The 72,089-nt window shown below is 30.3% G+C and overlaps 1 protein-coding gene across 1 annotated transcript; it reads left to right on the plus strand.

Annotated features, from left to right (window-relative positions):
• The first annotated feature begins 26,591 nt into the window (after nt 1-26,591).
• Nucleotides 26,592-57,372, plus strand: LOC147801915 (uncharacterized). The gene is made up of 8 exons (XM_087154535.1): nt 26,592-26,812; nt 30,309-30,438; nt 38,890-38,991; nt 43,042-43,250; nt 46,209-46,225; nt 46,281-46,457; nt 48,052-48,126; nt 50,877-57,372. The coding sequence occupies exons 1-8, from the start codon at nt 26,790-26,792 to the stop codon at nt 51,101-51,103; spliced, it is 960 nt and encodes a 319-aa protein (XP_087010661.1). The 5' UTR covers nt 26,592-26,789; the 3' UTR covers nt 51,104-57,372.
• Nucleotides 57,373-72,089: the final 14,717 nt, after the last annotated feature.

A 72,089-nucleotide genomic window follows, 5' to 3' on the forward strand; every position in this document is an offset into this window, starting at 1 on the left:
CAATTGTATTCTAAGTGTTTCATCTGCCCTCAACAGTGTGATGAATGATTATATTAGATTTCCTCTTCAGACATGGTAATTGTTATACTCAATTAACAACTTTTTTATGCTTATAAAATATTTTTAGTGTAAGATTATACTTGCTTTAAACCGAACAAACTTTTTGTAATGAAACAAGAAACCTTATTAGAATTTAGGACAATTTAATGTAACATTGTTTGTTTAAAATCTTGCTTTTGTTAAACATACAGAATATATAGATACATTTTATCAAGATTATTCTATTCCGTTTGATTTATTGAAGGATATTTCCATTTCTTATAAGTGTTTTAAAAATAAGTCTCTTTTTTAAATGGTTAATTTTAAATTTTTTAACTTATCGTAGCAAATTGTGCCACTTTCTGCATCTTAACATTGAGAAAAACATTTTTTTTTCCTGCAAAATATTTACTTAACATAATTTATAGTTGTGTGTTAGCAGAGATAAATAAGAATTTAGAAATCCAAATGATTGTAAAACATAGAATCTGGTGCAAAAAAATGACTAAGCCAATACTCCAGCTAGCACTCAAGATATGGAGTCAGCCTAAATGTTTTCAAACTTTATGAAGTTAATAGATATTAAGAGTTAATCATATTATGCCATACATGCTGTCCATTAAAAATCACAAAACTCAGTATAATAAACCTGTCATTCCCCTTTAGGTACACTATTTTTTGGTACATTTTTGTAGAATTTTATATACCTTATTACTTCAATTTTTATAAGCTAAATAAATAGAATCAGTTTTTTATCTTAGTATGCATTAAAAACTTTTTTTTTTCATTCAGTGAACATGACTTGTTAAAACAAGAGTTTTTCGAATACTCTGGATTTTATGGTGTGATAGGCGCAATCGACTGCACCCACATTGCAATAATTGTTCCTAAAGATGACGAAGCTCACAGGGAACAGAACTATGTGAATCGGAAGAATTTCCATTCACTTAATGTTCAACTTGTAAGACACATTTTTTTTTAAAAATTATTTCTTGTTCAAGTCTATCTTTAGCTTGTATCTGTTATTTAAGTTCACTTACAGTCAATTTGTAATGTGTACATGTTCTCGTCAAATATAATAACCATTAATGTAATACAACTTCAATATTTATAGGCTGTTGATATGCAGCAAAATATATTGAATATTTCTGCAAGATTCCCTGGCAGCAGTCATGACGCTTACGTTTGGAAATCAAGTGAACTACGAAGATGGCTTCAACAAGCCAAACTGAATGACACATGGCTCTTGGGTAATAGCTCTTATAATAAATTATTGTAATTTATATTTATTAATCACATGTGTACATATTATTTAAATTTAAGATCAATTAACCGTTTTCTATTCGAAAAACTTTTCTCCACTTATTGTTTTTCATTAAGAAGTTTTTATAAATGTGTCCGATAAGAACAGACACTAATCCATTAACCAACGTACAGGTTCAGAACCACTATCATAATACCAGCTCAATAAAAATGTCAGTAAAAATTTTTGTTAATAAATTAATTTATTTCATTAAAAAATGAACTATATTTAGCAAATTTTATTTAAAAGGAATATTAGTCAAAAAAAAGTCTAATACAGAATGTAAACATATTGAAAAGAGTGTATTTAAAATTATATTAAGTTTTTTATTCAATTTGTAAATTAATTCAATAACATAATTTTTTTAAATTTTTGTGATAGTTTAATCTAAGGGATGGAATGTATTTGAGACAAAACGTATCAGTTTTTTGTATTAATATAAAAGAAATGGCTTTTACTAATCTCATTTCTGAATGTAACTATAGTATTGTAATATTCATAGCCTAATTGTTGTCTATTGTTTATTCGAATAGGAGATTCTGGATATCCTCTTGAGCCATGGCTGCTAACTCCCATCAGTGGGGACAACTTGTCTTCCTCTGAGGAAGAATACAATAGGAGGCACGTTTCTGGCAGTGGTACCGTTGAACGGTGCAATGGAACACTGAAGAGTAGATTTCGGTGCCTTTTAAAGCACAGAGTGCTAAACTACTCGCCGGAAACTGCAGCACAAATCATAAATGCCTGTGCTGTGTTGCACAATATGTGCATAAAAGAGAATGTAATCTTTGAAAATATAAGTATCTGCGCAGCCGATGTGCCTTTTGACAAGGGAGTTCCCTTCAATCCAGGGCAACGGGAAGCTAATGTGAGAGAAAAAGTTATGCATATGTTTGTTGTTTAATTGCTTTTTTAAAATTTCTCACAAAAAATTTAAAAAAAAAAAAGAAAAAAAAAAACTTTTAAACACGCCAGAGCTATTTTATATAGTACTGCCAGTCCTAAGCCTGGAAAAAGTGTGAAGGGAAGTTAGTGCATAAATAATCATTTAAACTAGTTTTTAAACACTTTCCAATTATCTGAGCCACGTTCGGCTCCAAGCAGTTTGGATAACCGGCACTCTACTGTACATAGTATACATTTTTTAAAATTTCTTAACAAGTACATAAAGGATTTCAAAACTTTAGAGGTATTTAGTTCCTGCGATATTTCAGAGTGAGCAATAAAGTTTAGAGTTTTCAAAGGTTTCAGGAATCGGCAACAAATTACAAATGAAAACAAGTACTTTTGTACACTATATGCCTGCAAATAACTTTATCTTAATTATCTGACATCTTAACTTTAATGTTTATTTTTCCATCTACGATGAAATACCAGTTTTGCATCTGTTTTAACCAGCTTTTTTGCGCCAGATATAATGTAATACATTTGTTGTGATTTAAGTTGTACTGTAATGTAACTGATTTATTCTTGATCAACTTGTTTATATTATTTTCTCTTTTATGTCATTATCCAGAAATAAAAGATAAGAATCTTTATAAATAAAGGTTTTGTGCTTGTTATAAAAATTTCTTTTTTTTTCAAATTAAATGTTTTTTCTCAAATTTAATGTAATGCTATCTATTAAAAGAAGGAGCTTTTCTGCGAGCTGTCTTTTACAAAAAGGTAGCACGTGTTAGGCTTACCACATTACATTATTTGACCAAACTCTTCACACCATTTTAAAGTGAGTGTTTTTATAAAATGAGGCTCTCCCTCTGTAAACTTCACAGGGGGTCAAAAATTGGAACATTATCTTAAACACTAATTTAAATTGGGATATCCTCTCCGACCCGAAAGATAACTATTGTACTTCTCAAGACAGTCCCCCCCCTAAGAACACGCCTGTTATTAATGATGGTTATTCTCAGAGAGAGAACAAAAACTTTGAGAAAGTTTAGGGGTTACACAATGAGATTGGCATTATCGTATTTTAGTACCTTCGAATCCTGCTAAAATTCTTGAAGACTAGAAACTCGCCAATTCTCTCAAAAGAAGTTGCATAGTAGTATGTAAGAAGTATCTTAAATTAAGCTATGCACTAATAAATACACAGAAGGGCGACCTTTGTGCTGGAATACAAAGTAAGGTAAAACAACGTTTAAGAGCACAAAAAATATTTAAGAACGCTGACAGCTGTTTCGGATGCTCAAAGGGCAACCTTCATCAGTGCAACAAAAAAGATGTTGCACCGATGAAGGTTGCCATTTGAGCATCCGAAACAGCTGTCAGCGTTCTTAAATATTCTTTCTTTTACCTTACTTTGTTAGCTATGCACTAGTTATTTTTTATGTTATTACTGAAAGTATTAATACAAAAAAGTCGCTAACGTTGAATCAAAATGGAAAAAATTTGAACGAAGTTAAGAATATTTCTTTTCTGAGGTGGTTGCATACACACTCATATATTTGCAAGAATTGAACTTTTATCAATCTGAATCTTTGAAACATTCTTTAACTACAAATAAAATAGGAACGAAAAAATTGCTTATTTAAAAATATATATAAAAGAATCTAATTTAAACAAAGTAGAAAAACACATACAGAAAATTTTATATTAATTTTTATAAGTTATACTGTTTAGTTTCTTGCGGTTAATGGTAATTAACGTAATGCTAGGTTTAAATAAAACTTGTTAGTTCGCATAAGTTTATTTCAATTACAACACATTGAATAAATGTGTAAAGACTGGCTTTAAGGTAGATACTCATTTACTTTGTTATGATGTCTTATATTTTGAACTGAATTATTAGTTGCTTTAAAATATATTGTCTTTCATCGGTGTATGTTTTTTAACTGAAAGTTTATAACAGTTGGTTTAGCGAAATAGCAATAAAGTAAGCTAAGTGTCCCGTTTGTATAAGTAGTACTAAGCATTTTAATAAGTGAACTACCGCCACTCTTAACATGCGAACATGTTAAGAGAAAAATTAAATCAACGAAATTTCACTCAAGAATTGTCTCTACTTTTGAGTTAGATTTAAAATTTTGGTTATAAAGACAGACCAGTAGCTGGTATATAATAAAATATAATAGAAATATTAAGTATACAAATAATCTTATATCTGCATCCTGAAGAGAGAATATGCAAGCACCAAATTTTTTTTTTTAACTGTCAGTCCATAAGTTCACTAGACTTTAAATAAAACTGCAATCTTGTTAATTTAAACTTTGAGTACAATTACAAGAAATTTATACTCTTAAATAAAAAAATTTTGAATTCCTAACAATGAAAGAAAATGGTAAGTGAAATTGTTTCAAACCTGCTATAAAAGTATAAAATATTATTATATATGCCAAAAAATATAAAACAATAAATATTTTCTCAATAAATTACAAATACATAAAAAAAATTGAAAATACAAGTTTGAAATTTACTAATTTTATTCATATATATAAAAAAAGAAATTAAACATAAACTTAATAAAAAAAAAAACTAAACAAAATGTCGAGATAAAACTTCGGCAATTCTTTCGAAAGCATCCGCTTTTCTCTTCTTAATATTGTTGCGCTCCTTCATCTCCTCCGCCTTCCACTTTTCAACATCGTTCCTCTCTTGCATCATCTCTTGCATCGTTCCTCTCTTGCTCTTGATGTCCTCAAGAGCAGACGTCTTTGAGCAGACAACAGCTGCTGGACTTTGTCTGGTGACATAAGTTTTTCCACTTTCTGGCGCTTTCTCCGCCCGCACTTTTGATTTGTGGCATCACCCTCTCTTTTTAAATTTGGTGTTGTTAACACCTGAGAGTTGGTGATGCCACTGGTAAATGATATCTCAGCCTCACCCTCTGAAAAGTGAGGCGTGCTCGGTATGACAAAGTCAAAGGGGGAAATCGCTCTAACTGGGGAAGCTGATGTTGATGGCACAGGTGTGTCCGCCTCCATGTCATCAAGTTGAAACTGAAAGAAAAGGAAATTTTTTTATTAAACACAGTTAAACTACTCTTTCACGATTTTTGGTAAACTATTTTCTTAATGTAGGAGTTACTAATTTATTTACAAAATGTAGTTAATATTTGACTACTTATAAGAGGCAAATTTTACTAGAAGATTTTATTCACACTGTTTATATTACTGTAAGCCATTTTTATACAATTGTTTTTCTTTTAACTTTCAAGTTGTGGTCTTTTTTAACATAGTATGTTTAATTCAAGAAATCACACAACGATTGTAACAATCCACATGGAGAATTGCAGAGTAAAATATGTTCATCTTCATAAAATTAACATGCACTCCCTATTTTTGCATTTGAAAACAAGACTATGAAGTAGCTATGGCTTACAATGCCTAAGTTAAATAAGATTAAACACGCTCGATCACATACATTAAAATAACATCCGCTGCTTAACATTTGTAGTATAACATAACATAACATCTGTAAAAATCAGATAACATTTTATTACCATGAGATAATTTACAATAGAAAGTGCAGAAATCCTAATAAACTAACTTAATAAACTTATTAGCAGTTCACACAAATCATTCCATGTACGAAGTCATTTTGATGTAGGTAAGACATTTCTTGAAATACCACTAAAGACTGCATACTATTTGAAATTGCAGTTAATCAATTTTGTATTATTATTTTCAATTTAAAACAGGAAATTAGACAAAAAAAAAAACTGTGAATGCAATATATTAACATCAACAGTTTAAATTGCATGAAACTAAGGAAAATCAACTAATTACCTCAGGAACTTTCACATACATTTTGAAGCTCATTTAATGCATCGCTCCCTATCAATGCCAGAACCCTTTCATCAAGAGCACTGGGAGCTGGTCCTCCCCCAGTTCATCTACTATATGTTTGAAATTTTAGGGTAGCGCCTTTTTGCATCTGCTTTCAACTGAGTCCAACACTATATAAAAAAAAATTTCATATTAGACACAAAAATTAAATTATATCCTATTCATAATAATGAGGACATTTAATTATCCATTGAGACACTACATATATTACCAAGCAAATAAAATCTTTTAAAAATTTTGCCAGATTAAAATAAAATTTAAAATTTTTTGGGAACACAAAATCTCTATAAAAAGCTTTTTAGCAATAATTATAATTAAGTCTTAAATACTGTAATATTAATTAACTCTTAAAAACTAGTCTCAACTCTTTTGTCCCCCATATATATTGGCAAATTGTTTTTGAAAAACGGACTTTTTTAAACAAATTTCTAAAATTACCAGCTAGCCTAATATTCAAATAAATCAAACTCAAAATTGTGATCACTTGAAAAGTACAGCTACTTATACACATCTGTTGCTTGCATTGAATGATCAACTTTAGTCAAACAGAAAATGTAAACTGTCTTTAAGAGATGACCAATGAAAAAAAAATTATGAACGAGTGAATCAGGTGCACAAACTGGATTTTATGTGATACTGATTTCATAATACTGTTTGAAATTATGATACTAGTTAATTTTTGGTTGCACAGTCAAAAGGTGTATGCAAGAGTAAGCGAAAAAGCTATATAATATTTATTGCCTTATATGTGTGAAGCAGCATTCTCAGCTTCAGTGTACTTAAAAAATAAGTATCGGAACATATTTGGACTGAAACCAAATTTGAAAATAAAATTATCATCATCATCTCCTAATTTGAAACTACTGTGATGACAAATATCATCTTTCAAACTAAGGTCAATATATGTGGAAATAAAGTTCACTTTATTTACTTAAGTTATAAATTAATACAATTGTAAATTTCTTAAATTACATTTTTTCTGTATATAACTATTCTGCATTTTTATTTTGAAAAAAGTAAACAAATAACTTTATTTTAAATAAAAAATAAAATTTTGTTTGTAAAGAAATAGGTTTTACTTTTATAAGGGGATTGCAAAACCTTGTATCTAGCTGCAGTCCAAAACTTTTGAAAAACGCTGATATATATTAAACACACTAATGGGCATCGCAGGGGACCAACTTTTTAGGGAACAAAAAGTATGCAGTAACAATAGTTCTAAACATTAAAAAAAAAATAATCATAATTTTATCAAATGCCGGCAAAATTTTATTCTCATTTTTTTGTTTATTAACTTAACTAAAGATTTCAATGCTATTTTGCGAAAATTTTCTTCATTTCTCAGAATTATTGAAAGGGAACAAATACTACCAACGATGCCCATGAAAATAAATAGTATATACTACAAAAAGTACTTACATCTCTCCATTTCTCCACAGTTTTATGGCAGCTTCCGATAGCGTGCAGTTCCAACTGCAATGCTAGCCACATCCTCTCTTTATCCTTATTCGTGAATTTCGTGGTCCGTTCACCTTTATAGAATTCTGGGTGTTGCTCCATAAAAGACACCAATTTCTCAATTTGATTTTGTGTAATCTTTTTACCCATGTTTGCGTAAATATAGCTTGTGTTAATCAGTAATTCAAAAGCTTGACAAACAACGATATTAATTCTCGTGGCCAAGTTCAAAACACACGGTTGCTAAAGCAATGTTGCCATATTGCGAAAATAAATATTGAATAAATTCAGCGATTGGTTAAATTCAAGCCACGCCCTTAGAACCAGAATCTTGGAATGTCTGATTCCAAGTGAGTGTTCATGGTACGATTTAGAGATGACATGGAATCAAACTTTCCCAGCTTCTCGTTCCAGGCGGGAATCTTCGTTCCAATCCAAGTAGTTCATGGTAGGGCCCCTGGTTAATAGGGCGTTGGACTCGTGTTGGTGAGAGAGGGAGTTTGAATCCAGCCGGCAGGAGAATACCCATGTATAAAATGGTGACTGGTGCATGTTAAAACTGTCAGGGTCACAAAGTCCTTCTAATTCTCATAACAAATAAATACCTCTGGATACAAATCTAGCAGTTCCCTTGTCTTCTGGATTCGGTTCAAAATTACAAGGCACGGAGTTGAGTATTAGTAGTCGTTAACTCGCTATTGGGTCGGTTGTGCAATGACTGTTATAAAATAAACTAATAAATTTGGCCTGGTTAATAGGGCGTTGGACTCATGCTGGTGAGAGTGGGAGTTTGAATCCTGCCGGGAGAAGAATACCCCTGATTAAAATGGTGACTGGTGCATGTTAAAACTGTCAGGGTCACGAAGTCCTTCAAGTTCTCATAACAAATAAATACCTCTGGATACAAATCTAGCAGTTCCCTTGTCTTCTGGATTCGGTTCAAAATTACAAGGCCATGGAGTTGAATATTAGTATTCGTTAACTCGCAATTGGGTCGGTTGTGCAATGACTGTTATAAAATAAACTAATAAATTTGGCCTGGTTAATAGGGCGTTGAACTCGTGTTGGTGAGAGTGGGAGTTTGAATCCAGCCGGCAGGAGAATACCCATGTATAAAATGTTGACTTGTGCATGTTAAAACTGTCAGGGTCACAAAGTCCTCCTAATTCTCATAACAAATAAATACCTCTGGATACAAATCTAGCAGTTCCCTTGTCTTCTGGATTCGGATCAAAATTACAAGGCCACGGAGTTGAATATTAGTAGCTGAATTTTTCTCTGTTTTTGCTACTTTCGCTATGGATCTATAATTTCAACTCATCTCTCTCAAGATTCAGAGGATAAAATTGAGAATCAGATAGATCCAACTGAAGTCCGTGACAGAGGGGGATCTGTTACGTAGAGATAGCGGGTCTCACCGTAAACCTGGTGTCTCTGTAATGTGTACTATTTGTTCTTAAATTTTGACAAATGACTTATGAGCCACCTCTCTCATGAGTAGTAATATTTTTGATCCCATCAAATACTCAAAATACTTTCCAAACAAATAGGGTCGGATTTAAAAACACCGTGCACTCAGTATTACTATAGTGATCCGTTCAAAATTGATACATCACTGTATAATATAATAATTTTTATAAAATTTTGAATTAAGTAATTTAAATGTCAAATTTCAAACAATATTTTTTGACAAATTAAAATTTAATTATTCGAATATATTTTTTGAAAAATTAAAATTTAAAATTAAGGTTTTCTTAAAATATTCTACCACAATTCGGCTGCTTGAACATTATTCCATCTATCGAATATTTTCTATCGATGTATCGAATATTTTTCCAACCAACTTCCTTTTGTTTTCAATATTCGAACCCACTCCCTTTTTTATCAGTACTCGAATCGGATATCATTTGGAGAGCTTTCAGGCCCACTCTCTTTTGAACAAATCTCCAACCCGCAATCTTTTTTATCGGTACTTGAACCCTCTATCAATTAATCAGTATTCGAACTCATTTTTTTTTTTATCGATACTAGAATCCACTGATTTTTACCAGTTCTCGAACTCGCTATCATTGGTTCAATACTGGTTTCTGCTATGATTTGATCATTAATATAATCATAATTGAAATAAAAATACATAGAAATAAAAAAATTGGAAAAATTAAATTTTAAAACACCAAAAGTTTATAAATGTTAGATTGTAATTTTTTTCAAAGCATTTAAAATACTTAAAATTTAATTTTTTTTATTGCCTTATTACAATTTATTCATTTGTATATATACATTTTTTAAGAAACGAGGACAAAAAAAATTGCCCCGCAGTGGACTGATCTTTGAGACACGGCTCCCAGTAGATCACCGAAGTCAAGCATCACTGGCTGCAGTCAGTTTGCGGGTGGGTGACCACATGGATCAGTCTGCGTAGGGACTAAGGGTGTGCGGTATGGGTCCTCGTTGAACTTTTCTATCGTAAAGTGCTCGACTTCGCGTGCAGGTCGTCGGGATACCGAAGCGGGGGTGCCATCCCCTCTGCAGATGATCAAAATGGTTTTCCAGACAGTCGCCAATAGCCCATTGTGCAGCTCCAGTGCGACGTAAATGAATTACAAAAAAATTTAATATACTGTTTCCTCAAAAGAAAGTAAGGTTACATGAGGTCGCTAGTTAACTGGACACACCGGCATACGTTCTGAGTCTATATCTGCATGTTTTATTTGTCTTATAGTGGTAATGATTGTAAGACGCGGTTCCCAGTAGATTACCGAAGTCTTAATCATAAATAGTAGGAAAAAACAACAAAATACACCCCACATTTATCTCTTTAATACTGAGATCAAACCAGTGAAGCACGTTAAATACCTCGGCGTCACGATCTCATATAATTTGAGCTGGAGTACTCACTTAAACGACATAATTAAAAGAGCCAGAGGAGCGTTTTTTGCGCTCAAAGTCCTCCTGCATAAGAATTCAAAGCTTGATCTAGCAAATAAAAGAACTATCTATATACAAGCGATTCGACCAATTCTTACGTATGCTTGCCCAGCCCTCACTACTATAAGCAACAACCTAAAAAAGAAGCTATCTACAACTGAAGGTAAATTTTTACGCACAATGACTGGCGCCCCAAGGGCGATTAGCAATAGATTACTCAGAAAAGACTTAAACATTGATGATATCAATTGCTTTATAGCCAAATTGACAACAAAATTTTATAGCGACGCAGAAACATGCACCACATCAGATTTCAATAAGTTGTTCGATATTGATATAATCCGTGATAATTCGACTTTCAGCCCAATTACCGCCTTTTTATGCTCAGACTGCATACTATCAAAATACTATTAACTTTATCATACAACTCTACTCAAGGGGATCTCCCCATTCCAAAGATGATTTTCACTTCAAAACTAAAGATTTACTTCATTCCATTGTGCAGCTCTAGTGCGACGTAAAGTAACAACAACAACAATTTACTACATTAAGGACTTGATTTGTCGTTACAACATACTACAACTTCAAAGATATTTAGGACCTCCTTAGAATACGACAAAGCAGAATCGATGAATCGGTTAGTGGCTCCGAGATAACCCCAATATCCAGTAGATCACCGAAGTCTTGCATTTCTGGCAGCGGTTAGTGAGAGGGGGAGGTGACAACAGCCCGTGGAGGGACCGAGGGTGTGCGGCATCGGTCCTCGTTGAACTGTTCTACTGTAGAGTGCTCGATTGCAACAAGTTAAAAGATATTTTGTCAAACTTGTGGATAATTTAAGTATTTTGTTAACAACCCCATGACTGTCGATTTTAGCGACACCTGTGCTACTGATCTAGGGGGGCATGGACAAGAATATATTTTTTTAACGATGTTTAACAAATATTTTTCATCATATGTATATATTTTCAGAAATTTTGACACCTATGCAATGATTTAAAATTAATAGGAATGTTCTCCTGTGAGCTCAAAAAATATGAAAAATCATTAAAGTGTCCGCCAAATGACCCCCTCAAATGCAGTATTTAATATTAATTAGAAAGCAAAGGAGAACAAGATCTATAACTGAAATGGACAATAGTGTACTAAAAAAGTATGCCAAAAAGAATACTCCTCACCCTTCTCATATCGTATTTGCGTCACTGTCAATTTTAGCAACACCTGTGTAATGATCTAGGGTGACATGGACAAGAAAATATTTTTTTAACGATGTTTAATAAATATTTTTCATCATATGTATATATTTTCAGAAATTTTGACACCTATGCAATGATTTAAAATTGATAGGAATGTTCTCCTGTGAACCCAAAAAATATAAAAAATCATTAAAGTGTCCGCCAAATGACCCCCTCAAATGCAATATTTAATATTAATTAGAAAGCAAAGGAGAACAATGTCTATAACTGAAATAGACAATAGTGTACTAAAAAAGTTGGCCAAAAAGAATATTCCTAACCCTTCTCATATCATATTTGCGTCACTGTCGATTTTAGCGACACCTGTGCTAATGATATAGGGTGACATGGACAAGAAAATATTTTTTAAACGATGTTTAATAAATATTTTTCATCATAGGTATATATTTTCAGAAATTTTGACACCTATGCAATGATTTAAAATTAATAGGAATGTTCTCCTGTGAGCCCGAAAAATATAAAAAATCATTAAAGTGTCCGCCAAATGACCCCCTCAAATGCAGTATTCAATATTAATTAGAAAGCAAAGGAGAACAATGTCTATAACTGAAATGGACAATAGTGTATTATAAAAAAGTAGGCCAAAAAGAATATTCCTAACCCTTCTCATATCATATTTGCGTCACTGTCGATTTTAGCGACACCTGTGTAATGATCTAGGGTGGCATGGACAAAAAAATATTTTTTTATCGATGTTTAATAAATATTTTTCTTCATATGTATATATTTTTAGAAATTTTGACACCCGTGCAATGATTTAAAATTAATTCGAAAGTTCTCCTGTGAGCCCAAAAAATATAAAAAATCATTAAAGTGTCCGCCAAATGACCCCCTCAAATGCAGCATTTAATATTAATTAGAAAGCAAAGGAGAACAATGTCTATAACTGAAATAGACAATAGTGTACTATAAAAGTAGGCCAAAAGGAATATTCCTAACCCTTCTCATATCATATTTGCGTCACTGTCGATTTTAGCGACACCTGTGTAATGATCTAGGGTGGCATGGACAAAAAAATATTTTTTATCGATGTTTAATAAATATTTTTCTTCATATGTATATATTTTTAGAAATTTTGACACCCGTGCAATGATTTAAAATTAATTCGAAAGTTTTCCTGTGAGCCCAAAAAATATAAAAAATCATTAAAGTGTCCGCCAAATGACCCCCTCAAATGCAGCATTTAATATTAATTAGAAAGCAAAGGAGAACAATGTCTATAACTGAAATGGACAATAGTGTACTAAAAAAGTAGGCCAAAAAGAATATTCCTAACCCTTCTCATATCATATTTGCGTCACTGTCGATTTTAGCGACACCTGTGTAATGATCTAGGGTGGCATGGACAAAAAAATATTTTTTTATCGATGTTTAACAAATATTTTTCTTCATATGTATATATTTTTAGAAATTTTGACACCCGTGCAATGATTTAAAATTAATTCGAAAGTTTTCCTGTGAGCCCAAAAATTATAAAAAATCATTAAAGTGTCCGCCTAATGACCCCCTCAAGTGCAGTATTTAATATTAATTAGAAAGCAAACGAGAACAATGTCTATAACTGAAATGGACAATAGTTTACTAAAAAAGTAGGCCAAAAAGAATATTCCGAACCCTTCTCATATCATATTTGCGTCACTGTCGATTTTAGCGACACCTGTGCTAATGATCTAGGGTGACATGGACAGGAAAATATTTTTTAAACGATGTTTAATAAATATTTTTCATCATATGTATATATTTTCAGAAATTTTGACACCTATGCAATGATTTAAAATTAATAGGAATGTTCTCCTGTGAGCCCAAAAAATATAAAAAATCATTAAAGTGTCCGCCAAAAGACCCCCTCAAGTGCAGTATTTAATATTAATTAGAAAGCAAACGAGAACAATGTATATAACTGAAATGGACAATAGTGTACTAAAAAGGTAGGCCAAAAAGAATATTCCTAACCTTTCTCATATCATATTTGCGTCACTGTCGATTTTAGCGACACCTGTGCTAATGATCTAGGGTGGCATGGACAAGAATATATTTTTTTAACGATGTTTAACAAATATTTTTCATCATATGTATATATTTTCAGAAATTTTGACACCTATGCAATGATTTAAAATTAATAGGAATGTTCTCCTGTGAGCCCAAAAAATATGAAAAATCTTTAAAGTGTCCGCCAAATGTCCCCCTCAAATGCAGTATTTAATATTAATTAGAAAGCAAAGGAGAACAAGGTCTATAACTGAAATGGACAATAGTGTACTAAAAAAGTATGCCAAAAAGAATACTCCTCACCCTTCTCATATCGTTTTTGCGTCTCTGTCAATTTTAGCAACACCTGTGTAATGATCTAGGGTGACATGGACAAGAAAATATTTTTTAAACGAAGTTTAATAAATATTTTTCATCATAGGTATATATTTTCAGAAATTTTGACACCTATGCAATGATTTAAAATTAATAGGAATGTTCTCCTGTGAGCCAAAAAATATAAAAAATCATTAAAGTGTCCGCCAAATGACCCCCTCAAATGCAGTATTCAATATTAATTAGAAAGCAAAGGAGAACAATGTCTATAACTGAAATGGACAATAGTGTATTATAAAAAAGTAGGCCAAAAGGAATATTCCTAACCCTTCTCATATCATATTTGCGTCTCTGTCGATTTTAGCGACACCTGTGTAATGATCTAGGGTGGCATGGACAAAAAAATATTTTTTTATCGATGTTTAATAAATATTTTTCTTCATATGTATATATTTTTAGAAATTTTGACACCCGTGCAATGATTTAAAATTAATTCGAAAGTTTTCCTGTGAGCCCAAAAAATATAAAAAATCATTAAAGTGTCCGCCAAATGACCCCCTCAAATGCAGTATTCAATATTAATTAGAAAGCAAAGGAACACAATGTCTTTAACTGAAATGTACAATAGTGTATCATAAAAGTTGGCCAAAAAGAATATTCCTAACCCTTCTCATATCATATTTGCGTCACTGTCGATTTTAGCAACACCTGTGCTAATGATCTAGGGGGACATGGTCAAAAAATATTGTTTTTAACGATGTTTAATAAATATTTTTCATCATATGTATACATTTTCAGAAATTTTGACACCTATGCAATGATTTAAAATTAAGAGGAATGTTCTCCTGTGAGCCCAAAAAATATAAAAACCATTAAATTGTCCGCCAAATGACCCCCTCAAATGCAGTATTTAATATTAATTAGAAAGCAAAGGAGAACAATGTTAACAATACCAACAAAGCTTTAAAAACGTACATCTATTTTAATAACAAAACTCAAATTAAACTTTTTAACTTTAATTTTGAAGATGTCTATTAAGTAACATAAACAACAAATACCCTGAAACAGTTCATGCATAGTTTTTAAATGCATAGTCTTGTCCATCCACATTTCTGAATTGTTTTCTTGCCGTCAGATTTTTGAAGAATAAATAAGCGTCTAAAATTTTATACTTTATTAAATGTTTATTTAGTCAATACTTTATTAAAAGTGAAGTGTTAAATAATGGTGCGCAATTCAGGAAAAAATGTTAATTGGTTGCAAAATTTGATCAAAAATAGAAACATTGTTAAAATGGCGCATGGTTGAAATTTTTCCCGGATTTATCACAAACCATAAAATTTGCAGAGTGGATGCACGGCTCCAAATGTTAAATTCTCGAGCTTGAGGGGCCATTCCCTAGTTGAGTAATATTTTAGCTTTACAAAGTGACGCACTAAATCTAAATTCACAATTTAACACGTTGGCAGAGTGCGTACCAATGCAGAATTGATAGGCGGGTATGTGGAATTGTTATGCGTTTAGTGCATAAATTAATAAAGCAAATCTTAGTTTAATGCGTAGATTAATTTCGAATCGGCAGGTATTTAAGCCAAAATATCGTTGAATTTTTGTTAATTGTAGTTGTCAAAACGCAAAGGTATTCGCAGACTTGAGTCAAATGACTATGCTGAAATAGTTACATTTTCTACGTAATATTGGGACATTGTTCAGAAAGTGGAGTATAATTGAGTTCCGTAACATCTGGGCAAGTATGAAACCCTGCGAGGAGCTGGTAGACGGCCGTTCCGCTTCTTCGTGGTGTTTCACACTCGTACAGCCGTTTCGGAACTTCTCGGTTCGCTTGTTCTTATATTGCGTATAAAGCATTAAAGTCTCTGCCTATTTAAGTTCTAGTGATTTTTACTGTTTGGCTAATACCGTTTTTGAACTGAACGATGTATTTGTGTAGCTGGATAAACTTCAATTCGGGATGGAGAATACTCATTTTTGACAAATTATAACTATAGTTTTAATTCTCGCTATGTCAGCCACTATTCATATGCTGTATTGGTCGTCAATGTTAAGATAAAATCCTAATCTTCCTCGTTGCAGTCTGTCGTGGCTGAAATTCCGCTGTAATACGGGTAGACTTCAAAAACCTTGTGTATTAAACTAGTTTCGCTGTTTTTGATTAAGTATGACTCAAAATTATAGGTTTTACACATAGAGCCGTCGATCCACATCATAAACCAGGTTCTGGAAAGTACTTTAAAACTTTTATAGCTATTAGAAATGATAATGCATGCCAGCTGCTAGGCTGTTATTTTATCTAACTATACTGGATCCTTTACTTGACATAAAGCTAATCTCTAACTAAAAAAGTGGATACTAGACAAATTAGTTTTCAAAGCATAAATGGTAGAGTTAATTTTAAAAAGGTTCGTACACAAATTAATTATAACAGATATCAGAATATTCCATAATCCTGATAAACGAAACTTGTTTTAATTGATCATTTCGAAAATGTGTACAAAAACTATAAGGTACTTCAAGTTCCAAATAAATTATAAAGTTAACTTCAAAACAAAGTTTAAATATAAGTTAGATGAGAAAATTAGATTTTAAATTTAATATTGCACCAAAAGTCTATATCTCTCGAAAATTTAAAACCATTTGGGTTGAGAATATTAACTTAGTATTACTACCAAATTTATTTGGCCTACCCAAATTCAAGATAATTTATTAAAATTTCAAAATATATTTTTAAGGAAGTGATTTAAATCTTTCAACGTTCATATGTTTCTAATAAAATGAAATATGTATTTAGTATGTGTTTTTTAAAAAAATAACAGATTCAACGTATTCACTTAGAAATTAAGTGGTGCCAATTTAAGATTTGAAAAATCGTAAGTTTGGTGCTAAGTAAATGTAAATTTCGACTCAAATGAGTGTTTCAAAAGTTCTCTAACTCATATTTTTAAACTGAACTATTTCTTTTAACTATACAGATTTCGTGCAAAAGTGCTACAAATATAGGTTCTTGGGTCAGATACCCGAATAATCCATGAGACAAGCTTTCTTAATGTGTTCATTTTTAAATCCGACAGCAAAATTTTGAATAATTTTCAGATTTTCATAGTAAGTTGCAATTACGTTTAATACTTTAAAAACTAACGCCGTAGATAACAATAAGCTTGTTTAATCATTAAATGTTGTGTGTTTGAACTATTATATGAAATGCAGATTTGCAAATTCCAAAAAATGAGTCTTTAATCTTCAAATTCATTGATATGGGTTCTATCCTAAGAGGATCATTGTTAAAACTGGCGAAAAATTGTTCTATGCAAATATAAATTCAATAAAATGTTATAGATGATACGAAATCAGGGTCATACAATACAAAACGTTAAACTAACTTTAGGAATCGCTCATAGTTTTTACTTATATTAAGTTAAATTGTCTGAAGTACAATTTCTATGAAATTCTCATTATCTACCGCTTAACTCAAAGCAAACAAAGAACAGCGTAGTAACCAAATTCACATGTCAATGCCGTTACGGATGCTATAAACATCTGATCCTCCGGGATAAATTTTGGAGATACTACATCAAAATTTCAACTGTATCATTTTATAAATGTCGAGATCCAAATTTAAACCTGTTAGCACGTAAATATTAAGACTTCGATTGAAAGACAGCTGAATGAAAAACATTCAGTTCTAGCTCGGTTATAGTTGATGATATAGCAGATCTGCGCAATTTGGGAATATCGATATGCAGCATAAGTGTGCAAGTGTGAATCGGAAGTTTCGGAATGTTCTAGACGAGAGTGGAATATGACGTGGAAGTGGTAGACGGCCGTTCTGCTTCCTCGTCATATTTCACACTCGTCCAGCCGTTTCGGAACTTCTCGATTCACACATGTGCGCTTCTGTAGTGGATTAGTATTCATGTGCTGTGTAGAAACCCTAATAAATCTTTGTAACGGTAGTGTCTTGTTTTAAGAACTTGAAACTAGTTTTTTTTTTATATGTACTCGTTCAGCTGTGACCCTTAACATAATAAATAGGATACAACAATGACTTTTCGAACGCAAGAGAGCTCTCCGATTTCTTCCGACAATATACTGATCGTGTTTTCAGAAATCAAACTTTATCCATTTTTTGCTGAAAACACTAAGTAGCAGTAAATCGCTAGGATTTTAATATACACCAGTTTAAAGGTGAAAAAATCCGTTCTTAGAAAAATGAAGCGAAATTTTTATAAAAATTTACTTTTTTATCTGTGCTCTCTTCTGAAAGTTATAAATTAACAGTTTAAATTTTTTTCAGCCTTATGAACTGAAAGTAAAAGGTAGTGCCAATTTTATGTAAAATTTCAGTCTAAAATCTAGTCTAGTGAAAAACTCAATGAGCAAATCCACCTTTTATATAAATTTGTTTTATATTATTTTTTGAAAAATAAAATTTTTAATTTTTTCAGAAATTAGGCTTCAGGTGCAATAGAGACATCTTAATTTTAAAATTTAAATCTTTTTTCCAAACTTTTTTTAAATATTTTTTAGATACTATTTAAAATGACAAAATTGAGAATTAAATTTTAATGCATTCAGGTTCATTCTTTTTGTTCTGATACATATTTTTACAAGGAGAATTTTCAATAGATATAAATATTCATGACTCTTGTATTGTGTAATTAAATATCAAAGATATATGGTATATATGATAGCTTATTGTACACTTTAAGAAATCCATGTTAATATTTCGTTTGATGTGTAAATAAAGCGAAAGTTTAATGTGAAATGTTGCTAAAAAACACTCCATTGTAAATGTTGTTAGAGCTCCATGTAATAATAAGGAAGATATTGTTTAAAACTAATTTGTAAATGAGAGTAACATGTAATGCCTAGATGCAGTTTGAAATATATGTAATTATAAAATGTTTTAATAAAAATATTTGATCAACAAATTGGTTAGTTATACTTTTCTTATGCATAAGAATTTCTTTTTTTCCAGACTAATAAAGTGTTCAGTTTTAAATTACCACTTTACAGATATTAGTGATACTCAGAAATTTATCTTGAGATTTTATTTGAAATTTGCATCAGGGAAATATTATGTTACTAAAACTATAGAAATACTTTACGGATAGTTATATCAAAGCACATTAAGATTTCATCAGAACCGAATTTAGTTCAATGTTTAGACACTAGACAAGTATTTAGAAGAATTTTTCATGTCTGTCAACATGAACACTTTTTAAAGAATTTTTTTAGTCTTAATGAAAAATCGAATTCAAATAGATCGACAGTAAAATTCTCCCGAACAAGAATAAGTGCTTTTATCTGATATACATGTTTTCCTTCAAACTCTTGAGAATTGAGATCCAGATTATATTCTTTGACGCACATGTTTTATTAACACGTTGCGGCTGACACTGAAATTACATTTAGGCCGTGTCAACCACCGGTGGCTGACCTTTCACATAGTCCCCGAAAAACAGCTGGCTGACAGTGTATATAGAACTATAAAATTTGCACTCTTTTATGGAATTGCAGAAAATTTCTCCAAAATTTACTTAATCGCCACTTTCCCTATTTAAAAAAATTATTTCCTATATGTAGGAACCTTTAAAATATAGAAAAACACATTGAAAAAATAATATAATGCATAATAAGCGGAAGCAAAAAAAAGAAGAAATTTTTCTGAAAAGTTGCTACTCCTGGGATTCGAACCTGCGCCCCCTCGCCCCAGCCGTCGGTTAATAGTCCGGTGTTTTGACCACCATACTACTCGGACACGAGAAGCCTGCCACAATTTCGCTTCAAAAGTCCTCTCACAGTCAGCTATGCAATAGAACTTTGAGGCACCCCCTGCACCCCCTAATTCACATATAAAAATTTCCTCCGTCAGAAATGTTTGGACCATAGACCCCTACTTAGGGACCGAGTTTGAAAATTATAACTTAATATTGAAGGGAGTTAGACGGCTTCGAAATTCGATCCCCACCGCGCCATTTTTTCTATTTTTTTTATTATTATTATTTCATTATGCGTTCTTTAACAAAGAAAGATGCACGATTCTACTCGTAGAACAACTTACGCATGATAAACTGTCGAATATATTGTAAAAATAATTTAAAACAATGGAAATTAAACAATTTTCCTGAATTTTTCCAGTTTTCACCCGTTATTCGCCATTTTCCCTATTTAAAAAAATTATTTCCTATATGTAGGAACCTTTAAAATATAGAAAAACACATTGAAAAAATAATATAATGCATAATAAGCGGAAGCAAAAAAAAAAAGAAATTTTTCTGAAAAGCTGCTGATTCTGGGATTCGCACCTGCGCCCCCTCGCCCCAGCCGTCGGTTAATAGTCCGGTGTTTTGACCACCATACTACTCGGACACGAGAAGACTGCCACAATTTCGCTTCAAAAGTCCTCCCACAGTCAGCTATGCAATAGAACTTTGAGGCACCCCCTGCACCCCCTAATTCACATATAAAAATTTCCTCCGCCAGAAATGTTTGGACCATTGACCCCTACTTTGGGACCGTGTTTGAAAATTATAACTTAATATTGAAGGGAGTTAGACGTCTTCGAAATTCGAGCCCCACCCCGCCATTTTTTCTATTTTTTTTATTATTATTATTTCATTATGCGTTCTTTAAGAAAGAAAGAAGCACGATTCTACTCATAGAACAACTTACGCATGATAAACTGTCGAATATATTGTAAAAATAATTTAAAACAATGGAAATTAAACAATTTTCCTGGATTTTTCCAGTTTTCTCCCGTTATTCACCCTTTTCCCTATTTAAAAAAATTATTTCCTATATGTAGGAACCTTTAAAATATAGAAAAACACATTGAAAAAATAATATAATGCATAATAAGCGGAAGCAAAAAAAAAAAGAAATTTTTTTGAAAAGTTGCTGATTCTGGGATTCGAACCTGCGCCCCCTCGCCCCAGCCGTCGGTTAATAGTCCGGTGTTTTGACCACCATACTACTCGGACACGAGAAGACTGCCACAATTTCGCTTCAAAAGTCCTCTCACAGTCAGCTATGCAATAGAACTTTGAGGCACCCCCTGCACCCCCTATTTCACATATAAAAATTTCCTCCGTCAGAAATGTTTGGACCATAAACCCCTACTTAGGGACCGAGTTTGAAAATTATAACTTAATATTGAAGGGAGTTAGACGGCTTCGAAATTCGAACCCCTCCCCGCCATTTTTTCTATTTTTTTTATTATTATTATTTCATTATGCGTTCTTTAACAAAGAAAGATGCACGATTCTACTCATAGAACAACTTACGCATGATAAACTGTCGAATATATTGTAAAAATAATTTAAAACAATGGAAATTAAACAATTTTCCTGAATTTTTCCAGTTTTCACCCGTTATTCGCCATTTTCCCTATTTAAAAAAATTATTTCCTATATGTAGGAACCTTTAAAATATAGAAAAACACATTGAAAAAATAATATAATGCATAATAAGCGGAAGCAAAAAAAAAAAGAAATTTTTCTGAAAAGCTGCTGATTCTGGGATTCGCACCTGCGCCCCCTCGCCCCAGCCGTCGGTTAATAGTCCGGTGTTTTGACCACCATACTACTCGGACACGAGAAGACAGCCACAATTTCGCTTCAAAAGTCCTATCACAGTCAGCTATGCAATAGAACTTTGAGGCACCCCCTGCACCCCCTAATTCACATATAAAAATTTCCTCCGTCAGAAATGTTTGGACCATAGACCCCTACATAGGGACCGAGTTTGAAAATTATAACTTAATATTGAAGGGAGTTAGACGGCTTCGAAATTCGAACCCCTCCCCGCCATTTTTTCTATTTTTTTTATTATTATTATTTCATTATGCGTTCTTTAACAAAGAAAGATGCACGATTCTACTCATAGAACAACTTACGCATGATAAACTGTCGAATATATTGTAAAAACAATTTAAAACAATGGAAATTAAACAATTTTCCTGGATTTTTCCAGTTTTCTCCCGTTATTCGCCCTTTTCCCTATTTAAAAAAATTATTTCCTATATGTAGGAACCTTTAAAATATAGAAAAACACATTGAGAAAATAATATAATGCATAATAAGCGGAAGCAAAAAAAAAAAGAAATTTTTCTGAAAAGCTGCTGATTTTGGGAATCGAACCTGCGCCCCCTCGCCCCAGTCATCTGTATTTTCCTCACAAGGGTATGAAAAAAAATCAAATTCGGGTGTTGTTAAAATTTCAAAAGTAATTGATAAATAAGAAAAATATTTTTCTGAAATTATTTAAAAAGACTTTAAACGAAGAAAGAATCATCTTGCAATGTAAAACGCTAGGTGAAAATTTCAATATAAAAAATTTTTTATGTTACAAGACAAAAACGTTCAAATTAATGTTAAATTTACTGAATAACTAAAACTACTTTTTAATTCTTTGAAAATATATTCTGCAAAAAATAAAATTCTCAGTATGTGGCTCAAATTAACAAAATTGTTGGACCGCATTTTCAAATTGTGGTTATTCCTTATAATTTGATTCAAAAATCCGCCTTAAAAAAGACGTGTTTCTCGAGAACACCGGTTCCCAAAACGTGTTCCGTGGATGGCCAAGAGTTGAAACAATTCAATTAAATTGTGCCGTGATGGGTCAGGGGATAAAGCCTTCCAATGAGGTGAACCGGGTTCGAATCCCATCAATGTCTGGTCGATACGAATTCCGGATGCGGCTTCGTGGCGTAAATTATCCTCAGTGGTAAACGTTAGAAGGAGAATAAAAGCTATTGTTCAGTTCATACTTGTCTGCTATAGCCTCCACTTCCTGACGTGCCAACCGAGGGGGGGGGGGTCAGAGGGAACAGTCGCACCCTCTGAAATTAAAGCGAGGGGACGAAGAACATGTTTTGCCCCTTCTGAAATGCGAACATTCGCCGCTAAAATAAAGTCACGTGAAATTAATTGGTAATTTTAGAAAATAAAAATTGTTTTTTTTTTTTTCAATTTTGAAGTTATTTAAAGGAAGAAAAAAAATTAATTTTCTTTTGAAACTTGAATAAAAGGCCAATAATTAGTTTTGCCCCCTCTAAAATTAGAAATAGAGTAAAAGAACTTTTTTTTTTAACTTCGAAGCGATTTTTTAAGTCGAAAACTATATTTTGCCCGGAAATTAAAGTTAAAAAGACAATAACGTGCTTCGTCTCCTCTAAACTTTTGACATTCATGAAAATAATGTAAAGTTAAACTGATAATTTTGAAAAAAAAAATTCAACTTTGAAGTTATTTTCGAAATTGAAAACTTTATTTTACTCTTAATTTTAATTAAGAGGACGAACAATTTGCTTCGCTTCTTCTGAACTTTCGACATTTGTGAAAATAAAGTAAAATAAATTGTTTACTTTTTCTTAAAAAAATAAAAGGACTTTTTATTTCAATTTAGAAGTTACTTTTCGAAAATAAAACTTTCTTTTGAAATTTAGTTTAAGGGCGAAGGATGTGTTTCGCTCTTTCTGAAATTTAGACATACATTATTGTCAAGTTTAATTGACAAACTTAATGGAGAAAAAAAAAAATTCCACTTAGAAGTGATAAAACTTTAATATCCTCTGAAATTAAAGTAAGCTGGCGAATAATATGTTTCGTCTTTTCTGAAATTTAGACATTCGTAAAAATAAAGTTAAATTGGAAATTTCAGAAGGTAAAAAATCGTTTTTCAACCTTATTTTCGCAAGACAAATACTGACAGATCATGGGTTGGAGTTCCCTTGCCGTGAGGCTAACCGTGGGAGGTTCTCGTGGTCTTCCCCTCCATGTAACGCAAATGCGGATTAGTTCCATCAAAAAGTCCTCCACGAAGGTAAAATTTTTCCCAATACTTGATCCAGCAGTTCCCTTGTCTTCCAGATTGGTTCAAAATTACAAGGCTATGAAGTTGAGAATTAGTAATCGTAAAACCAAAAATTGGGTCGACTGTTCAATGACGGTTATTGAATTAAATTAAATAGATTTTACAAATAGAATAGGCCGGAATAGCCTGGTTGGTAGAGCACTGGGCCCATGTCCAAGAGTTCGTGGGTTCGACCCCCGCCGGTCGAAGACTAGTAAATGGGGACTGATGCACGTTAAGTCTGTCGGGTCACAGAGTCTTCTGTGTTCCTTTAACAAATCATACCTCCGGGGGTACTGAGCCAGGAGTTTCCTTGTCTTCTGGATTGGTTCAAAATTACAAGGGTACGGAGTTGAAAATTAGTAGTCGTAAACCCAAAAAAATTGGGTCGGCTGTTCAACGACGGTTATAAAATATAAAATAGATATTAAAACTATGTTCCTTTAGGAAAATAACGTATTCACTAAAAATTAGTGGTAGCTCTAAACTTATAAAATTAAAAATTAATTTTCCCCTTCTATCGCTGTAATAAAAATAAACTTTTCTTGTGTTCTAAATCAATATCACAATACTATGTAGCATAATTGTTTTGTCAAGTAAAAGTATTTTCATCAATGCTATAAAAATGCTTTATCATGTAATTAAAACATTTAAATTTTAATGAAATAAAATAATTATTCAAAATATAATGTATAAATAATTAAAAACTGTTCTGAATTAAAATATATATTATTAACCATGAAAGTATCTATCAGAAATAAAAATCTAAACTGAAAATTACTAATTAACTACATAAATGCGATATTAAATTTATTTAGCTGTAAATTGAAATAAATTTGGCTCAGAACTAGGCCTATTTTTTAATCAGTTATAAATATTATTTTTGAAATGCTCAACAGATTATTTTTTTATAATAATTTTCTTAATAAAAGGGTGAAAAATATGTCCGATTGAAAAAGAACTATCAAATTAAAACTATGTAGATATAGTCGTAGATGTTGTTGTATTCATTTACGTCGCACTAGAACTGCACAATGGGCTATTGGCGACGGTCTGGGAAATATCCCTGATGATGATCCGAAGACATGCCATCACAATTTTGATTCTCTAAAGAGGGGATGGCACCCCCGCTTCGGTAGCCCGACGATCTGTCGCGAAGTCGAGCACTTTACGGTAGAGTTGTTTAGCGAGGACCAATATCGCACACCCTCGGTCTCTACGCAGACTGATCCAAGTGGTTCCCCACCCGCACACTGACAGCAGCCAGTGATGCTTGACTTCGGTGATCTGCTGGGAACCGTGTCTTAACGATCAGTCCACTGCGGGACATAGTCGTAGATACAGTATCATTTTTGATAAGTTCCTTCTCTGATGTTATGCTTACGAGGTGATGTGTGAACAAACTTAATATTCTAAGAAGTTTTATTGTTGTGATTTGTGTTTAAATGTACTCTTAATAATTTTACCATTCAAAAGAGTTTTCTACAATTTATAAATTCTAACAGGTCGTGAGCTTTGAACAAATTTAAGAACAATAATATCACAACAAAAATAAAGGGTAGGGTTTGCCATGTTTTGAATGTTATCCCTTATTTTGCTATATTAGTGCACAATATCCTCAACGAAATCGAAAATGAACTGAAAGCCCTAGAGATTAAAGTCTGGAAGGGAGGTTGTCAGGGATATTAGTCGCTGGCTTTTGTGAGCTGTTGCCGCAGACAAGGCCTGCAAGGGGCTGTCACGCATACAAAGAAAAAGAAGTGTACAATAACACTGCTATGTTATTTTCAATTTCGTAATTGTATTATAGCTTGCTAGTGGAGTTTTCCAAATTCATTTGTTCTTTGTTTCGTTGAAATTTAAATTGAAAGAACGCTTTATAATGCAATATTGGATGGCAGGACTCTCCACACACTATTAGCGAAAGCATGCGTTGTCATAGGTTCTGCTCTACGCCACCTGTGTCCCGCAGTGAACTGATAGTAAAGACACGGTTCCCAGTAGAACACCGAAGTCAAGCAAAACAGTCTGCGGTCTGTAAGCGTGTAGATCACCATTTTGATTAGTCTGAGTAGGGACTGAGGGTGAGCGGTATTGGCAGTGCCGTTCCTGGCGGGTATGCAGCGAATGCCCCGCACGCAGGCGCCCAATTTAAGGGGCGCCAAATTCAACTATTCAACTATATACATAGTATATAGGGGCGCACAAAATTATTCTTGCACGCAGGCGTTCGCCACCCCAGGAACGGCACTGGGTATTGGTTCTCGTGAAACTGTTCTGCAGTAAAGTATTCGACTTCGCGCGCAGGTCGTCTATCTACCAAAGCAGGTTAGCCATCCCCTCAGCAGAGAATTAGAATTGAGATGGCATGTCTTCGTATCATCTTCCGGGATGTCTCCTAGACCGTGCAGCTTGTGGGAGCGGAGTTATAGTCCATGCCAACCGTCATCTATCAAAAGGTACTTCGTGATTGAATCAAGTTAGCATGTCTTATATACCTGAATTGGTATACTGAATTGATGTTTAACTGTTAACATTTACTGTATTGATGTTTAAATTCGTAGTGGTAGTTACGCCACAAGCTCTAGTGCTATGTAAATGAAGTAGCTACATACCTACGCCACCTATAGCTACTACGTCTCCACAAAGCTTTGAAAGTTAAAAGCTTGTTTTAAATCGCACAGACATATGCAGCAGCAAGCAACTTAGCAAAACAAAAAATTTGATCCCTTTCTGATTCAAGATTCTAGTTATTATTTAGTCTTTCTAAAATAAATATAGAACAATAACTTTTCTAATGAATATAATTCCGAATTAGGATGAGTGTTCCTACTTTTAATGATGCAACTGATGAAAAGCAGGTTGAGTTTAATTTTTTATGTATTCTGTAATCAGCATTTGGGTATGGGACTGTTTTTCTCATATTTCTTTTAATTATGGTATCCGAGTGATTTTTATTAATTCATTCGACTTTAATATGAAATCAAATTATATTATTAATTATAACTATTATTTTTTATAGTAAATGATACAGTTACAAGTCAAATGACACTCATATCTTTTGTGAGGTCTGTCAAAAAATTTTATAAAGCTATCGATTTTTACTAAACTTTGCGTTAATTCATTAAAATTAAGTGTTTGAAGTATTAAAATTAAATTTTAAAAATAAAACTGGGTTTCAAGACAAAAAATATTGTGATTGATCTATTTTCAAAACAAAATATTGGTGCAGAATTACTTGGGGATAATTTCATTTTGGTGCTATTCAGTTTCCTAAGTTTTTTCAGTAGTGGAAAAAAATTGTCGGCTTTCTCTTTTGTAAACAATTAGTTTTATAATCATAAACGAATGATTATTTGCTTTTATATAGTACATAGGTTAAATCCTAAAAATTTTCAGGTAGGAACAGCAAAAACAAAAAAATTATCAGAAATTAATAATTTTCTGTAATAAGCTATAGGATAAGGTACTAAACAAGAAAAATAGCAGTCTTGGTTATTATTAAAATAAAGTGCTTTTATTATTTTAAGTATTTATTAAAGTGAGTTTATGATAACATGGTAGGAGAATAATAATTCTAGTCCCAAACTTGTTTAAAATAATATTTTTAATGAAAATGTTTAAGTACATCCTTAGTCCTTAATTGCTTTTTAAATTATATATTATCCATTACTGCCAAGTATTAACTGTAAAATATATATATTCTTTAATTGTATCAGCTATAAGTAGTAAACATGCAAATAAATTATGGGCTGCTAATTTTTAACAGGTTTTGTTTATTTTCATCTCTTTTAACCACTAAAAACCTACTTTTTATCATGTTATGGTGAAACTGGTTATTAAAATCTAGCCTGAACCATATAATTCCAAATGTTATTTGAGTGTTCCAGCTATTAAAAAAGTGCTTGATTCCAAAAAGATCAGTTTTAAAAAACAGCTCTAAGGGTAGAAACGTATTACTGAATAAAAAGTTAAAATCTCTTTTTCTGCCCATTATTGAGATTTATAATTTTATTCTTTAGTGTTATGATCGTCATAGCTATTTGCATAGTCTTGGAGGCAATATTTGATAGGAGAATTCAGATGAAGGATTTCTGACTGATTTAGAAGATGTGATTGGCTGTTGTGAATTATGACTTCATGAAGCTGGCTTCAGTTGCTGTTTTATTTTTCTGGAAAGAACAAATGATTGTATGATTGGGAGTTTTTTTTTAAAGAATAATTGCTGCATGTGGCCAGTTCCAAATATATCTTAATGAGTAAATATATACCTGAAAAAGTAGTGTGTAGGAGGGCAATTTCAGTATAATTTTGCCTGATATGTAATCGTTTAAAGGATTAATGATTACTAGTAATGATACAATATATGTCCTATAGCACATACGAGCAGGATTGGAAAAAAAATTTATTTTGTCAGGGTTAAATTGGATTTTTTCATCATTTCTTTTATTCATTAAAGTCTTAGAGCTGCATGAATGAATACCATTAATTTTATTAATATTAAAATAGATATTAATACATTTTATTATCAATATCATTTACATTGATAAATTAGCAATAATTTTTTAATGAGAGTTATAGGATTCAATTACCTTTTGTAGGATTTACATATTCTGTTTTAGGATAGATTTATAAAAACTACTAAATGTTTAAGTGAAGAAATAAGTTATTTATTTTTATTCAATTGAAAGTCAATTTTCAAAGTAAATTCTTAACGTGGGGAATGTATTTATGCAATTGTGCATTACATTACTTTTCTAACAGTGTTATTGTGTCCTTTTTTATGTATAGTCAAAGCGTTCTTCTAGTATAAGCTCTACTATTTCAACAACAAGGGTTATATGAGAACAAGAATTTTGAATTGAAGTATTTTACCAGTTAAAAGGGGCTATTTTTTAAAAGTATCATTTTAAACTATGTAATTAGACTCACTGTTTAGGAAAATAGTATTTAAAATACACTTTTTAAAAAAAATATTTTCCTTTTTATTGAAATGTGATTCTAATCATATTTTATATTGTATCTTGTTACTGGTTTTAATTATATTGTGAATTAGTATCTCAAATTTTTGTGAGAATATGTTAGTACATTATTTCCACTTTCTAATAATACATATTTAATTAAAATTTAATGAACAGAATATAGAAGTAATGGAAATATAAATATTTCCATGTATGTAGTTTATATTTTGTTCTATTATAAACTTAATATCTTGAGCTGATTTGTTAATAATAAAATGCAATTATGAAAAAACGTGAGTTTTTTTCAAGTGAGTTTTCTCAGGTTGGGTAAAATCAGAACAATCCTGCTTACAAGGGAAGTGGACAGCTTAAAAATTCCTATATAAGCAAAGTTAAACCTAAATTTAAGAGCATTTTTATAAACCTTGGATAGGGCTTATATTAGCTGCCTAACTGGGGTAAAATATGCTCCATTAAAGTTTCTGTTCATTTATTTTTAAACTCGTAGAAATGATGTCCTGAGATTAAATCCCAGCTGGGAAGGTTGAACCTATATCTCTAATTTCCTTTTCTAAAAAAGATTCATAACTATTTAATATTTTATTCATTTAATAAATTTTTTATTTATTTAAAACTTAAATTCTTAAGAACAACTAAATTAATAGAAATTTAAAATATTTTTTTTAATTAAAATATCTAGGTTATTGAGAAAAAAATTTTAAAATTTGAAATAACGTTTTGTAATCTTTTTAAAATTACAATCTAAAAATTTTATTTTTTATTTAAAATGTATGGATTATTTTAAAAAATTTGAAATTCAAAATTTAAATTAAAATTGTATAATTCTTTTTTAAATAATCCATACATTTTAATTAAAAAATAAATATCTTTTAATTTTTTATGTTTTTAAAAATTTAATTTTTAAAAAAAATACATTTAAATTAAAAAATAATTATTTATAAATTGAATAAAGCATATTAGATAGTTATCAATCTTCTTTAGAATAGAAAATTAGAAATAAAATTCAATTGTGCCAGCTGAGATCAGGATCCCCAACTCAAGATCTCTCTGGTAGAAGGCATAGAGCCTAATCATTACAGCACCATTGACATAAGTCTGAAAATTTTGTTAGTTTAAAAATAAATGAACTGAAATTTTAATGGGGCAAATTAGATGTCTAATTTTGTCCCCATCCAAAGTTTTCAAACATGCTCTTCAAGTGAAGTTTAATTTTGTTTTGAGATGTGTACTTTCCTTGTTAGTCTAATTTTTATGTCTTTAATTTTCACCATTACAGAAGCTTGTTTATAAAACCAATCAGATTTCTCTTTATATAATAATGTCTCTGTATGCTATAAACTATTTTATTTTAACTAAACAAAGTTTATATTTTTAGAAAATATACTTTAGATGTGTTCAGAGTATCATCTTTAGTGACGGAGCATGATGCAAAGAAAGCTGAAGCTAAAGTTATTAAGCAAGTAGATCATCCTTTCCTAAGCAGTTTAACGTATCCAGGACTGCAAGTTAGTATACGCAATTCTGATATAGCATATTATTGGTACAAAACTTATATCATATTTATATTTAAAAAGTGTGTTGATTAAAAGGTTCTCTGTAATAATGTGTATCTAATTGTGTTTCAAGGTAATTTGTTAAACTCTATTGACATTATATGGTTTTAATTAGTGAACGTATTTAAGTTTCATTAAAAGCTTAAGAAGAAAATTTTTAAATTTAAATTGAAAAGCTTATTTGTTAAGTGATAAAGTTTTTTTTTCAATCCATTAATTGACTGCACAATTTATTTAAGAAAGTAGTAATATAACAATTTGTTTTTTTATTGCTACATTAATGATCTGTTAAATCATATCTGTCCTCTTAAATCAAATTAGATATGTTTTCTAAAAATCGTGCATTCCTTAAAGTTTTTAGGATTATAATTAGTTTTTTGGTTTATTCCATTTAGCATAATTTCAATCTATAATGGCAAGATATTTCCTCAAATCTATGATTTTTCATTTATTTTATAATTTTTTTTTTATTCTCAGGATTGAAAATTTTTTAACTAGCCATTTTTCCACAAGTATTAAAAACTAAGCTAATAAAATTTTAAATCTATGAACTGATAGTGTTTGATTCTAGGTACTGGCAATTTGGAATTTTCCTCGCAGCATATTAGGGAATCAGTTAGTAATAAATTTTTAATTTTTGTGAAGTTATAAGTTTTGACAATTAAATTGATTTTTGTATGGCCAATTTTTCTTCCTAGGTCTTTCATATTTATACTAATAGTTTTATTTTAATGTAATATAATGTTATTTATTTAACCAGCATTTTACATTTTGAATGTTTTTCAATTTCTATATTTTCTGACCAACTGAGCTATTTGATATAATTTTATTTTTCTGTTAAAAATTTTAAATGATGAAAATATAAGATTAATTATGTTATTCATTATTAAAAAGTACTAAATTTGTGGACATAAAATTAGTTCCTCAATTCTTTTTCTTTTTTTCTTTCCTACTCATTGTTATTTGTTTGAACTGGAGAAAATAGCTAGGAATTTCGCTCTTCAGTTGACAAAGAAAGGATTTTTAGGTGTTTGATTTGCTTTCTAAACCCCTTATCATTGCAGCTGCTCTATCTAATTAAGCATTGAAAAGTGATTATTCCTCATTACATGCAGGGCTGATTGTGCTCCGGAAAAAATCCAGATTTCCGGAATTTTCGCTGACAGTGATCCGGAAGTTTCCGGAGACCCAGACGTTTCAAAAAATCATTGATTACAGAAGTTTCCGAAAATCAAAATTTCAAAGGTGGGACTTAAAAGCTCAGTTTATTTTAGTTGTTTGTAAGGAAGAGCCGGAGAGATACTTTATAAGCTCATATTCATGATTAATATTCATTTTTTATCAGTAAATAGTTGTTATAATCATAAACTCAAGAAAGAAATATATATTTGTAAATTTTAATTACTTCTCCAGGTCATCGTAGGTATGTGTTAATTCTTAAATATATCTTCAGTAAACTAAGAAATATTGAGAAAATGGAAAAAAACCTTGTTTAAATTTTTTTCTAATTTTTCAATTTAAACTGTTGTTTTTTTTTTTATCTCAAGAATCGGAATTTTGACTTGGGCTCACAATCACCCCTGTAAATATGTTTTTCTTAATAATGTAGTTTATTTTTGGCTCATAGGTAGATGCTTTTAAATTATGAATGGTCAAAATTTTTTTAGTAAACAAAATTTTTAAAACTAGCTTAATGTAAAGCTAAAAGTTTAACTAAATTTAATGTCACTTTGTTCAGTTTTCAATGTTCTGAATAAATTTTATTTATACTGAATGAAATGAAATTAAACTTTGGAATATGTCACTGCTGTTTTAATATAATATTTTAAGTTGTTGGAACTGAAGTTAAACATGCAACATTTTTTTTTTGTTAGGAAAAACTAATGTTTATTATGTATTTTTTTTAATAGCAGTTAATTAAAATGTGATTTAAAGTTATATTTGATTACTATAGCAAAAAATGTTTATGGATCAATTTTTCTTTAATTTGAATATTTTTAAGGATGTTAAGATAATAACACTGTTTTTAATTAAGTCACTATTTATCACTTTTTAAAAAATTTTAATCACTTTTTTCACCAATTTTTCTACAATGTCCTGTGCTGAACCCTGCATTATGCTTTATGTTGAACAACTACACATTTAAGAACTTTTATTAGAATTTTTCCATTGAATTTCTCTTCTTCCAATTTCACAATGAATGTATTTTTTAATGTCATTATTCAAAATATTTATGTGTTTAAATTATAACGTCTCACTTTTAAATATTTATGAGAAAAAGTAATATTTCCATTATTATATGCTCAAAGATTGTTTTTTTAGGACATTAGCATTTCAAGTTTTCATTTTTTAGTGATAATGTATAAATATATGAAAATATATTTAAAAAAAATAGACATTACAATTAATAAACTATTATTATGAAACAATATGTAACTATAGAAATGCCTTTAGATGCTTTCTTTTATTTAACAACAAAAGTTAGAAAACTATAATGAACGACAACCATTGAGAAATTTTTCTAACTTTAAAATGTTATTTTTTAATATTATGATAAATACCAAGAAAATGTATGAATTCTATATTTTTGAACACAAATAATTTGCTAGCAGTGTAAATTTTGACAGTTATTATCAGAAAAGTTGTTGAACATTCAACTCATTTCGTACAGAAAGTGTAAACATCAAAGTTTTCATATCCTTTAGTTGGGATTTATGAGATCTGTGAGGTGGGGAATTGTTGCTTCAGCTTTCAGTAATTAATGCCCTTCTTCTCTTAAGCCCTGAAGTGCACTATTTATAATTAAAAATAAATAAATAAAATATCAATGACTACCAATATGTAATTTTTTTCCTTCTTCTCTATGCTCTATAGGACCAGGTTTAGATGTGCCTGCCCCTGACATGGGTACCAGAGAGAGAGAAATGGGTTGAATTGCCAACATTTATGCCCAGACTATAGGTATGATATTATATTTATTTGCTTACTTAAAAGGTAGTATAGGACTAATATATAGATTTAAAGTAAGAACTGTTTTGTTAATGTTTTTTTTTATTTTATTTTTATTTGAAATGAATCATTCTTAAGATTATGAACAATTCGTAATTCAAACTGCTCAATATAATCTCCTCTGACCAAGAACATGTTAATGCATGACAGGGTTTGCCAAGTGGGCCCACTTTGAAAAAACCCGCCTGGGTTTTATTGGGTGGGCCCACCTTGAAAAAACCTACTTGGAACACTAAGTGGGTTTTTTCAACAACAACAAAAACAACAAATTTTTTTATTAAAACTTAATGATGCACATTTAATTCCATATAATTTTTTGTGCGGAGTAAATTTGTCAAATAGACTTGCATGTTTCATATGATTAAGTTTTTAATATTTGTAAAGTAAAGGAAACACTTGAATCTCTAATTTTATAGTAGTATTGAAAACTTTAAGTGGGTTTTTTCAAAAAAATATTTTAATGAAATAAAATCAAATAGAAATTTAGATAATATAGTCTGAAGAGATCAATTTGTCAAATTTAGTTGCATTCTTTATATATTAATAAACAGGTTATTATTATTAATTCCTATATTTAAAAAAAAATTGGAAATTTTTTTTCTTTTTTTTTAGTAAGGGATACATTAACAAATTTAAACAGTTTTATTTTTCTGGCTTTAAAAAATAAGCTAAAACTTTTTATAAGAGAACTTTTTAAAATTATTTATCTAAAAATGAAATTATTTTCCTAGGATTAATTATTTGAAAAAAATGGGACATGTAACTGATAATTATACATAATTTTAATTTCACTTTCTATTAATCTTATTATAAAAATATGGAAGTCCATTAAATATTTATTTCGGTTTTTTATTAAGGTCAGATGAAATTTTAGTTTTTACTGATTACAAATATTTACTGATTATAATTTTATAATAGGTAATATGTATATATATGTGTTTAATAAATATAGTAAATAAATGTGTGAAAGCAAAAAGATTAATAAACTTGTTCCTTTTTTATTTCTGCATTTATCTTTTATAATGCTGAGTAAAAAATTGTGAAACTTCATGTACTTAACAATAAAGAAGATTCAAGTATGTATTGGTGATAATGCGTTATTTAAACTTAATATAAAATACTTATGACAAAATTAAAATAACTTTTTGGATTTATTTCTATTTTTAAGCTTATACTACACTTTTTAATAAAAATATTTACACAGTAATACTTAAAGCTTATGAGCACTAAATGAAAGAACCCAATTTGGTTTTTTCAAATAAAACCCAATTTCTCCCCCAGGTTTTTTCTAAAATACCCGGGTTTTTTCAAACCCTACATGATCTTTCACAACAACTTTTTTGCCCTCCTTATTTTAAGAAAAAATATTTAATCATTAAAAACTTTCAACTTATCTTGCTGGTTGGTAATTAATGTATTCATGAGAATGTATTGATCGAAGTATCAAATCTGAAAGAACATAAGTTAATAGAAAGAGAGCAGATGTGGAAAAACATCTGTGTGAATTCTTTTTGTTTTTTGTTTACCAAGTATTACATAATGAGCCTTGATCTCATTGCATCGTATAGTATTTTCCGACATTAATGTTTCTTTAAAGTTATCCTTGTCTACCAAAGCTACTGATTTCCTATCTATATGCAGTAAACAGAAAATAAAAATTTCTGATTTGTCTGGAAGATTCTTTATCATAAATTTCTGTCGGTCAACAGTGTATTTGAGTGGAACTTTTTTCTCAGGAACTTCAAGCATTATTGAAAATTACTTAGTTGAAAATAGATTTTAAGAAAAGAAATTTAAAAAATTCTACTGCTTACTCCTTATGATCACAGTTAATAGAGCCACTTTTCAAATACAGTCTTTAAAATTTTATTTATACTTTCAATAATTCCGAATTTAGAATCTTTTATTCCCCATACTGACTTGTTTTATGCCACATTCCTTAAAATGGTTGGTTATTTTGTGATACGCCAGACAATTGATCATTACTAAGTTTGATTTAATCTGTGGAAGATTTGAAGAAGAGAAAAAAAAACGCACTTACTCATATTTTTCTTGGATTTTTTTTTCTAGCGGAATTTATAAAAAAAATGTAAGTTTTTTTTGTTGTCAAAATTTATGTATAACAATAACAATGCAAGTTTATATATAACAATAACAAGTATTTTCTTTAATGTATGCTTTTATCCTCTTATTAGGTCATACAGATATGAATTCCCACGCTTCTATAACTGGTAAACTAATCAATCAAGGTGATATACATGGAAGAATTTCTGCAACTGGAAGAGTAAGATTCTTAAAATGACCCTTTTTTTATAAATGTTTTTTATCAATCTGATACTATGTCAATGTGTTATGTCTAACAGATCGCACATATTGTGGTAAGCATGATTCAGAAATAATACAGTAAAACCTCTCTACAACAATATTTTGGGGACCCAATAAATATATTGTTGTAGAGGGATATGTTGTTATACGAGAGCTTACATACTTTAGGGACACAATAAGATTTTTTTAAAATTTAAATGTTATATATGTATTAACTGTAAATACGTTTATATATTATGTAAAAAAATTTTTTACAGATTGTTAATTATGGATAAAAATATTAAAAACAATTGAAATAAATCCAGAAAATAGGATCGTAAACATACCTGAAAACCGTTTTTAAAAATAATCTGATATTTTTGTTTGTATATTCATTTTTTTTTTACTGTTAAGTCAACCAACAGAGTATGCATTGAAACCAAAGCATGAAAATGATTTTCTTTTGTGAATCGTGATCCACCCACCTTCTACAGAAAGAAATTCTCTTTCAGGTGTGATGCTTGCGGTCATTTGTGATCAGCTTTTAAAATAAAGGGGAATGTTGCATCTGTGACTCCTTAAAGAGATAAGGGAGGCAATTCTAAGAATGGAACTTCTTGGGGTGGTCAGCAGTGAGTCTTCGTTTGTCAGAAAAGGTGGAAAAAATGAGATTTTTTCGCATTGTTTGAAAACCAATAATAAATGGAGAAAATATGGTTGAAATTTGGAGAAAAAAAATTATTTTGCAGCGGTCTATTGCTTCAGAGAATATCGTAATATTGAGAGAAACATAACATTAATTCATATGCAAGTTTGTTGGGACCACGAAATATTAACGTAATAAAGGGAGTTATTGTTCTATTGTCTATGTTCTATTATTAGGGAGTTATTGTTGGATATTGCAGTAGCAAGAGTTCACTGTATTAAAAAAAACCTGGTCAATAAAGAAAAATTGTATCTCTGAAAAAATGTTCATAGTGAAATTTAAAACTTTTATTAAAATGAAATGTCGAGAGCAATTTTTTCCGAACAGAATCAAACCATTGCAAAGAAAATGAAACAAAAAAAAATTTAAGCTAATAAGCTTAAGAATAAATATAATTATTAGGGCATTGAATAAGTAACATTTGGCTACATCTTTACTCGACTTTCTCGTGTGTATCTTCTGACTTATTTTAGAGAAACATAATGAGAGATTTCTGCAAAAGTTATGTTGTTTTCTAAGCAAGAAGCTGCCCTAGAATTGATGTCACATTTCCAAATGTTATCATGAACGAGGATAAATTTAAAATTATCTTTACTTTTCTGTTACATTAAATTTGGTGTATATGTGTTTGCTTTTAATCAATTTCTAACTTTGTTTTTTGTAAGTGTATTAGAAATTTTAAAAGTTATACAGAATTACAATTTTTTCTAAATTTTCAAACAAATAAAATTGGTAACTATTTTATAAAATGTAGCAAATAGTAATTTATTTTCAATTTCTAAAATTGTTACCAAGCTTTTTTTTTTATCTAACTGTTTAAGTTAACAGCTGCCTAGCTAACAAATGGTTACAATTTATCTAAACATTATGTAGTTGAAAATTTTACCCTTACATTTTTATGTTTTTTTAGTATAGTATCCTTATCTTTAGTTAACAATTTAACTTTTTTCTTTTTAAAATTTTAGCGTTTTGCTTTTTCACACAAGAAACTGATTATTCTTACTTTATTGAACAAACAATAGCCGTATTTTAATCGTTTTCGTATTCTTATTAATATTTTGTATTTACCATGTCACTTTTTTTACTTTTTCTGAGTAAAGTATAGGGATGTATTTTTCTTCTTTTATTTATTTTTCACCTTCTATTTGTTCACTGATATGCGTATACTATGCATTTCCCCCTCAAAACTCAAAGAAAAAACGAAGTCAGCATGCCCTTTCTTTATGTTTGCTTGACAGCAGCTTATTGTCAGAAAACAGATTCTTTCCAACACATAGTAGGAAATAAAAACATTTGTCCCTTCCTCCTCTTGCATCCTCTCGACCTAAAAATTTACTCAACTTCAACCTCTTATTCAACTTCATAAATTTACATTTTTGTTTTTTCCTCAATCGTTCTAGTTCTAAATGATGAGAAAACTGATCAAAATTTTTATAACCTATTAATTATGAAACTAAAATGTTTTGTTTGCAAGTGCAGTATTTTTGTATATAGATTTTTATTCATCATGTTATTGTGTGAAGGAAGATGCAAAAATGTTATTCTAAACCTTTTATTTTTATTTGAAAATGAACAATATAAAAGTTACATGGATAAAATATTTATATCTTTAATTATCTAGGGTAACTTGAACAGGGTTGCCACTCTACAAGGAGAACAGGGGAAAACTTGGAAATGCCGGGAATTTTGTTTCTTATTTTCTTTTTAAAAATGGTGACCTCTCAATGCATAATCTATGGGATATTTAAGGATGATGTTTCAGCTACATTAAACTATTTCATTTACTATAGCATTAAGTATGTTCAGCTGTTCCAGCAATTTAAATTAATAAATATAGTTAGCTCACACAAGAACACAGAAATTAGTGTGTTTCTTCTTAATATATTGCGTATAATACGTACAGGGAATTTTTTTCTCTCCAGATTTGAGTGGCAACTCTGTTAAAATGGTATTATGAAAGGACAGTCTAATGTAGTGATCTGAAAAAAGATTTTGGCACCTTCAATACCTCTTCAACTTAATGCTTTGAAAGTGTTCCCTAAATTTCAAATATGATATCATTATTTAAGTTTTTAATCTGTGCTGTTATAGTTTTTTTTAATGCAATGATAAAAAGAATCATTATCAAATTAAAAATTTGGATGTCATATAGAAACTATAAATTTTATTGTTCAAAGAATATTTATGGCTTATAAGTTGAAAAGGCTTGGAGCCATGCTCTTTTGGCTTTGGTTTACTAAAACTGAATGTTTTTTTTTTTTAATGCAAACAAACAAACAATTATCTTTTTTTACATTTGTACAATTTTGGTTGTTTTTATTTTACAAATAATTTGAAAGTAATAATAAGAAAGTGTACTCAATTATGATTATTTGCATTTTCAGGGTGTGTATCACGGACTGGACAATTTTGTGAATGAGGCAAGTTATATGAGTATGATTGGTACAACACCTGGATGGGGGGGGGGACATTCATCGTTCAATTTAGTAACATTTTTTTAATCAATATTTTCTTCTTACTGAACATATATATAGTAAATACATTGCTCTAGTTAAAATTTATACACAATTCAGTATGTTTTTTAAGCTACTCATTTATATCACTACTTTTGATTCTTATTAATATTATACAGAATTGTTCACTAAATTAAACAGGCAAGGTACTTTGTTGTGAATGACCAATAAGTATTAGCTGTTTTGTAAAAGGACAGCAGCTTTGTAAATCTTTTTGTATTTTAAAGTAATGTTTATGCTGTCATCAAATATATCACTCTGTGCAAAATTTCAAATAACTTGTTAAAGTAGTCATATAGCTGGAATGGTGAAAAGCAAATTGGAGTTTAGTTTGATGTTCATAATATTCACTGTTTGTTATGTCATTTAATTGCATAATAATTGTTATGTCAATATATTTATTCTTTGATTTAAAAAGAAAAAAAAAATGTTTTATACTTCATCACCTTGTACTGCACTCTTTCCTAACTCATAATGTAAAATCAAAGTTCAAGCTTATATTATCTTTCTAGAGGAGTAACATACCTTTTGTATAACTCATAAAGTGTTAATTAAGGAGAAAGATGTATAGGGGAGGGTGGCTCACCTTGGGACACTTTTTTATTTTCATTTTATTTTGATCAATTATAGTCAAAATTTTACCTGGTATTCTTGTAACATTTGAAAACATTTTTAACTAGGTTTTGATTTTGTATCTGCCATAGAAAAGATTTTAAAAATGTTTAGTTACCTTGTTATTTGTCCCAAGGTGTACCTCCTAGTGGGACAGTGAAAAAGATGCGAAAAATTAAGTAGAAATTTTCTAAAAATAGTATAACTAAATAAATTTACATTAACTTTGTTAATAAAGTTTTATTTTGTTAATTTCAACTTCTTGTATGCAAATCCAATTGTTCAGAATCAAATACCAAACCTGAAGAATGTTCAAAGCTTTGCTCTTCTTAAATTTTAACAAAATGTCATTTAAATCTATGTATGATTTGTCTCCTTTTTCGGGATAAATAAATGTTGCAGATTGATTCACTCTTCGCAAAACTGATAACTCTTACTCATCTCCATCAACTCTTTCAACACAACATGCAAAGGCAACATCAGATCTTTTACCAGCAAATTTGATAAGAGCAAAATCTCCAATATGTAATCTTATTTCACTACTTTTTTGGAGATGAACTTTTTTCTTATTGTTAAATATTTTGTTGTCACTTTCACTGTTCATTTCATTTAAGCTGCAAGCATCATCATCACTGTTATCATTGCATAAATCACTAATTAATGGCTTTCTTCTGGATGTATTTCTCACTAATTCAGAGAGCAATAAATCCTCATTTTCCCAGATTTTTTTTTCCATTCTCTCATGTTGGAGGAATGTTCATTTGGTTTGGCGAAGCACACTCCTATGTAAGTGCATGTGCATCGCATATTGTTAATCCCTAATGGTACCTGGAGGATTGTTACATTTTTGCAAATCTGTATATTTAAAATATATGGAAAGTTAGAATTTGGCTGCTGTTTTTTTTTTTTTTTAATTTTTTTTTTAAAGGAAATAAAATGGCAGTTTAGAGTGGTTTTACTAATACTGTAGAATTCAACAGCTTTCGTATAAGTCATTTCCCCTGTTAAAATTTGCGGCAGCTTTTTCAACATTGTTAGCAACAACTGCTGCATTATTTTATACTTTTTGATTCTAATTCTTGTTATTAGTCAAGTCTAGTGAGTTCCTAAAATAAGAAATAATAACTATTAATAAACAAAGATTATCTAAATTAAAAAATGTTTTGCATGCACAATATCTTTGTGTTGAAAATCTTGTTTTAATAAGGATTAATTTTGTATATGTAGGTGGGTCACCTTCATCTGTCCCGCACTATATACTTAATATGAAATTTTAAGCTATCATACTTTTAGGCTTAGTATTAGAACAATTAAATTTGATAACTTCTAAAGGGAAAGCTTTATACTTCATTATATTATCCTTTATTAAAAATAACTTCATTAAAAGTTATTTCTACAACTAATTAAGCATTTATATGAAAGTAATGAAACATGCTTTGAAAATAAAAATCTTAATAAATTCCTACCTGCTTAATCAATAGAAATAAAATATGTTCCAAGGTTAGGTGATGCTGAAATTTATTTGAATCTAAAAGAACTAAAAGATAATTTAAAATTTAAGGCCAAAAATAAAAATGTCCCAAGGTGAGCCACTCTCCGGTACTATTTTACATTAAGCATTCAGTTATATTTTTTACCTACTTGCGAGTACATTATGAAATTCCTATTTCAGAAATAATATTTCAGAATAATATTATACAAGAAATTATTATACATTAAATAGAAATTATAATCACAAGAATAATATTATACATTCCTATTTCAGAATAATATTATACAAGAAATATTTGAATTCAATAGTTTTAAATCAAATTAATTTTTCTAAATGACTATGCATAATAAAAACTCTCATAATAAATGAAATTTACAACTCACTTAGAATCTGATTCATTTTTTTACACAGTAAACCAGTTTTTTTTATATTTTAATTTAATGTCTTTTAAAAAAATTTCATTTGGAAAAAGTAGGAAAAGTCACATTTTTAATGCTTCTAAAACTAAAGTATAGTGAATGAAAGAAATTTGATTTAATAAAATCAGAAAATATAATCAAAGGATTATATTTATTAGAAATTTTCTTTTTACCAGTTGGTCAACTTTCAATAATTTTTCCTTCAAAATTTGATATATTTTTTGCCATTTCTTAATTTTATCATTTTCTTTCAGATTTGATTTGAGGTGTAACAGGGTGTGTAGCGTTCTTAAAAAGTGCTTAATTTTCCCTTTTTGAAAATGAAATTTCTTTCTTTACCATGTCGATTTTCGCCATGCATTACGCAAAAGCGTGATTTTCTCATTATTCTATTCAAAGTTTTCCTAAATCATTGAACCACAATCTATTTCGGTGTACTCTTGGTTCATAACGTATGAAAGCGCCAATCATTTTACATGTTTGATTAAATACTTGCTTTTGTGCATCTACTCAGCTGATTTTCGATGAGATTATTGCACTCTTATGTGCAACTCTGCTGCATTTTGCAAATTATTCTCAACTTCAGTCCTCATTCCCACCCTCTGATATCGAATAAAGAAATCTCTTGATCATTTTATAATGACTAATGTAATCAAGAAAAGAGTTCATTGTCAGAGACTAGTTATTTTATTACAATCATTTAAAGTCTTTGAAAATTATTTTGCACTTTGTTAATGTATATAGTATTGCTTATTTTTTGTTAAATGATTTGGCTATGCAGCCTGTGTAAAAAGTTTCATTACATATTCAGGGGTGATTGTGTTCCGGAAAAGAGCCGGATTTCCGGATCTTTCGAAGTTTCCGGAAATCCAAAGTCCAGATGCTTCAAGAAATCATCGATTACATATATTTATAAAAATTCTTGTATATTTTATTTAAAAATATTAGAACTAGAATTTATACTTGGCATCTCTTTCATTTGAAAATATTTTTTCTGGTAGAATGATAAATATGATTAGAGATAAAAGTAAACTTACACATAATTATTCATTTAAATTATGCTGCATATAATTCATTTATAATATCATGTTTTGAAAATTTCAATTATTTAAATTTATAAAGATATTAATTTTTTGAATGATTTTGCTCAGAAATTTTCAGGATTTTTGAGTTGGGCCCACAATCACCCCTGCATATTATATCTTATAATATTGTCCAGGTTTCCTCATTATTCTTGTACATAATACTTGCGTATTAAATAGTGTTTTGGTAAAAAATAAGAAAAATAAAAAAGACAACAACAATTTGCTAAAAGTCTATTAAAATAACTAACACTATATAACTATTAAATTAACTAAATTAATTAAAAAACACTATTAAATAGTGTTTTGGTAAAAATTAAGAAAAATAAAAAAGACAACAACAATTTTAAATATATATTGGTGCCTGAAATATCTTTGTACTAAATTGAGTAGATAACAAATTTATAATTTTTTTTAGGTGTCTTGGATTAGGTTGAAAGATTTTCATCTGTTGACTGTTGGGGAGTATACTTACAAGAGTGACACTCGATTCCAAAGTGTCTACATGCAAATGAGTAGTAATTGGGCACTCCAAATTAAATATCCACAATTGGCAGATGAGGGATTATATGAGTGTCAGGTCACCTCCTTCCCATCCAAGAGTATTTACTTTAGACTGGGTAGTGGGTGAGTCATTTATGATCCAAATTTTCTATCAATATTTGCTTGCAAAACTTTGTAAGAATGGAGTTTGGCTTAAATGTCCCTTTTTTTTTGTCTTAATTTAAATTTATAATTGAAATATTTTCCCTCTCTATTATGTGTCCTATTTCTTACACATTATGTTATTATTTTTGGTAAAGTATTTTTTCATATATATATAGCAGTGTTGCCGAGTGGAAGGATAAAAAAACAGATCTTAGGCAGGGATAGAGAGTATAAAATTTATTTATTAATTATTAGACAGAGAACCTTCACGAAATGTCGTGCTTCTCATAAAAAGTTAGGGAAAATCTTGCAAAATAAATCCATAAAATGTTTCATTTTAGGGAATAAGGGAAATCTTAGTAATTGTAATTGGTTTATTAAATAGATCGCACATTCCCATAAAGAGCAAAGGGAAAATGTTTTACTATTAATTCATGCATGCTTGAAAATATATATGTATGTGTGTATATATATATGTGTGTGCGAACACATTAAACAGAGAAGAAATAATTCAAGAAAAGAGAGATTATTAAAGAAAATTGAGAAGTTTTATTTTTCTGCACATAAGCTGCGAAACCCATAAAATAAGATAAAATACAAAAAGAAAAAAAACAAGGGGAAAAATTATTCTTTAAGTAAAGCATTTTTTTTTTGTACTTCTTACATATTGTATTGATGTATTTTGCTTCATACAATACAATATTAGAAAGGACTCTGTTCTGTGGATGTAATCATGTAAGCTAACAATGACATTATATATATTTTAAATTTTTTGTTTTCCAACTTTTTTATTTTTGTAATATTTTTAAAAAACTTTTATTTATTAATTTTTCTCCTTTTCCTTAAAAATTTTTTTTTCTTGTATTATTATACACATAAATTTAGTAATACATATATGTATTATTAAATTATTACTATGTATTACTTTTTGTGCTGTATGTATACAGTAGAGTCCTGATTATCCAAGTTTTCGCTTTAGCCGAGCTATCACATATTTCAAGGATTTTTTGTTGTTGTTCTATTTTATTTTTAAAACTACCACCAAAAAAAATTCTGAATTTCATATCGGACACTCAAGAAAACGAAATTCAGCACTTTTTGATCCAATGAAATGCATTAATATTGTCAATAATGAAAATGAATCTCGCTAAGATGAGTACGACAGTTACGATGAAAATCAACATATAAAAATCTCTCATGCAAATGGACAGATACAGATTTATTTTTAAAAGCTATTGAAAGCTCTATTGAATATGTAGAACGACAAAAAGAGTCAACAACAGCCTTCCTGTTATCTCTAAAAAAATGGCGAAACATTGCTACAGAAAAGTGCCAAAGTAATGTAAAACAGAAAAGGATTAAGGACTTTTTTGAGTAAAAACTCTTTCATTTTCGTAAAGTATGCTCTTTAAGTGTTTTTAAGTAACATTTTAATTATAATATGAATTGTATGTTGTATGAATTGTATGCTATGTACTCATATAACTTTAGTATTTGTCAAAAATATTGCACTTCTCTCCACTCTTTTTCTTTCCTTTTTTATACTCGCATTAACTGAGTTAGTTGTGGTTCACATTTATTCGAATAATCGGGACTGTACTGTACCCCGACAGAAATATGGCGACATTGTTGCAGAACGTTACAGAGTTCATGCAAAAAGATTTTTCCTTTGAAAAATAAAAAGCAATTACTTTTCTTTTCTACCGAAATTTACAACGTAATCTTCTTAAATTTTACGTAAAATTACTTATGAATTGTGCATTTGAGTGTTTACTTCATGGTGCATAGCGTTTCTAAAAAGTGCATATTTTCAATTTTTGTGATTTAAAAGCTTTTTAAAGGTGCTTTTTTCATTGGCTGTTTTTAAAAAGTGCTTAATTTTCCCTTTTCAGAAATGAGATTTTTTTTCGTGACCGTGTCGATTCGTGACGTATCATTCAAAAGCATGCTTTTCACATTGTTCTATTCAATGTTTTCACAATTCATTTCGCCATACCGTCGGTCCATAGCTTATGAAAGCGCCAATTATTTTACATGTTTGATGAAATACTTGCGAGTCCGTATCTGTGTCTACTGAGCTAGGTTCGGAGAGATTATTGCCTTCTCATGTGCAATTCTGCAAACCGAAAAATCTCTCAATCATTTTATAACGACTAATGTAATCAAGAAAAAAGTTCTTTGTCAGAAACTAGTTATTTTCTCATTATCATATAAAGTCTTATTAGTATATTTTATAAAATCTTGTTGTAAGTATTATTTTGCACTTTGTTAATGTATATAGTGCTTAAAAAGTACTTAAAAGGTGTTTATTTTTTGTTGAAAGATTTGGCTACGCACTCTGTACTCTTTACGGCCATGATTCTGTCGAATTTTTAGCAGTTATTGTGATTGATTTCTCCTTAGTTTTGAAATCCGATATATTTTATACGATGTCATTTATTACTTACCACAACGACCTAATCTCGAAACACACATTTGAGGAGTCCGATTCGCATGATTTTGTTGTCGATCTTTCTTTCGGCAATTACTACTACAGATTTCATGATTTTTAATTATGTTTATTATTGTGATGATTAGTTACTAGTTACAAATTGCAAAGAAGGAAATAATTTGTGCATCCCCCCTAAAAAAATTTAAGAATATCACCCATAATATTAGAATTAAAAATTATTACATGTTCAATTAAAAAAAAAATCATTTAGTTTTTTTTTAAACACAGTGCTTTTGTTATTTTAAATGAGTAACATATATGTTTGTTATCATTAAAAGTATCTTGCAGAAAGATATTAGTATCAGAGAGGTATGTCCCAGAAAGCCCGAAAAAATTCTGCCACAGGGACTGTATATATATATAATCATTCCCTTATTATTACAGAATCTATTATTGACTTTTTTTTTACTGATTATTTTTTAATGTTTCACAATACCTGAAGCTAGAATAATGGAAGGTCCAGGTATGTATGCGGAAGTAAGAAGTTCCATCAACCTATCATGTGCCATTGCGGACAGTCCAAAAGCCCCAGCTTATGTATTCTGGTACAGTCACAGTTCAGAAGAGTAGTGGAAATACTGCAGTCAGTAGGCTAAAGATCAGAGACGCACAACCGGAACCGACGAATTCAGGAAACTACACTTGCTCTCCTTCGAATGTGGGTGCAGTCAGTTCCATTGTATATGTGGTCAAAGGTGAGAAACCTTACCCTTAATACTCTAACTGTAGTCCATGCCTAAAAACGGAATCTATAGCAAACATTGAAAGAAAATTGCGATGTCCCCTCGTATATTCAGAAATGTGGTTTTTCTGTGTTTGTTTTTTAGATTGTAGTGTAAGATTAAGTTTCTGGGGTCTCTGTCAGAAAATCTTGACACATTCACAGGTGTTCGAATAGGAGATTCTCCCTCCTGTCTACTTTTTAATATTGCACTTGAGAGAGTTATTCGTGATTCAGGCATCAATACCAGTGGTCACATTTTTACTAGATCAGTACAACTACTTGCATATGCTGATGATGTTGATATAATTGTTCGTTCCCTGCCTGCCCTGAAAGAGGCATTTCTTGCCATTATCCCCTGCAAGGCAAATGGGCATGGTCATAAATGTAGAGAAAACAAAATATATGTTATTCTCAAGAAACAGAGTCCCAGACCCCTATCTTGAAATAAACTCTTATAGATTTGAAACAGTGAGGAGTTTTACTTACTTAGGATCAATTATTACCATTGACAACAGAATTACTCCTGAAATAAGAAACTGACTCTATTTGGCGAATAGGCCTGTGTATGGGCTGAGAAAATTTATTAAATCTAGGTTTCTTTCTAAAACAAAGTTTTTAATCTACAAAACTCTTGTCCAGCTAGTCTTGACATACGCTTCTGAAGCTTGGACAATGACAAAATTGGAAGAAAATTGTATCGCAATATTTGAGAGAAAGATCTTGCTGGTTATACTTGGTGGTGTAAATGAAAACAATAACTGGAGAAGGAGATTTAACTTTGAACTGTACAAGATTTATAAACAACCTGATATTATTAAGTACATAAAAATAAATGGAATGAATTGGATCACCCACGTGATTCGAATGAGTAAACACAATAAAAAAGATACTGCTTTTTAGACCCACTGGAAAAGGAAAGTGGGGAAGGAGGCGCTTGAGATGGGCTGACTCAGTGGAGTCTGATTTTCTCGCAATTAATGAAAAAAATTGGAGATCAAAGATAAATCGGAAGTCGTCATGGAGAAATCTGCAGAGGAAGGCATTGTCTCACATTGGGCTGTCTGGCCAACTATGATGATGATATTGGTTTTTCTGTGTTTTGGCAGAATTCCTTTTTATTTATTTTTTCAATTTAATTAAAGATTATCTCTTTCCTGAATTCTTGAAAAAAGATCTGGTTTTTTTGCGCTTTTTAGTGTATATGCAAAAACAATTTAAAATTACTTTCAGGTGATTTAAAATCACAGGTCGTAATTTGTATTCACAATATTTTGAATTGAAAACCATGATCTATATTCATGGGAGTTCAAATTACACATCACAATTCATAATCCCCATGATTTAAAAATTTCACATAAGGATTCCGATTTATCCAATTTAAAATCAAGATTTTTATCAATTTAAAATCAAGATTACACAATATAATAAAGAGTCTCGCATTGATATATTTATTTAAAGGCTATTAATATTCTGTGGAAATATGTTTTCTCCTTTCACTTTTTAATTTTTTGCTCAAATTTATGTATTTTTTCAATTATTTAAAAATTGTTTTGCATATACTTTAGGTATCCATTTTCTGCTTCTTTGGTTTTTACTTTTCTCATCCAGGCTACCTTTATTTCCTGTCCTGCAAAATTTTGGTAAATTCCTAACATTAGTTTTAACAATTCAGTTCACAGCCTTTATTCTCTTGGTATATTAATTTGCTACGATAAGATAAACTTTTAATGGTTCACTGTTAGTTGCCAAATACACTTGTTAATTTCTTCAATTCTGTAAAAACTCTTAGATTGTCAATTAGTGCCTTCTTCCACTGAGATTTTCAAAATTTAAAGATGACTAATTAAAATTATAAATTAAATTAATGTCAAACAGTTAGGTAAGACTTAAATAAGTTCTTTCCCTGAAGAATCTCAATTTCATTGAAAGTGTAGCTTAGAACTCCTCTTACACTAAGTTCTTCAATTGAAAGAAGAGTTGAATTTCGACTCTTGAAATAGGCTATATATTTTGATGCCATAAACTTTTCAAAGTTTTTTTTTATGCTTAAACTTTTTTCTATTTCAATCCTTAATTTTACTTAATTTAAAAAGCCTTAACGCTTTTATATAAAATATTATATAATAGTTCAAATACTAAGTTATTGTCAAACATGAGGATGTTATATGCACTATGTTATGTGCTTTAAATGTTCACTATTTATGCAAAAATACCTTTCTATTTTTAAAAATAACCTAGAATAATTTTTGTTAATGAATTTTAAGACGTCAGATTATTGTTAACCATAAACTTATAAAAAATTATCGGAATAGCAGTCACATCTAATCACTTTATTATGAATTATGTGATTTATTAGTTTGAATTATGTGATTTACACTATGTAAAAGTTACTAATTATTACATGATTAAGACTATTAAATTGCCATGTGTAAGTAAACTGCATTTTATTTCAAAAATATTTCATAAAATCATTAAAAAATTATTTAGAATGTTTGCAAATTATTTTGAGGATAGATAAATATGATTAAAGCACTTAATTTTTTTATTCTTTGTTAAAATAATTGTGCTATTTCAATTGTTACATTTTAAAATGCATCTTTCCTTTTTCTTAAATTCATTCTCAACTTATCTAGAGTTTCATCATACTGCAAATTAGTGAAGCTGAAAAATATTCCATTTTTAAAATTTATTCTTAGATTTTATCCTTTGTGTTAATAGATTAGGCAGAGCATGTTTTTAATGGCTCATCTCATCAAAATAAAGATTAACTGTATTCTGAATCATTTAGCATAAGGCTGTTGCTCAAGGTCAACTCATTATAGTCAAAATTTACAACAATCACACAATTTTCTCTGTGTCTTATCCCTTTAGAGAGACCGTAAAAAACCTTTTTTTATAGTATCTCATAGTTACGACTCTATTGGATTTTTCCAGTTTTTCCTGGTCTACTGGTTTAATAAAAATTCTCCTGGTTTTTTCACCTTTTAGAAAATTCGATAAAATTGAGTAGGTTTCGTAAAAAATCCCAATTGAAATAGATATTTTGCACATATTATTACTTCCTTGAATATTAAAATAAGTATTATATATAATAAAGGTAGTCTCTTATATAAAAATCAGTTTAAAACTGCTTTTGACCTAAAATATTCAGTTTATTTTTATCAGAACTCCCTTTTTAAATTAATTAAAAAATACTTTAACTACCTTTGATGAATTAAATGCCTCTTACTATTCAAAATTGTGTGTAAACATAAACATTTTAAGTTCATCTAATGTCAATCCTAGATACGCAATATTGCATTCTTTCTATTTTGATAACTATAAAAATCTCTAAAATTCCCTATGCGTAAAGTATTTACATTATGCAACAATTATTATGAAATTTATATTTCTTAAAATCTATTGGATTTTTTCCTATCCATCTTGGCAGCTATGGTATCTATATTAAATCTTCCTAGTATTGTTGTAGTCTACTGAACAAAGTATTTGAAAATTTGGGGCGAATTTTTGTATCGGGGCCAAAATTTGCTCTTGTAGACACTTTCCAAATTTCAGGATGATACGTTCAATGATTCTTGAGTTATGAGAGAGACAAACAGGCAAACTCTTCCTTTTATTATTATAGATAATACAAAGTATACCCTTTTTTAAAAGAACATACCTGCCAAGTCTCCTGTTTTGTAACGAAGACTCCTGTATTTTAGGACTATCTCCTGTTTACCTGTATATTCTCGAATTTCCCCATATTTATTGAAGAATTTTTTAAAAAAATGTTTGATAAAATATCCATTGATGGCTAAAATACTTCTCTTATTCATCAACAGAGGGTGCTAATGCCAGTACTGCAGTATGTTGAGTGTTAATTGTTTAACTTGAGCCGTGATGGCTCAAGGGATAGAGCGTTCACCTTCTAATGAGGTAAACCCAGCTTTCAATCGAGCGACGACTGGTCGATACGCATTCCGCATCCGGCTGGCGCCGACCACAGTTCTGAAATATCCTCAGTGGTAGACGGATCAAGGATTAGATTCCCCTTCCTTGATGGGAGGTTCTCGTTTTCTTCCTCTCCATCTAACTCAAATGCGAGTTGATTGCATCAAAAAGCCCTCCTTAAAGGCAAATTTCTCCCACTACTTGATCCATGGGTTCTCTTGTCTTCTGGATTAGGTACAAAATTATAAGGCAACAAAGTTGAACATCACTAGTCGTTAACCCAAAATTGGGTCGGTTAGTAAAATCTTTGTTAATTTATTTCTCCAATGTTGGCAGGTATGAGAACTGTCCTAACATATAAATATATTGTTTAAATTCAAACATGTATTACTTATTCCTTAACATGCAAATTTATTATATAAACATATTTTTTATATGAAGTGTTTTCTTTTTAAAGGGTACAGAATTGAGCAGTGGAGAAGTAGATCTATGTCATCCCTCACTGTTTTCTTTCCCCATTTTGGAGATGATTTCCTTTCTTGTGGATTATCAGTGCAGCATTTATTGGATCGTATCATCCAATTTTTGACTGGAGTGTTTTCAAATTGCAATTTTGTCTCAAGCAAGGAAAGTTCCAGACTACTTTATTTCCCATCAAGTTTTGATTTTTCACATCCAAACTAATAATAGCATTAAGATTGTTCAGAAGATATTCCAAAATAATTAGCAATTTCTGCTCCTAATACTACTTGAAAATGATAAAATACTATTAATATTTCTTTCAAAGTACATAAAATGCTAGTGGAATCAAAACCTTCAAGTAAATTTTCTATGTTTAAATTCCCGTTTAACTTTTATTTTATATATAAATGAAAAACGAAATTTTATTAGAATTACTATCTGATTAGTTGAAGTTATTTTAAGATGAATTTTTTTTCTTTAAATAAATTTTAGCTTAAACTGGAAATTTGTGCATGGTTTAATATAAGTATCAATTTAACTTCCTATCATTTCTTTACATCATCTCAATATTTTTATGTATTATGTTAGAAAAGATATAAATTCATTAATCATCCATTATTACTGTCATTCTCATTTTTTAACAAATCTTTTAACATTGCTTGCCTTTGTTCGTTAAAATTAACTGAAATTTATTTATTTTAGTGTTTGAGAAGTTATTGCTTAAATTAAAATTTGGTTACATATGATAGTTTGTTACGTTTTTACTTTGAAAAATCTCATTTGTGTTTATGGAGAACAGTTGCGCTATGTAGTTATTAAATTGTTATTTATATTATACAGTTATTAATTGATGAATAACATCCCTGTATTTTATTCAAATTCTTGTTTTAATATTTTATAAGCAGTTCAGACAGGTAAATTGCAATTTATTTTGGAATATCTTTTCATGTGTTTTACTCTAATCATGTCTTTTTATAGAATCTCATTTTATTTTTTAAGAAAAATTGTATTTTAGTACATTGAAATGTGATTTTAGTGACTATTTTGATTTTGTTTATTCTCTGAATTCAACTTGTTTATATATATTTGCATTTACATATTTTTGTTAACCGTTTTTCGAATGTGTTATGTTTCCCCCTAGTATTTATTTTTAATCTTATTCAGATTTATTATAATAGACTAGTCAATTACTAGTCATGAAAAAGTCATTGAAGTTATATGTGTTATAATTAGGGTTGCAAGTTTGTCAGGGAGTGAATTTTCATGCTGATTTCCATGATTATTATTCTTAAATCCAGAATTCTTTTGAAGTGCTGTGATTTGTGCAAAAATTGTTTAAACAGAGAAGTTTTTTCACATTATTCTAATTCAACAACACTAATTCTAACAATAATTACTACTTCTCTGCAGCTTTAAAATTGATAATTTTTTATTGATGAAATGTTTAGGAAAATAGATCAATAGCAATTTCACATGAAAATAGTTCAGAGATAGTCCAAATCTTATTAAATAAGGTGGTCTTACTATCTTTTCAATTGTAAATTAATAAGAGCAACATGCATTCCAAATAGTGCAATAAGCTCTCACTTTACCAGAAATTAATTGAAATGACAATTAACTCAGTGGCACAGGCTTTATGGCCAGGACTGTGAAATTTATAAAAACTTTGCATTAAAAAATGTATAGAAATGTTAGCAAACAAATATTTGATGAACGGAGAAACATATCAAGAATAATTTAACAATTTGCAATATTCCTTTGAAAATCTGTTTATATGAATAAATTTAACGTTACATAAAATTAAATTAAATCTAACAATTTTTTCTGCTCTTTTATGTGCTTATATTTGTATTCCTCGGAAATTTCTAAATTTTATGTGAAATTTGACGACAAACTTGCAACCCTAATTATGATCAATTTAAAAACACATATAATTCGTTGTTAAATGATCAAAAGAAATTCTTGATCTTTAAGAATTCGTGAAATAATTTTTCAGCAAACTGGTTTTTAGTATTTGTGTTTCGCATGTCATGTTGTTCTATTTGTTTATTATTTAATTAAAAGTTAAAGCAAGCCTCATTTATAATTATCAATTTAAAGCTTTTTTTTATTAAAATGTACTGTTATTTTATTTATTCTGAACTCCCTTTTTCAATTAAAAGACTTTTATTTATCTTTGATGAATTAAATGCCTACTACTATTCAAAATTGTGTGTAAGCATCATACGTAGCATTTTAAGTTCATCTAATGTCAATACTAGTTGGGCAATATTGCAGTGTTTCTATTTTGATGACTTTAAAAATCCCTAAAATTCCCTATGCGTAAAATATTTAGTACATAATGCAACAATTATCATGAAATGTATGTTATTTCATAAAATCTACTGGATTTTTTCCTATCCATGTTGGCAGCTCTGTTAATCATGATTTATTTAAAAAGAACTTTTGTTAGACTCTCAATTTGCAGATAAAGTTTAAAAAAAACTTTAAACAAGTATCTAAATAATTTAAATATTTTCTTTTTGTGAAAAATAGTTTCACATGCTTTTTTATTGTGTTTTCATTGTTTGAACTGATAGGTATTTTCAAACTTTTTGGGTTTTTTTTTCCTACTCCCATGCCTGATAAGGGATTCTATTATCATTGCTAATTGCTTTGAGTAATTTTACTCACACTTATAAAATAGACATAAAAAGGTCAAAAAAGGATTTCAATTTTCCCACACACCCCTAGTCCCCTGGGTATTGTATAATTAGGGTTCTACTCTAATATTTTTCATTACATTTTGAAGTGTCTTCCCATTGTATTTCAAAAGTTATTTTGTTTTTGCCAAAAATATGTGAAAATAATTTTATTTCCTGGTTGTTAAATTTTATTAAAATAATGACCGTTCCTAATCTGATTCTAATTTATTAGTGAAATTTTGGAGTTGAATAGTTTAAATAAAGTAGATATTGTTTTAAAAATTATTCTATTAAAACTATCATGATAATCAGAGTTTATAACATACCTAATTTTGAAAATTTTCCAATTAAACTTTCTTTTTTTTTATATTACATTAAAATGAATGAAAAAGTACTATTATATATTAATCACAATTAAAATCTGATAAATTACTAGCCTTAATACAGTCGTAAAGCATTTTATTTAAATATTTACAATGAATGTGTGGCAAAAAATTTTGTACTTAATTTTTAAAGATAAAGATTGTTAGAGTCTGTAGAAATTTGATAACAGTTGCTAAAAACTTGTTATGTGTTTTGCTCTTTTGCAAACATCTTTATCACGTGCTTAATTTTTAACAAATTTTTTATAACAATTATTTTTGACAGTTACATGAAAAGTGCAGGTCTTGGTATTTATTTTTAATTCACAAAGTACATATTATTTTTATTTATTTATTTATTTTTGGTGTCATTGCATTAATTAAACTAAATACAAACACTATTTACCCATAAAACATTTTTTAAGGTTAATTATTTTATATGCAAAATGTATTCAATGTTTTTAACCAAATATGAGTTATATTTGGAGATAAATTTTATTATGTAAGGTATACTTAATTTTTAATAACATTTACTGTCAAGGAAAAAAGTTTTTTTATTTTAAGTAAAAGTTATTTTATTTCAGTTGTGTGATCATTTATTAAGATTGTGTGTTCTTATGTTTTTTATTATTTTGCATATTTATTAACGCTTTTTATTTAAGTTGTGACTAACTTATGTTATAATTTGTGTGTAAATAATTAGTTATTACTAGCATCTTTAAAGCTTTTTAAATCTTGTAGTTAATGTAACATATTTCTGAAAATAAGCTCATAAGCTTGATAAAGCTTATTTTGTACATTATAGGTTAATTTTCAAAAAAATCATACCCAATCAGAAGTTTACATTTTAACAGTTTTTTATTTGCTTTTAATTAGTGTTTCATGCTAGCAAGTTTATTTGTACGTAAATTTCATGTTTGTAATGTTTTAACCAGTTATTTCAAAAAATAATGAAGTTTTATCATCTTTATTAATGTGAAACTGTAGTGTTGTTGTAGCAATACTTCACAAATTGGGATAAATCATAATTGGTTATTGTGAATTGTTTCTATAAGGTGCAGATGACTTACTTAACACAACAGAATTTAAGGAAAATTAGAATATTTTTGAAATAATCGATTTTATGTATAAATATACCTAGTGATCTTGTATTTTGTGTGACGTGTAAAAACTTTCTACTTTCAATATTATTTTTGAGTTTTATAAAAATTTCAAAAAATTTGTTTATTTCATTTGATTCCAAAAAAAACTTAAGCCTGTTAACTCTTTTATTAAAAATAATCATTCATTATATCAGTTATTATTATAGTAATCATTTATATTATGTTATATAATAGTTATCATTTATATTAGAATTATCGTTTAGTAAATAATATAATATGATTAATAATAATGATTATTATTTAGTAATCTTTATTATTATTAATCATATTATTATTACAAAAGTAATATATTTCTCATAATATTTTTCAGTTTGTTTTAGCTTAACATTTCTGTTTATTTTCTCTTACTAATCTTTAATTAAATTACTTATTAAAATGTTCAATATTGAATTTCTGAATGTTTAAAGGCACTGAAGCATAACACAAAGAATTTAATTTTACATGCCTGATTTTTGTAATGTACTGCCCATTATGAATCTACACATTTTCGAGGAGTATGTTTAAATTAAATCTGACTTATTTGCAATTTCAGTCTTGTGTATTTTTGTTGTACTCATTTTTGTTGATTTGTTTTGTCATAAATTTGATTTTCCTGTGTTTTGTGTTTAAATCTTTTTTTTTTTTTTCTCTACAAATTTCTTTCAACTTTTGTAAATAACAGAATGGGGAAAAAACTGAAATGTTGCTATTTGATTGAAATATATTTTTTAACTTATATATAAAATTTATTAAGGAATTGTATCCGGAAATAATAATCTGACCTCATGAGCAATTTGCTCATTTAAATTAATGCTTTTTTCTTTCATTTAAAAAAAAAGTATAATTTTGCTTTACTTTATAAAGATGAGGTTTTTTATTAATCTCTTTTTTTTTTATTGAGTGCTTCTTTAATATATTACAGGATTCATGAAGTCTTGGTTAAAGACATGTTTCAAGTGACCTTTTTATTATGAAGTCTTTTTAAGAAAATAATTTTTTGCAAAATGCAGTTAAACTTGTCATTGATAAAAATTATTTATCTACAGTCAATTTGTAATAACTCAAGTCTAAAATGACCAAGAAAAATAAATTTGTCTTTCAGAAGGTTTGGCCCTTCAAACATTAATTTTTCATTTTTATTTATTTTTCTTCACAGAGAATTGATTCTTCAGAGACGAAAAAAAATTTTCAAAACAGGAAGAAAAAAAATTTTGGTTATAAATTACCCTTAATATTATCTTCTTTTTTTTTAAGTAACTATGGCTTTTTCAAAATATTTTTGGGAAGTAAAGTTTATATATTGTTAAAATTTTTTTGTTAATAATTTGAATTTGTACAATTCATGTATAAATATAATAGCTTATGTTCTAAAAAATAATCAAAATTTATTGATACAGTTATAATTTATAAAACTAAATTTCAGTTGCATTTTATAAACTTAGGAAATCCTAAGTAATTATCAAATTGACTTATAAAGTTATTTATTATATTTAACACAACAGAAAATGTTACTGTTGATTTTTTTACAGGGAACTTTAACTAAATATTGAATTGCGATTAAAATTTTTTTATTTTTTTTATAAACTTGTATTAAAATGAGGCCTTTTAAAGATGTCGCAATTCAATAGTTTTACGCAATGTCTTCATTTAGTTGCGTTTTTCTCCGTTCTTAAAATCCGTTAAAAACATCAAATAATAAAATAAAAAAATTCTGACGACATATTATCATATATAGATAAAATGTAGTCCAGAATTGTAGAAAAGTCTAAGAATTTTATTTTTGAAATTTCATGAACTCGATGATAAAAAAAGTTTGAAAAAACAAAGGTTTAAAAAATCATTTGCTCTAAAGATTACGCCTTCACTGATATCTAAAAAAAAAAATTTTTTTTTTAATATGTTTTGCATATTGGCTTATAAAATATTTTACACGAGCGGTTTATTAACAATGTAAGATATAAAAGCTGAATTAATCATATTTCTTATTGAAAATGCATATTAACTAAATCCTCAAGGATTTATGCATTATCAACACTTCATGTATCTGACAGAGCAATCAGATTGTTAAATGAAATCATTGATACGAACGAAAGGTTCCATTTTCTACAAGTTTTTTCCCCATCATTTCTCTGGTGTTTCTAGTTTAAGAAGATGTAAAATTTATGAAAAGTTCCATTTATCTCTTTTGTTGTTGTGTCGTAATATATGTACCGTAGTTGATAATAAATTCTATTTCCCTTTAATGTAAGAATTCAGTTCATTGTTCCTGTACAGAAAGGTGCAATAAAAGTTGTTATTGTAAATACTTGCCTCATTGTTTTTCTTTGCTAGTTGCGCTCACTCTGATCGGCTTCTAACGCAGCAATGTGAAAGTTCAATCTGTTGTGTGTTAAGGTGATTGTGGGTCCTCTCAGAGAAATTCCATCCAGCAGGTGATGTCATAACAATAGATCCATCAAAGGGGGAATCAAGTGCAGACTCCGGAATTTATAGTAATGTCCATCACCAAACATTTGGGGACTAAAAAAGTGTGAGGAGCATATACATATATAGATATAAATTATTAAAAAAAAATTTACAATTTAATGCATTTTGCATGACAAATTTCGTCAAATTCAATCTTTCTTTTTAACTCAAATTAAAGGTCACGTGATTTATTTTTCCGGAATATAAACGGCTACAAATAATTGGAGTTAGAGATTTTTTTTAACTTGCCGGGCATTTTTGTATATATATCTTCGAGATTTCACAAGTCTACGAATTGAAATGTGATTATTTCAATACAATTCAACAAACTATTATATATATACATACATAGTAACTTATAGCGCCACATTGTGGGCCCCCTATTAAGCCTATAATTATTTTCTTTTGTAGGGTACGCTAGTACCCAGTAATAGAATACGTGGTCCAATTTAAATATTATGGAGAGATATAGGGCCATGTTGTAATACAAAATATTGGCTTCGAATTTCATCATTTTAACGCTATTTAACTCACTCTTATTTATATATATACTTACGTAGTAACCTATGGGGCAACATTGTGTACTATAATAAGCGTATAATTATTTCCCCTGGTAGGGTACACTATTACCGTAATTTTGAACCCAAGGGAACTCCTGTATCACGTATTTGGAGAAATTTATCTTCGTAGAGGATTTTTTGATGCAACTAACCCTCATTGGTGTAGGGAAAATCATGAAGAAGAAAAGTTCCCACGGTTAGCCTGACAAATAGGGGGCCAATGATCCGTCTACCGCTGAGGACATTTTTCGCCAGCACTGTAATTGGTACGAGCCAAGTGCGGAATTTGTATCGACTAGTCACAGTTGGAATTCGAACCAGGTTCAAAATATTGGAAGGCAAACGCTTTATCCCCTGAAAATGTGCACGTGCATTATCAAAAAACGCGTTTATGTTTTGGAGATTTCACGAATTTGTGCTTGCCGCGATGGCTCAGGTGATAGAGCGTTCGCTTTCCAGTGAGGCGAACCGGGTTCGAATTCCAGTTGATGCGAATCCCGCATCTGGCTTGCACCGACCACAATGCCGACGTGAAATATCCTCAGTAGTAGGCGGATCATGTGTTAGAGTCCCTTTGCCATCTGGCTAACAGTGGGAGGTTCTCGTGATCTTCCTCTCCGTGTAACGCAAATGCAGGGTAGCTCAAATTTCTCCCCATACTCGATCCAGGAGTTCTCTTGTCTCCTGGATCGGGCTAAAAATTACAAGGCTACGGAGTTGAACAATAGTAGTTGTAAATCCATAAAATTGGGTTGGCTGTTCAACGACGGTTATAAAATAAAGTTTAAGCTTAAACAAGAAAAAGAATAAACTCCGTCTCTGAACCATAGCCACCGCAAAATAAGGCCGTTGAGATCTCCAAGGTCTTTAATCGAAGTCACAAACAGTAGTTCTTAACTGATTAACCGACAATTTTAAATATTTGTTATTGAACAATAGCTTCGTTTGTCCGTCGGTTATGCTATATCATTGTATAAATAATATTGTATTTATACATGTACAGTACCGAAATGTAAAAGTTATTGGGCCTAATGTTTTAGATTACAAATTCCCCGTGAATAAAGAGTTAATACAAAAATGGAACCATTAATTTATCTCTCTCTCTCGTATGCCTGTTAAGGCAGAGGCGCGCGATTGTTCTTGTTTTCCAAAAGCGCCATCTATGGACAAGAATTCAACCTCTGCCACACCATACGTCACACTCGTTCATGAGGCGGACCCATTCATACATGCAGTCATTCATCCACAGATCGTAATTTTGACCTAAAGCAAAGAACGATCCTTCGCCAGTTCTGTACCCTCAGAGGTATAATTTGTTATGAGAACAAGGAGGACTTTGTGACCCGGCAGTGAACGTGCATCAGTCACCATTTACTACACGGGGAGTCTTCGGCCAGCGGAGTTCAAACCCACGAACTCTCGGACATGCGCCCTACCGACCAGGCTCCCCCGGCCTAATGAAGAGTGTTTAAGCCAAGTTCTTTAGGAAAATTGACAGCAGATAATATCCCCATTTTAAACATTTCATAAAAGGAAAGGCGTGACCTTAATTACCAACTCAGTATCTTTTTGGTTAATAAAAAAAAATGCTGATTAGAAATTTGGAAACTTTCACACATTCTTCTATTCAAATTTAAAAAGTCGGAATAGCTTAATTCTGAAGGGGAAAAAATCTGCATGAAGTCTTTTTATCCTGCGATTTCAGACTCGCTAAAATGTATTAAGTCCTAACAATATGAATTAAACTCACATTTTTTAAAAGAGTTTCAGCGCTACATATTTCTAAGTAAAAATCGCCTTTTTTTCGTCATTTAAAGCTCTGGTCCCTGGAGTATTCAGTCATAAGATCTTCATATAAATGGAAAAGATTTTCTGTTACAGTTTTCTAAATTTTTTTTTATAGTTTTAATTAAGGAAATAAGAATTCCAATGAAGGATTTAGTACTTTTACAAGGATTTGCGTTTGTGGAATAATCAAAAGCTTTGAAAGCTGTAAAATCTTCAGCGCAATGGAAACTATTTGCTGTTTTAATAGAATTGTATTTCGAGGATATAAAGCAGTTCAGAAAACTTCATTGTTAGTGTGTACACTTTTGTCATTGAGATTGCTTAGCATAATGGGGAACTTATATAGCTGGAATATAACGTTCGCGTAATAATGGAAGATTAAGATTTAATAATGGTTTCGACAAGGTTCCATTCCTTCAGCATTTGGAAAACTAGAATTCTGAAGAAACTAAGTGAACCATTTGAACAGTTTATTTTGTTCAGTAAATTTTGTTCTATTGAATTTACTCTCAAAATGTTACTAAACATTTTCTTTAAAGTTTTAAAAATGCTCTAAGAAGCTTTATTTTAAATACAAAAACTGTTTAAATTTGGTAACCAGGTGCATAAAGAGCTTTCAATGAATAAGAAGAATTACATAAAATAAAAAAATTTAGTTTAACATACTAGTACACAATGAGATAAATTCTTTAACCGACGCAGATCGGACGCCAGTATTTCTTATATATTTTTTCAAGCACTCCAATTACAAGTAAAAATATATTTTGAATTCTAAAAAGAGTTCAATACTTACTGAAAAATCGTTACTTTATACTGAAATATAAAATCCAAATACGAAATGTTTAGTCATATTTCCAAAATTTGATTTTTTAAATTACCTGTAATATCGGAAAACTAGGATTGATATTTCATAATGGTTTTCAAAAGCTCTTTGCCCTTACCTCAGCATTTGGAAAATTCTGAAGCAACTAAGAGAGCCATTTGAGCAGTTAATTTAATTCTTTAAATTTTGTTCTATTGAACCTAGTCACAAAATTTAACTCAAAATTTTTTTGAAAGGTTTTAAATTATATTTTAGCTTAATTAGTCTAATCTTTAAATAAAAAAAAAACTTTTTTAAATTTGGAAACTACGTGTAAAAGAGCTTTCAATGAATAAAAAGAATTAGTACATAAAATAACGGAACTTAGTTTGTTAACCTACCAATACACAATTCCTTAACCTTTGACGCAGGTGAGCCAGTTTCCCTTTCATATACTTTTGACACCTTAATTGCAAGTAAAAATATATTTCGGTATAATAAATCATAAAATAAATCTGATATTTACTAAAAAATCTTAAATAATCCGAAATCTATACTTAAATATATAATCCAAAAAGTAATTTCAATTTTTTTATTCATGGTCAAAAATTTAATAATTGATTTTGTTAATTAAGGAAACTTCAATGAGGAATTACTATTTCTTAGATGTAAATTTTTAATAAGTGTAAATTTGTAAATTTAGAAGTGAGCCGCGTTACAAGAATTTTACCTTTATAGCGAAAAAAAAAAAAAAAAAAAAAAAAAAAAAAAAACATTGACATTCTCTATTTCATAACCATGAATGATCAAAATTCTAACTATATTATTGAATATAGTTAGTTATTCTATTTGTTAGTTATTCTATTGTTTTAGTTTTATAGTTAGAAATTCTAACTATAAAACTAACACAATTGTTTTGACTTTTATGCAATCTAATGAAAAAGTACGACATGTTTAATAAAATTTCTACGTCAAAGAATTAATAACACTTCATTAACTTTATTGGAAATGCGTACACTTTAGTCAGTAGATTGCTTATCATAATGGAGAATTTATATAACTAAAATATTACGTTCGTGTCATAATGGAAAATTAAAATTTAATGACGGTTTTGACAAGGTCTCTTCCCATCCCTTAAATCTGAAGAAACTAAGTGAACCATTTGAACAGTTTATTTCATTTAGTAAATTTTGTTCCATTTAACCTATTCATAAAATTTTAAAAAAATTTAAAGTTTTTGATTTTGAGAGTTTTAAAAATGCTTTAAAATTTAAGAAACTTTCTTAGTCTATTCTTTAAATGTAAAAACTTTTTAAATTTGATAACTTGGTTAAAAATAGGTGTCAATTAATAGAAAAAATTAGATAAAATAATAGAATTTAGTTTGCTAACCAACTAATTCACAATGAGAAAATTTTTTTATCCTTTGATGCAGACGAGACACCGGTATCCCTTTGATATATTTTTCAATCTCTCTCATTACAAGTAAAAATATATTTTGGTACTTTTAATTCTAAAAACAGTTTAATAGTTACGAAAAAATCTTAGATTATCGGTACTTGATACTAAAAGAAAAAATCCAAATAAAAAAATTTGTCATATTTTAAAAATTTGATTTTGTACGTTACATAAATTTAAATGATGAATAGCTGTCTCTTAAATCTAATTAACTGCAAATGAAAATAAATTTATAAATGAAAGTGAGCAGCGGTTTTACCTTTACAGGAGCAAAAAGTGCATTCTGTATTTTATGATAAAAAACTAAAATGCTTAATATATTATTTTTCAGTTTTGAACTTAATACAATTAAAAGGTAGGAAATATATCTATATGACATAATTTTTTGACACAGTTTTCCACTGTTGTCGGAGCTTTTCTATTGACTGGAAAATCACGTGGTAGGATCCAGTTTTTCCTCACTCATTTCCATAGTGTTATCAGCATAAAAAGTCAAAGGTATTGTTTTTCCATAATTATGTCTGTATCTCAAATTCAAAAGGTATTTTTCTCTACTGCTATTATTACGCTTTTAATTCAAATTCAATAGCTTAAAACTATGAGAATTATTTTCTTGGATTATTATAACGAAATTCTGGACTACATTTAAAAATAAAGTTTATTAATAAAGTGTATTCTCTCTTATTAAGAGTTTTATAATTATTTTTCGGCATTAATACTGTATTCTAAATACCGTTAGAGATTCTTTAAATGCAATTAGCTTCACGCGAAATGTGATGCAAGCAAAAAAATGGTATTTAACATATCCGCCCGTTTTGTAAGCGAAAATATTAAACAATGGTCTCAAATTTGTTTGAGCATTAAAATGCTTGAACAATGTAAATGTTAGTTTAAGAAATGATTACTTGGAGAAATTACTTCTGTTCACCAATAGATCTAAATATTTATAACATAATATTTGGACATGGAAATGGAGGCAAACTGAATTACTTTTAGTACGTATATGTAAATGAATAACTTCAGAATACAAACTATTTTCTGTCAATAAATAACAATTATTGCAGCGAAAGGGGAGATCCTTCTGTTTAACACGCTAATTTTACAAGTCTTGCCCGTCAGGCCACAACGGTAAATAACTACAAACTGAATATTAGACAGATTTTGCTAGTTTTTCAAAGGTTTAGCATGACATATCTGAAAAAAGTGGTGAATTATAGATGCCTATACAAATTGTTTAGAAATAGTGGTGGATAAAAACCTAGTAAATTGAATTTATTAAATCAAGAATCACAATAATTACCGGGAGAAAACTGGAAAAATCCAGGAAAATTGTTTAATTTCCATTGTTTTAAATTATTTTTACAATATATTCGACAGTTTATCATGCGTAAGTTGTTCTATGAGTAGAATCGTGCATCTTTCTTTGTTAAAGAACGCATAATGAAATAATAATAATAAAAAAAATAGAAAAAATGGCGGGGTGGGGTTCGATATTCGAAGCCGTCTAACTCCCTTCAATATTAAGTTATAATTTTCAAACTCGGTCCCTAAGTAGGGGTCTATGGTCCAAACATTTCTGATGGAGGAAATTTTTATTAGTGAATTAGGGGGTGCAGGGGGTGCCTCAAAGTTCTATTGCATAGCTGACTGTGGGAGGACTTTTGAAGCGAAATTGTGGCAGGCTTCTCGTGCCGAGTGGTATGGTGGTCAAAACACCGGACTATTAACCGACGGCAGGGGCGAGGGGGCGCAGGTTCGAATCCCAGGTTCAGCAACTTTTCAGAGAAATTTCTTTTTTTTTTTGCTTCCGCTTATTATGCATTATATTATTTTTTCAATGTGTTTTTCTATATTTTAAAGGTTCCTACATATAGGAAATAATTTTTTTAAATAGGGAAAATGGCGAATAACGGGTGAAAACTGGAAAAATCCAGGAAAATTGTTTAATTTCCATTGTTTTAAATTATTTTTACAATATATTCGACAGTTTATCATGCGTAAGTTGTTCTATGAGTAGAATCGTGCATCTTTCTTTGTTAAAGAACGCATAATGAAATAATAATAATAAAAAAATAGGAAAAATGGCGGGGTGGGGTTCAAATTTCGAAGCCGTCTAACTCCCTTCAATATTAAGTTATAATTTTCAAACTCGGTCCTTAAGTAGGGGTCTATGGTCCAAACATTTCTGATGGAGGAAATTTTTATATGTGAATTAGGGGATGCAGGGGGTGCCTCAAAGTTCTATTGCATAGCTGACTGTGAGAGGACTTTTGAAGCGAAATTGTGGCAGGCTTCTCGTGTCCGAGTAGTATGGTGGTCAAAACACCGGACTATTAACCGACGGCTGGGGCGAGGGGGCGCATGTTCGAATCCCAGAATCAGCAACTTTTCAGAAAAATTTCATTTTCTTTTTGTTTCCGCTTATTATGCATTATATTATTTTTTCAATGTGCTTTTCAAAATTTTAAAGGTTCCTACATGTAGGAAATAATTTTTTTAAATAGGGAAAATGGCGAATAACGGGTGAAAACTGGAAAAATCCAGGAAAATTGTTTAATTTCCATTGTTTTAAATTATTTTTACAATATATTCGACAGTTTATCATGCGTAAGTTGTTCTATGAGTAGAATCGTGCATCTTTCTTTGTTAAAGAATGCATAATGAAATAATAATAATAAAAAAAATAGAACAAATGGCGGGGTGGGGTTCAAATTTCGAAGCCGTCTAACTCCCTTCAATATTAAGTTATAATTTTCAAACTCGATCCTTAAGTAGGGGTCTATGGTCCAAACATTTCTGATGGAGGAAATTTTTATATGTGAATTAGGGGATGAAGGGGGTGCCTCAAAGTTCTATTGCATAGCTGACTGTGAGAGGACTTTTGAAGCGAAATTGTGGCAGGCTTCTCGTGTCCGAGTAGTATGGTGGTCAAAACACCGGACTATTAACCGACGGCTGGGGCGAGGGGGCGCATGTTCGAATCCCAGAATCAGCAACTTTTCAGAAAAATTTCATTTTCTTTTTGTTTCCGCTTATTATGCATTATATTATTTTTTCAATGTGCTTTTCAAAATTTTAAAGGTTCCTACATGTAGGAAATAATTTTTTTAAATAGGGAAAATGGCGAATAACGGGTGAAAACTGGAAAAATCCAGGAAAATTGTTTAATTTCCATTGTTTTAAATTATTTTTACAATATATTCGACAGTTTATCATGCGTAAGTTGTTCTATGAGTAGAATCGTGCATCTTTCTTTGTTAAAGAACGCATAATGAAATAATAATAATAAAAAAAATAGAACAAATGGCGGGGTGGGGTTCAAATTTCGAAGCCGTCTAACTCCCTTCAATATTAAGTTATAATTTTCAAACTCGATCCTTAAGTAGGGGTCTATGGTCCAAACATTTCTGATGGAGGAAATTTTTATAGGTGAATTAGGGGATGAAGGGGGTGCCTCAAAGTTCTATTGCATAGCTGACTGTGAGAGGACTTTTGAAGCGAAATTGTGGCAGGCTTCTCGTGTCCGAGTAGTATGGTGGTCAAAACACCGGACTATTAACCAACGGCTGGGGCGAGGGGGCGCAGGTTCGAATCCCAGAATCAGAAAAATTTCTTTTTTTTTTGTTTCCGCTTATTATGCATTATATTATTTTTTCAATGTGCTTTTCTAAATTTTAAAGGGTCCTACATGTAGGAAATAATTTTTTTAAATAGGGAAAATGGCGAATAACGGGTGAAAACTGGAAAAATCCAGGAAAATTGTTTAATTTCCATTGTTTTAAATTATTTTTACAATATATTCGACAGTTTATCATGCGTAATTTGTTCTATGAGTAGAATCGTGCATCTTTCTTTGTTAAAGAACGCATAATGAAATAATAATAATAAAAAAAATAGAAAAAATGGCGGGGTGGGGTTCAAATTTCGAAGCCGTCTAACTCCCTTCAATATTAAGCTATAATTTTCAAACTCGGTCCCTAAGTAGGGGTCTATGGTCCAAACATTTCTGATGGAAGAAATTTTTATATGTGAATTAGGGGGTGCAGGGGGTGCCTCAAAGTTCTATTGCATAGCTGACTGTGAGAGAACTTTTGAAGCGAAATTGTGGCAGGCTTTTCGTGTCCGAGTAGTATGGTGGTCAAAACACCGGACTATTAACCGACAGCTGGGGCGAGGGGGCGCAGGTTCGAATCCCAGAATCAGCAACTTTTCAGAAAAATTTCTTTTTTTTTTTTGTTTCCGCTTATTATGCATTATATTATTTTTTCAATGTGCTTTTCTAAATTATAAAGGTTCCTACATGTAGGAAATAATTTTTTTAAATAGGGAAAATGGCGAATAACGGGTGAAAACTGGAAAAATCCAGGAAAATTGTTTAATTTCCATTGTTTTAAATTATTTTTACAATATATTCGACAGTTTATCATGCGTAAGTTGTTCTATGAGTAGAATCGTGCATCTTTCTTTGTTAAAGAACGCATAATGAAATAATAATAATAAAAAAAATAGAAAAAATGGCGGGGTGGGGTTCAAATTTCGAAGCCGTCTAACTCCCTTCAATATTAAGTTATAATTTTCAAACTCGGTCCTTAAGTAGGGGTCTATGGTCCAAACATTTCTGATGGAGGAAATTTTTATATGTGAATTAGGGGATGCAGGGGGTGCCTCAAAGTTCTATTGCATAGCTGACTGTGAGAGGACTTTTGAAGCGAAATTGTGGCAGGCTTCTCGTGTCCGAGTAGTATGGTGGTCAAAACACCGGACTATTAACCGATGGCTGGGCGAGGGGGCGCAGGTTCGAATCCCAGAATCAGCAACTTTTCAGAAATGTTTCTTTTTTTTTTTTGCTTCCGCTTACTATGCATTATATTATTTTTTCAATGTGTTTTTCTATATTTTAAAGGTTCCTACATATAGGAAATAATTTCTTAAAATAGGGAAAATGGCGAATAACGGGAAAAAACTGGAAAAATCCAGGAAAATTGTTTAATTTCCATTGTTTTAAATTATTTTTACAATATATTCGACAGTTTATCATGCGTAAGTTGTTCTATGAGTAGAATCGTGCAACTTTCTTTGTTAAAGAACGCATAATGAAATAATAATAATAAAAAAAATAGAAAAAATGGCGGGGTGGGGTTCGAATTTCGAAGCCGTCTACCTCCCTTTAATATTAAGTTATAATTTTCAAAGTCGGTCCCTAAGTAGGGGTCTATGGTCCAAACATTTCTGATGGAGGAAAGTTTTATATGTGATTTAGGGGATGCAGGGGGTGCCTCAAAGTTCCATTGCATAGCTTACTGTGAGAGGACTTTTGAAGCGAAATTGTGGCAGGCTTCTCGTGTCCGAGTAGAATGGTGGTCAAAACACCGGACGATTAACCGACGGCTGGGGCGAGGAGGCGCAGGTTCGAATCCCAGAATCAGTATCTTTCAGAAAAATTTCTTTTTTTTTTTTTGCTCCCGCTTAGTATGCATTATATTATTTTTTCAATGTGTTTTTCTATATTTTAAAGGTTCCCACATATAGGAAATAATTTTTTTAAATAGGGAAAGTGGCGATTAACGGGAGAAAACTGGAAAAATCCAGGAAAATTGTTTATTTCCATTGTTTTAAATTATTTTTACAATATATTCGACAGTTTATCATGCGTAAGTTGTTCTATCAGTAGAATCGTGCATCTTTCTTTGTTAAAGATCGCATAATGAAATAATAATAATAAAAAAAATAGAAAAAATGGCGGGGTGGGGTTCGAATTTCGAAGCCGTCTACCTCCCTTTAATATTAAGTTATAATTTTCAAAGTCGGTCCCTAAGTAGGGGTCTATGGTCCAAACATTTCTGATGGAGGAAAGTTTTATATGTGATTTAGGGGATGCAGGGGGTGCCTCAAAGTTCCATTGCATAGCTTACTGTGAGAGGACTTTTGAAGCGAAATTGTGGCAGGCTTCTCGTGTCCGAGTAGAATGGTGGTCAAAACACCGGACGATTAACCGACGGCTGGGGCGAGGAGGCGCAGGTTCGAATCCCAGAATCAGTATCTTTCAGAAAAATTTCTTTTTTTTTTTTTGCTCCCGCTTAGTATGCATTATATTATTTTTTCAATGTGTTTTTCTATATTTTAAAGGTTCCCACATATAGGAAATAATTTTTTTAAATAGGGAAAGTGGCGATTAACGGGAGAAAACTGGAAAAATCCAGGAAAATTGTTTATTTCCATTGTTTTAAATTATTTTTACAATATATTCGACAGTTTATCATGCGTAAGTTGTTCTATCAGTAGAATCGTGCATCTTTCTTTGTTAAAGAACGCATAATGAAATAATAATAATAAAAAAAAATAGAAAAAATGGCGGGATGGGGTTCGAATTTCGAAGCCGTCTAACTCCCTTCAATATTAAGTTATAATTTTCAAACTCGGTCCCTAAGTAGGGGTCTATAGTCCAAACATTTCTGATGGAGGAAATTTTTATATGTGAATTAGGGGGTGCAGGGGGTGACTCAAAGTTCTATTGCATAGCTGACTGTGAGAGGACTTTTGAAGTGAAATTGTGGCAGGCTTCTCGTGTCCGAGTAGTATGGTGGTCAAAACACCGGACTATTAACCGACGGCTGGGGCGAGGAGGCTCAGGTTCGAATCCCAGAATCAGCATCTTTTCAGAAAAATTTCTTTTTTTTTTTGCTCCCGCTTATTATGCATTATATTATTTTTTCAATGTGTTTTTCTATATTTTAAAGGTTCCCACGTATAGGAAATAATTTTTTAAAATAGGGAAAGTGGCGATTAACGGGAGAAAACTGGAAAAATCCAGGAAAATCGTTTAATTTCCATTGTTTTAAATTATTTTTACAATATATTCGACAGTTTATCATGCGTAAGTTGTTCTATGAGTAGAATCGTGCAACTTTCTTTGTTAAAGAACGCATAATGAAATAATAATAATAAAAAAAATAGAAAAAATGGCGGGGTGGGGTTTGAATTTCGAAGCCGTCTACCTCCCTTTAATATTAAGTTATAATTTTCAAACTCGGTCCCTAAGTAGGGGTCAATGGTCCAAACATTTCTGATGGAGGAAAGTTTTATATGTGAATTAGGGGGTGCAGGGGGTGCCTCAAAGTTCTATTGCATAGCTGACTGTGAGAGGACTTTTGAAGCGAAATTGTGGCAGGCTTCTCGTGTCCGAGTAGTATGGTGGTCAAAGCACCGGACTTTTAACCGACGGCTGGGGCGAGGGGGAGCAGGTTCGAATCCCAGGATCAGCAACTTTTCAGAAAAATTTCTTTTTTTTTTTGCTTCCGCTTATTATGCATTATATTATTTTTTCAATGTGTTTTTCTATATTTTAAAGGTTCCTACATATAGGAAATAATTTTTTTAAATAGGGAAAATGGCGATTAACGGGAGAAAACTGGAAAAATCCAGGAAAATTGTTTAATTTCCATTGTTTTAAATTATTTTTACAATATATTTGACAGTTTATCATGCGTAAGTTGTTCTATGAGTAGAATCGTGCATCTTTCTTTGTTAAAGAACGCATAATGAAATAATAATAATAAAAAAAATAGAAAAAATGGCGGGATGGGATTCGATATTCGAAGCCGTCTAACTCCCTTCGATATTAAGTTATAATTTTCAAATTCGGTCCCTAAGTAGGGGTCTATGGTTCAAACATTTCTGTTGGAGGAAATTTTTATATGTGAATTAGGGGGTGCAGGGGGTGCCCCAAAGTTCTATTGCATAGCTGACTGTGAGAGGACTTTTGAAGCGAAATTGTGGCAGGCTTTTCGTGTCCGAGTAGAATGGTGGTCGAAACACCGGACTATTAACCGACGGCTGGGGCGAGGGGGCGCAGGTTCGAATCCCAGAATCAGCATCTTTTCAGAAAAATTTCTTTTTTTTTTTTTTGTTTCCGCTTATTATGCATTATATAATTTTTTCAATGTGCTTTTCTATGTTTTAAAGGTTCCTACATGTAGGAAATAATTTTTTTAAATAGGGAAAATGGCGAATAACGGGTGAAAACTGGAAAAATCCAGGAAAATTGTTTAATTTCCATTGTTTTAAATTATTTTTACAATATATTCGACAGTTTATCATGCGTAAGTTGTTCTATGAGTAGAATCGTGCATCTTTCTTTGTTAAAGAACGCATAATGAAATAATAATAATAAAAAAAATAGAAAAAATGGCGGGGTGGGGTTCGAATTTTGAAGCCGTCTAACTCCCTTCAATATTAAGTTATAATTTTCAAAGTCGGTCCCTAAGTAGGGGTCTATGGTCCAAACATTTCTGATGGAGGAAAGTTTTATATGTGAATTAGGGGATGCAGGGGGTGCCTCAAAGTTCCATTGCATAGCTTACTGTGAGAGGACTTTTGAAGCGAAATTGTGGCAGGCTTCTCGTGTCCGAGTAGAATGGTGGTCAAAACACCGGACGATTAACCGACGGCTGGGGCGAGGAGGCGCAGGTTCGAATCCCAGAATCAGTATCTTTTCAGAAAAATTTCTTTTTTTTTTTTTGCTCCCGCTTAGTATGCATTATATTATTTTTTCAATGTGTTTTTCTATATTTTAAAGGTTCCCACATATAGGAAATAATTTTTTTAAACAGGGAAAGTGGCGATTAACGGGAGAAAACTGGAAAAATCCAGGAAAATTGTTTAATTTCCATTGTTTTAAATTATTTTTACAATATATTTGACAGTTTATCATGCGTAAGTTGTTCTATGAGTAGAATCGTGCATCTTTCTTTGTTAAAGAACGCATAATGAAATAATAATAATAAAAAAAATAGAAAAAATGGCGGGGTGGGGTTCGATATTCGAAGCCGTCTAACTCCCTTCAATATTAAGTTATAATTTTCAAACTCGGTCCCTAAGTAGGGGTCTATGGTCCAAACATTTCTGACGGAGGAAATTTTTATATGTGAATTAGGCGATGCAGGGGGTGCCTCAAAGTTCTATTGCATAGCTGACTGTGAGAGGACTTTTGAAGCAAAATTGTGGCTGGCTTCTCGTGTCCGAGTAGTATGGTGGTCAAAACACCGGACTATTAACCGACGGCTGGGGCGAGGGGGCGCAGGTTCGAATCCCAGAATCAGCAACTTTTCCGAAAAATTTCTTTTTTTTTTGCTTCCGCTTATTATGCATTATATTATTTTTTCAATGTGTTTTTCTATATTTTAAAGGTTCCTACATATAGGAAATAATTTTTTTAAAAAGGGAAAATGGCGAACAACGGGTGAAAACTGGAAAAATCCAGGAAAATTGTTTAATTTCCATTGTTTTAAATTATTTTTACAATATATTTGACAGTTTATCATGCGTAAGTTGTTCTATGAGTAGAATCGTGCAACTTTCTTTGTTAAAGAACGCATAATGAAATAATAATAATAAAAAAAAATAGAAAAAATGGCGGGGTGGGGTTCGAATTTCGAAGCCGTCTACCTCCCTTTAATATTAAGTTATAATTTTCAAAGTCGGTCCCTAAGTAGGGGTCTATGGTCCAAACATTTCTGATGGAGGAAAGTTTTATATGTGATTTAGGGGATGCAGGGGGTGCCTCAAAGTTCCATTGCATAGCTTACTGTGAGAGGACTTTTGAAGCGAAATTGTGGCAGGCTTTTCGTGTCCGAGTAGAATGGTGGTCAAAACACCGGACGATTAACCGACGGCTGGGGCGAGGAGGCGCAGGTTCGAATCCCAGAATCAGTATCTTTTCAGAAAAATTTCTTTTTTTTTTTTTTGCTCCCGCTTAGTATGCATTATAATATTTTTTCAATGTGTTTTTCTATATTTTAAAGGTTCCCACATATAGGAAATAATTTTTTTAAATAGGGAGAGTGGCGATTAACGGGAGAAAACTGGAAAAATCCAGGAAAATTGTTTAATTTCCATTGTTTTAAATTATTTTTACAATATATTCGACAGTTTATCATGCGTAAGTTGT

The sequence above is a fragment of the Parasteatoda tepidariorum genome, chromosome 11 (genome assembly GCF_982258835.1).
Source record: "Parasteatoda tepidariorum strain Cologne lab strain chromosome 11, Ptep-v5.0, whole genome shotgun sequence".
NCBI classification, from domain to species: Eukaryota; Metazoa; Arthropoda; class Arachnida; order Araneae; family Theridiidae; genus Parasteatoda; species Parasteatoda tepidariorum.

Coding starts and splice junctions, on each gene's coding strand:
- LOC147801915 (XM_087154535.1), top strand. CDS start 26,790: ATGATGCAACTGATGAAAAGCAG. Junction 46,458..48,051: donor CATTGTATATGTGGTCAAAG/GTGAGAAACCTT, acceptor CATATACTTTAG/GTATCCATTTTCTGCTTCTT. Junction 48,127..50,876: donor TCCTGTCCTGCAAAATTTTG/GTAAATTCCTAA, acceptor TTCTTTTTAAAG/GGTACAGAATTGAGCAGTGG.